General features: G+C 38.1%; 1 protein-coding gene and 3 long non-coding RNA genes across 4 annotated transcripts; all 4 read right to left on the bottom strand.

Moving 5' to 3' along the window:
• Positions 1 to 7,983: 7,983 nt before the first annotated feature.
• Positions 7,984 to 11,402, bottom strand: LOC139133815 (uncharacterized). The gene is made up of 3 exons (XR_011552649.1): positions 11,154 to 11,402; positions 9,074 to 9,148; positions 7,984 to 8,658 (listed from the first exon to the last, which is right to left on the bottom strand). It is a non-coding gene; the product is annotated as an uncharacterized lncRNA (long non-coding RNA).
• An 8,522-nt stretch (positions 11,403 to 19,924) lies between these two features.
• Positions 19,925 to 26,459, bottom strand: LOC139133691 (polycystin-2-like protein 2). Its single transcript, XM_070700451.1, has 8 exons — positions 26,449 to 26,459; positions 25,421 to 25,692; positions 23,551 to 23,634; positions 22,989 to 23,098; positions 22,257 to 22,372; positions 20,973 to 21,177; positions 20,283 to 20,448; positions 19,925 to 19,998 (listed from the first exon to the last, which is right to left on the bottom strand). Exons 1-8 carry the CDS (start codon positions 26,457 to 26,459, stop codon positions 19,925 to 19,927), a joined length of 1,038 nt encoding a protein of 345 aa, XP_070556552.1.
• A 654-nt stretch (positions 26,460 to 27,113) lies between these two features.
• Positions 27,114 to 28,909, bottom strand: LOC139133814 (uncharacterized). The gene is made up of 3 exons (XR_011552647.1): positions 28,788 to 28,909; positions 27,982 to 28,059; positions 27,114 to 27,214 (listed from the first exon to the last, which is right to left on the bottom strand). It is a non-coding gene; the product is annotated as an uncharacterized lncRNA (long non-coding RNA).
• Positions 28,910 to 39,555: 10,646 nt separating this feature from the next.
• Positions 39,556 to 41,150, bottom strand: LOC139132605 (uncharacterized). The gene is made up of 3 exons (XR_011552372.1): positions 40,942 to 41,150; positions 40,277 to 40,507; positions 39,556 to 39,696 (listed from the first exon to the last, which is right to left on the bottom strand). It is a non-coding gene; the product is annotated as an uncharacterized lncRNA (long non-coding RNA).
• Between the last annotated feature and the right edge of the window lie 22,998 nt (positions 41,151 to 64,148).

Raw genomic sequence — 64,148 nt, 5'->3', positions numbered from 1 at the left:
CATTACATTGTGTTTAAATGATTTAATTTAACTGCGAAAATTACCACAGGAACTTCAAAGCAATTTTGCAAGACGCTGAACTCTTCAATATCGCCCATTCACAGCACCTTGTCTGACGAAAAAGCAATCATTAGGTCCACAGAGAAAAAGTGGTGGTTTTCACAATATAAAAAGTATTGAAGACAAAATAGACACTAAATCACCGTTTGGGAAAGAATTGAGGCCTTTGTGAAAATAAATGGCATCATAGTCCTAATGTAAGTTTTCAAAAATGGGCGACGATACAATAGAAATTTCTGTTCGCTAACTGAAGAACTACAAAATCAATACTGATCGTCTCTAAGTACATGTATTTACTAATAAAACCAGACATGAACTGAAAATGCTCACGTGTTTTCATAGATATTGCATTTGTCTGTAAATTTAAACTTTTGCCAATAGTTTTAAAGTTTTTTAAGCTGTGATGATCAAGATCATGGACATTATCATGACAGACCAATGACAACGGCCTTTTTATTTACAAATATGAATTCGGTGGAAAAAATGCTGAATGTCTTTGGCTTCTGGCATTGTATCAGCATTTACATAACAAGTGCAATTGATTGGTACAGTGCTTCACACTGTATAGGCCAAAGTGATATCACCATAAAGTAATGAAAAGCCATATACGCATTCTTTCAGAAAACCATTTTTATTTTTTAAGAACTCAAGTAAAAGATAAACAACATGGCTATTTTGATAAATCTTTCAAGAAAATAGATTAAAATGAGCCATTGAGAAGGACATAGTTTAAATAGCAATAGAGAGTTAGTATGAGTAGTACGGAGAAATAATGGAGTGTTTTTGTGTAAGAGTAGTAAGGAGAAATTCCTCTGTATGAAAGTGGCTAACCAGTACTGATCTTGCAAAGTGCCCTTGCTGAGTAATCCTTAAGTGTAATTGACATCACTGCAGAAATCTTTCAATTTTTTTTCTTTACAGTTGATTGTGAGATCATACCATTCAGTGCAAGGGGTGGTAAGCTGTCAAACTGTGAGCGTTTGGCGAGATTATTGTACCATCTCTCGGACTGAATGGTATGAACTCAATGTCTAGCTGGCGACGTCCTCGAAGCCCGGTGTCTTCAGTGTTTCAAAACGGCTGGAGAAAACATCAGGTTAACGTCAAATCAATGATATTTTGGGTTGGCTGGGCATGAAATAAACTGAACCTGTTTGTCCCACTTTTTCCTCGGGCAGTTCTCAGGCAGCTACGGGTAGTCACGGGCAGTAATTAGTATGACCGCAGTTTTTGATTTAATTCTATTTTACAATGCAATCCAAATTGGTTTGTGGTCACTATAGTATGACTCAAGTACACCACTTTGCATGCAATGGATGTTAGTGTAAATGTGATCAAGGCATGATCCATAGTCTGTTGTTGACTCCTCAATAACTTGTGTGTAGTTGAAGTGCTTTGTCATAAGTTCAGATAGTTGTCTTGTAGATTGTGTTTGCTTTTGTAAGTCAACATTGAAATCACCAATGATCACGGTTGGTAGATTGTACTCAAGTGTATGGATGAGCTGAAGAAGAGCATGTTGTAAGTTTGATGTAGGTGATGATGGTGGATTGTAAACACCAACAATTTGAACTAAACCAAATGTTGTTTTGTGTATTGCAATTAAGAAATCTGTATTAAAACAATGCAGTGTCTGTGGGGTAGCTTCAAGAGTGTTTTCTTTGCTGTACATAACCATACCATGATATGGTCTGGTGTTGTTTTGACGGTTTTTATCATCCTGTCTGAAAAGGTTGAAGTCTGCTATTTGAAGTCATCATTGTGATCGCCGGTTTGTAGTCTTGATTCACTGCAAATTAGTACATCAGCTGAAGTTAAGCTGAAATCACTAGCAACATCTTGAAAATGGCAATGAAGAGATCTCACATTTGATAAGTAATAATGAATCTGTTCGATATAATATATGGTAATGTGAAACAAAGTTGTAGCATGGAACGGGTTCTCATGCGTTGCATCTCTTGTGTAACATCAGTGCTAACTGATATTTGATTTTCTTGTAATGTGGTTATGTTGAGACCTGTAAGTTTAGTCACTCTGCTTAAAGCAACATAGTGTACATGACACTGATTTCTCTTGTTTGCTGTACTGAAGTCCACAACCACATTGTTAAGTGTACACCTTGACAACGATGTATTGTTTTGGCACTAGCTGGTCTGAGTGGAAATTGTTTTCTCACAACTTCTGCATTTTTGTGTCTTCCCACTCTAAATTGCCGTGATATCTGTAAAACTGGCGTCCATCTGTGAGATACTTTGTCATGTATTAAATGCCGTTTTTCACGTCGCAGGTTTTTGCCAACACAATCGTCATCAAATAAAATCCATAGAATAGTAACATGATGCAAATCAGGTCCATCGATGTATTTGATTACTCCTGGAGTACCATTTATCAATCCATCATTTACAGACAGATTAATGCAAAGCTCAATACGCTGATTTGTTCCAATTGATAATTTAGAAACTAACCCCATTGTTTTTTTTTGAGCAGGAAGCATGACAACAATACCTAATGTTTTGTGTTTATGATCTCAGAGACATCGCCAATGACTGTATCAGTAGCAGGTATACATGTTTTTATTCCTGTAAGTCTGTCATATGCTATTGCATTGTGGTCATCAACAAGTCTGTTCTCGCAATAAAGATGTACTGTCGACTCATCAATAGATGAAGTTTTTTTATCAACACTGACTATTCGAGTTTGCAGAACTTTTATGTCATGAGATGTATGCTTTCCCTCACGTATACGGTTGAGTAATTTAGCAAAATTCTGGTCATCCTTTTGCCTCATAATATCTGTTAATTCAAACATTTTGAACAGGTCTTTCCAGATGTTGACAGCCAATGGCCCATAATCATGTTGAAGGTCGTTAAATATCCAACCATCAAAGACAGGTTTTAATTGATATAAGTCGCCAAAGCTAACAACGCTGACACCACCAAAGATTTTATTGTTGGCCATTATCTGTTGTAGTCTGAGATTGATATAGTTTAACATACCATTACCAACCATGGAGATTTCATCTATGAATATGACTTTTAAGTTCCTGTATTTTGCTTGTAGAGTATTAAGTCTTTCTGATGTCAGTGGTCTATAATGAAAACCTTGGGATGCAGGAATTTGAAAAGCTGAATGAATTGTAGTACCCTTAATGTTGTAAGCAGCTTTTCCAGTAGGTGCAACTAGTAATAAGTGTATGTTGTCAGGATTTTCACCAGGAAGATTTGAAAGATATTTTAAAAGTACTTGATACAATGATTTGAGAACAAGAGATTTCCCTACACCAGCGCCACCTGTTACAAAAAATTTAAGGCTCTGTCCTTGTTTCATCCAATGTACTATGTGATAGAATATTTCTTTTTGTTTCTTGTTGAGTTTCTGTAAAAGTGGATATAATTCATTATCAGCCATCGTGGTTGTTGAAGATCTTCAATAATGGGATTATTTGTACTGATGCCAATGTCCTGTCCAATGTCATATTTAGAATGACTCTCATCACATGGTGCAAACATACTCAATGTGTCACTTGGCCTTGATCCTTCTAAATGTCTTGATGTTCCTGATGTTGTGTATTTGGAGCAACATTATCAAACATATCAATGGCTGTGTTTTGTACTGCTTCAATAGCTTGATCTAATTCCTGAGCATTTTTATTGTACTCCTTTTCTTTAGAATCTACTTCAAATTTTACTTGCATGTAACGATCATAGTATGTTTGCACCCTGCAAGGAGTTCATTTTCATTTCGCCAAGGATAAAACAACATTATTAACTCTCTGTAATGATTTTCTTTGTCTTTTTCCCTATGGAAACGAACATATCTGATAACTTTACTTTTGGTGCGTTTTTTATACACAAGGCCACGTATCTGATATATTGTGTTGTTTTCATCATCATCATCCTCTTCATCAGTTTTGTAGAAGTCATCATTATCTTGATAATGATCTTGCGGGTTATCTTTTAACTTTTGAAAACTGTACCATGCTGCCAAGTCTGCCAAGCACAATTTCTCAAGGGCTTTTGGGCGCCTCTCATATTTTTCAAGATGCTATCACTTTCTATGTCAGTAGCATTTGGACGCATGTTTTGTATGTCATCAAGAGGTTTCAGTAGGATAACTCTATCATCAGGGGGTGATGTGTTAATAAATGTGAAGCCGCGTGAAGCTCTTCTTAGTCTCATTTGCATAACAAGGTAAACAGCTTCTTGAGCACTAACTTCAACATGATGATTAAGGAATTTGTTTCCTATATGCCTGACACTTTCTCTGATATCATGACATCCTTCCCTTGCTTCTTCCACAGCCCTACTGAGCAAATTACTCATTCCACGTTGAGCTTTACTAATGTAAGATGCGATGTACATGGCACATGCATATGGATCAAGAATGAATTGAATGTCCATGTTTGCTCTCCAAGCTTTGAGTAGGGTTTCATTGTAGCTGTTAATTCTTATTTCATTTGGTGACCTCTTGAGGAATATTTTATCTGATGTTAGAGATGACTGTATTGCATTAATATAGGTTTGTTCATCAAGTTGTAGTTTAATTAAGAATTCAGAAAAAGAAAGAGTTTCTCCAAATTGTAAATCAGTAACAACAGTCTTGATATTTTCATAGTGCTTTTGAAGGATCTGTTCTGTGCTTTCATCAGTATCCATTGGCAATGGCTGTAATATCATTGTTCTTGGCATAGGTGGCACAGGAAATCCAAATCTGCAAACACATTGGCCTTTTTTCTTACGGTTTTTGCATGTCTGTGCATTTGATAATTTATCAATTCAGCGAAGGATTCATTACTGGTATCATTTGAACATGTAATATACTGATCTATGAATTTGTGTGATGTCATCATCACTATTTTCACCATATTGTGGTGCATCTTTAATCCATACAAGCATGTGTATATGTGGTGATCCTCTTTGTTGGAATTCCACTCTGTAAAAGTAATCGTGTATTTCACCAATTGGATGATGTGAGCTCATTAGGAAATCATGCATAAATCGTTGAAATGAATAGTCAAAGTGTCGAGCACACGTAACAGGGTCAGATTTTATCAAATCAGATTTTGTATTCCAAGACATGTTCAATACATCGTCATCTGTGTATTCCTTGTTGTGAACTGTCCTTCCAAGAATTTTCAATAGATGTATCCATTTAGATTCTGCTGATGAAAATGACATGAAAAATGTTGGAATACCAAGTTGACGTATCATGGCAAATATATCTTTCTTTGCACTCTCCCAGTATGGTGGTGAACCTCTAAGTGTCTTCAACACTCTGAACCCTCATCAAGTCGAACAATTTTATCAACATTTTGTGGTGATTGAAGCTCACCAGCTGTTAATTTGCGGCCCTTCAGATTACATTTTCGCAAACATAATGTTGCCTTGTCTTTAATCTGCTTGATTTGTAATTTTTTTAGTTTAAAGAAAATGTTAGGCATCGACTTTGCACTCTCCTATCTTTGTGTCGAAGTTCCCATTTACACAATGTACTATATAATACAGGGACTATGCGTTTCTTTTGTCTGGGTTGACCACAATATATTGTTGGAAATGAGAGCTCCTCAGAATATTTGTCTTGAAATATTCCTAGTGGTTTATTGTTCTCGCCTGGTGCATAACAAACTGCGCCATCAGAGTCTGTGTGTTGATCATATAAAGGTGACAGCATTGTATCCAGTGTGCCAGCAGGATGATCTTCCAATTTTATTTCTTCAGTCCAATTATCATCATCATCATGATCATCATGATCATTACTGTCATCTTGTTTACATGTTTGTTTGTCAGACATGTGAGAATAATCATGATCGTCATTTTCCTCACAAAATTCCTGCCAATTGTGGTTTTCATCCTTTGCAAACAACCCAATCTGTAGATATTGTAATCAGTTCTGCTTTATATAAGGGGCTATTTTTAACTAACCAATTAGCTGCTTGTAAGACTTTCACTGGTCTGACATTCTCTACCTGATAGGCATGACTATAGCTAATCTTTCTTTTAAATTTGACAGGTATTGTCTGCGATTCATTTAAAGTTCTAGGTAATGTAGAGACAGTAGTTGATACATCAGCTATAACATTGACTATGTTACCTCTGAGACTAACTTGTCTACCTCTTGGCAATTCTCTTATTTGCATGAATGGAATGCGTAAGGCAACAAGTCTTCTTCTAGTGGATGTAACTGTAACTCGGGGGGAATTAATGGAAATGACATGTTATTGGCCACAGAACAAGGAGGCAACTTTGACTCTTTTAAATATGAATAACAAGTTTTACATAATGGTGCCATATCATTATCTGTAGCCTGAGATGATGCAAAGGTGTTTAACTTTTCTTTAACATTATTGTAGTTCAAAACACTTTCTCTGTAACCACAGCTGTTGGCAGCACACACATACAAAATTTGGGCCATTCTGAACTGCACCGTGAAAAATTTGTATCAGCTCTTCAATAGATTTGGCAGCACTACATCTTGTTGTTTAGTTTGTTTAATCTATCTCTCATTGCTCTCTCTCTCTATATGATTTATCAGTTCTTTTAATACTTTTAATATTGGCATCTCTGATCTTTTCGCTTTCCCTGAAGACCTGGTCAGTTCTCTTTGTCTTTTTAGCATTAGCATTTCTTTCCCTTTCATTTTCTCTGTACTCATCATCACACCGTCTCAATTTCATTGATGTCCTGTTTCTCTTGTTTTCAGTTTGTTTATACACATCATCAGCTCTCATAGTTTTCTTAGCATTGACATCTCTTTGCCTTTCAGTTTGTCTTTACAGCTCATCAGTTCTCATAATTTTCTTAGCATTCATATCTCTATGCCTTTCAGTTTGCCTGTATGCTGGATCAGCTCGTTTATTGTGCTTGGCTGTTAAATCTCTTTGGTGTTCGCTTTGCCTAAACTCTATTTGTTCTCTCTTTTCTCTCTTGGCAATCATGTCTCTCTGTTTCTCTATTTCTCTATAATTTACACAATGTTTATTTTGCGGCATAGATTTCTCTGTTTGTACTGGTCCAAAACTGTTTACATTTATTGCTTGTGACAAATTTTGCTCTGTGCTTTGCAGAAAGTCATAGTGACCACTATCAATTTCTCCTTCAACACGGATTGCATGATACAAAAGATGTATACTTACAGAAGAATTACCAACAGTCTCTAATGGTTCACTTAAAGTGTCAAGATGAACTGCAATATTAATGTTATATGCAAGCGCTGCAGCATTTATTTCAATGTCCCCTCCATAAGTTGCATTACCTGGTTCAGATCTGGACATATACTGCCTATAGTCATCTTGAGAGACAATATGCCATCTTTCATATTCACCTTTAATTGGATCCTCATATCTGTCCCAATGTTCAATTACATAGTCAACAGTATGTACTCTTATTGCATGATGATGATCTTGTGTTCCATAGAGTCCTAGACTTATAGCACGGAACAAGCAATTACCATCACCTTCGACATTAACCTTTGTGTAACATCTGTGAGGAGTCTGCAACTGTCTTTTTCGTTGCATGTACAATTTACTTCTTTCATTTTTTGCTTTTATGCTCAGTTTTTTTACTCTCATTGTACTTTTATAGTAACATTGTGTTATGGGTGTGCTTAATATTATAATAAGTTCTTACAGTCAATTCAAGCACTTGTATAGGAAGAAAAATTAATAATTTGACTGATGTTGCTTATTGCTCCTTGATTTCTTCTGATGCTATGAAAAGTGAAACCTTAAAAGTTGAAGTATTGATGAAAGAATGATTGTGTTTGTTGAGATTGTAGACTATGAATGTGTTATTGCTTGTCAATATTGTGCAGTTTAGACGTTGAACCCTTTCACTACAAAATTTAGGTCCAACTTTATGGGAAGCTGGACCTAGACAGAAAAAAGCAGTTAAAAGGGTTGTCAGTAATAAGTAGACAATGATAGAATGTGGTATGACTGTTCTTGTTTATTATGAAGTAAATGAATGCCAATTTTCAGAAATTGTAGAGAAATGTCAGTCTTCCTTATATATTCAGTACGCTGAAGTAATTCTATTTGATTGCAATAATCTGCCTGTAAACAATACTCTTGTTTCCTATCAGGAAGTAAATGATAGAGCACTAACTTGTGTGCTGTTAAATATTCACGGTATAATTTCACAATGTACACTGAGGAAGACAAAGACAAAACTTTACTGCCTTATTTTTTTCTTCTGCAAGTTAATACTGAATATTATCAATGTCAAATCAGTTGTGATCTAAATGCAAAATTAACCACAACAGTGTTTGCTCAAAGTACTATCAGCAATGTTGTAACCAATGCTTGTTGACTATCAATTTGTGATCTTGAACGCGCCTCTACAGGCAGTCTGTACCGTCTATGGGCAACTGTGCCTCAACTGGGCAGTCTGTGCCTCTTATAGGCAAGTGATTGTGTTGTACCCCTTTGGGCAAGTTATTGTTTGCGCCTCCTATGGGCAAATGATTATTGCGCCTCCTATGGGCAAGTTATTATTGCGCCCTTCCTATGGGCAAGTTATTATTGCGCCTCCTGTGGGCAAGTTATTGCTGTGCCTCTATGGGCGAGTGAATGTCACCACGTATATGGCCTCCTGGTATAATCTGTTAAAGAAACAAAAAATCAAAGTAAGACATCCATTGCATCCTGTTAAATATACATATTTGTACCAGTGAAAAAAATTGGCAAAAAAGATGAATTTGATGTTTACAACATGTAAAGAACTTATTCCATTTTTTTCATGGAAATTATTGACCAACAAGTTCATCATTGATGACACGACACCATTCCTACGAAGGCAAGTTTGCATGACATTGGTCCAGGTATGTCAGACATACATGTATCTTTGTGAATGGCCACAAAATATAACATAATGGCTGCCTGATGGCATTGATAGTATCAAAGAACAAATTGAAATCGGTTTGGGCATGTCTGAAATATCTACCTAGATGCCCGAATGCACACACAATGAAAAGCTGCATGGACTAACAAAGAATGGCAAAAAGTGAATGAACTCACACAAAAAAATATGTGGATTTAATTGGAATGTCCTAATGAATGCCCTGTGGTGATGTAATCATCAATAGACCACTTCTGCAAATGAAAAAAAAACATAACACCAAGGATTAAAATGACCACTGTCATAAATTTTGTTGACTCCATGAAGTGCCATATCATTACTAGAACAGTGATACAACATTATCGAAAGCTCTGTTAACATTTCTCACACAACTTCCATGTCCAACAATCTCTTCAAATAGCTATCTTAATGTTTTTGATGTGTGTATGACATGTCATTTTGTTTTAATGAAATATAAGGGCAACACACGGATGTAAATCTCATCAAATTAAGTTTATCTTTTAGGACCCATTTAAACCTCATTAGTTCACTCATAGAGTATACTTTTCATGAATAATAAATGAATTCATGGTTTATCATCACTTTGTCCTGTGACATTTCATCACATTACCATTTTGTCCTCATAATGATTCATTCAACACTCAAAGCTGGATAAGAAAGGGCACTAAAATTAATCTGCATATTACTAAACTTGTGTAATTTTTTACAAGCTGTACTTTAGAAAATTGTCAAAATTTACAGGATGGAAAGTCAGGAAATCTCCACACTACACACACACACTAATTGATCAGTTCCTACCAGCCGACAGGCTTTATTGATCTATCAACAATTACAGTGGTGGCCTACTACCAGGATCTTGCAAGCAATATTTGTCTGGAAGTTATGAATATGATGAATAAATGTCATTTTTTCATTATACAAGCCTTCCCACCTATGGGGTGGACCATTTGATATCCTGGGGGGGGGGGGGGTCTGGAAGATTTTTGGGGGCATTTTACATTCTTATTCGCTTTTGATGGTAACGCATTTTCCGAGCAAAGTCTTTGCCACTGAGTACCAACCATCGAAATTCAGTAGCTTGTCCCACATTATAGGAAACTAAAAAAGTATGTAAATGATCAGACATATTATTATGACGATATCATGAAAATATTACCTGAAACCCTTTCGGAACACCACAACAGACCCTATACACAAACAATAATAGTAACTATTCATCATTGCTACCAGTGTACCTAGAATATCCATGTCCCCGCGACATCTACGAGAACGAAAACTATTGCCCAATCTAAAATCCCTAACCCTAATCTATGGCTTTGCCACGACAAAATTAGGTGCCACGACAAAATTAGCCTAACCAGCCTATGACTCTCGTCGATTGTCACAAAACAATCTTTACGTGGACTATTTTTATGAAATAGTAATAACATTGACACCAGTCAAGTTGTTATTCTTTGTGCAGGACCTCTCGTGTACGCTAAGGGATACGCTGTCGGGCCGGACCCACGTGGGTTTTGGAGACAGTGCAGCGTACACAGAAATCTACCCGACCTAGCTAGCTCTGCGTACCGTGCTGTGTGTTTCAGGTGTTACACGGCCCCACCACATCTAATGGATGAATTCTACAGAGGAGCCAGCGTAGCTGACATTGGCGCACGCCAAGAAAACATTTAATCACAGAACAGTGAAGCGTAAAGTAATGGATTCTTTCAATCATGCTACAGACTTTTTAAGGTTTGTGACAGAGGGCCTTGTCTGCCTTCTTACAATGAAGCAACTACAGCTGTCATCTCTGAACAGTCGACCCCAAGACTCACTTTATAATGAGCCAACAAACGTGCGCCAGAAAATCTCAAAAGCCGTTGCTCAAAAAATATGGGTCTAAATGAATACAAAGGATTTGGAAGACCTCATTAGACTAGATGAAAGATGTGATGATGTAGATGATAGTGGCGGGGGCCGTGTAACGCCCGAAACACACAGCAGGGTACGCAGGGCAAGAGCCGACCGTACAAATCTATGCCATGAAAAAGTCAAGTTCGGAACTACAGCTCCCAGTCGCGATCGAGTCACAGTCGCGCTCCTTCTCAATTCTTTTGATGCATGTACCGTACTATTCACTTTCTCAACCGTAAACTCAAAGCGTCCAAGTCAAATCGTGGTATCGAACAAAGGTGCATACATCAAATCACGACATAGAATCAACACATCACACACAAATTACTTTGGATTACTTACCGACACCACACCGACAGTCCATCAAAATCACGCTTCAGAATTTGTACAGCAAAAAGCCGGATAAGCGTACTCACAGCACAGAAAGGCTGTGGAGACAAGCGAAGAACTATGTGCTCGTTATGATACGGCGGTATAACTTGATTTACGCGACGATGGCGGGGAGACGAAATGTACAAGTACAGTAAGTGCAGTAAGACTGGCTTTATGCCGCTAGGGTTTGTGGGTAAAATGTATCCAGCTGTAGCCAACCTGGACAAGCACATTTCACAGCGCCCTCAAACAGTCGATTGTTTTCACTTGTCATACGCGGCGTAACAGAAAAATTACAACTTTCATAACTTCATTAATATCCAAGCCACGCCCACCAAAACCTTTTCAGTTCTAGCCATTTGAATTCTGAAGATGTCTACCAAATTTGACTGAAATACGTTCAGCCGTTTTTGAGAAAATGGACCAACAGACAGACAGACAGACACACAGACAGACAGACATCGCTGCGACATATGCTCACGTGTTCACACGTGAGCAAAAAATGAGACTTCGTTACACCGGTTGTAGGTGGTGGTTGCTGGACACGTACAGTGAGGGCGCTGCTCTTTGACCCACATTGTGCATACTCTACTGAAAATAATGCAATTCATTAACAAGTCATTTTCATAAAATGATTGCTGAAAGATCTGTAAAATAACAACATTGATAATCTGCTTCTGGCAGTTTGTGACGAATGCTTCCGTTGGACCCGTGTGCCAAACATGCAAAGTAATAAAAAAGCTTGATAGAAAACCTTGGATGCTTCCTATAACATCCGGATTCAAATCCAGAATATGTCGCATGAGTATCATGAGTAAATGTTTCATACGGGTAGTTAAGGTGAATCTTTTGTTCGGTCACTTATCATAAGTCAACTACAAAATCTCATTGTGGGGATTTCACAGAAAAATAAAGGCGATCTCTCTGGCTGTGAATCTTTCGGTAAAGTGGCCTGTGCTGATGGATGGATCAATAAATTTCCATATTAGGCAAAAAAAAATTGTGCTGTTCCGATAACATTGTTTTCAAAATTAAGGTAGGTAGGTCGGCAGGAATTGTTTTTCCAAAATATCTTTATTTTAAATATGCATTTCAGGGGTTCAGGGCGGTCAAACACTGGCCACAGCATTTCCAGAAAAACGTATCGTCCATATAAAAGGAATAAAAACATAAAGGACATCCTCGTTCAAGCAAACTCAAATGCCAAGTAACGAACTCGTGATTTTACGGGTTATTTTTCTCTCTCTCTTTTACTTCCGTGTTTACGTAGCTCTAAAAAGTTTAGGGTCGGCAGGTAAAATATAGGGTAGGTCGGGTTATCGGAACAGCCCAATTTTTTGTTTGGCCTTTGGACGAATGCTATTTAGGGAACCAGGGAATCAGTTTCTTCGGCCTTGGGTCATGGATTCGTATGGGGTCACCTTGTTGTGATGTTTATGGGAATCACGATGTTTTGGAAATGCAAATAAGCGGGAAGAAGGAAAAGTAATTTTTGATTGTAAGACACAGGTTAATAATTGTATGGAGTTCATCACACCGACCGCGAATTGCATCATGCTGTTGCACCTAACTTTAACATATCAGAAAAAAATACAAGAGATACATGGATGTTTGCACATTCAAATTCTGTTTCGCAAAGTGTATCATCAATCTGCCTCCAGTGTTAATTCATTGAAAACCAAAGAATTCAGTCGTAGGGCCGATTCATTGTTTTGTATCATTCTTTGCAGATAATAATAAAAGTAATCTTGTAATTAAAATAATATTGTATCTATCAACAAAATAAATTCCTTGGATGGCGAATTTGATTGAAGAAGAATGGTTTATTTCAATACACTTGGCCACCGGCCTTTTGTTAGTTATTACAGACCTCAAAATGCAATTCGAGGTCAAAATCACATCTCAAAAGGACGTCCAGGCTTTATGTGTGAAAGTCGACTTTCACACATCAAGCCTGTCTCACCCAAGATGTCTGTCTGCAATCTGTTTCTTTTTAATACCATTATAGATGTACTTTGCCAGACTAAAAATCACGTATTTTTGTTTGTTTTTTATCAACTCAAAAAATTTAAAATAAGAAACATTTTCACGGTAGTATACGGGTAAGTATAAGTTCACCTCTACAATCTTGTAAATTTATAAACTAACAGAAAATGTAATCATCGTCTGTAACATTGTCTTGCCAATATCCACACAATCTCATTTGTCTTTCTATTTTGAGCTCCCTTCTTTTTATAATTTCTAATTTGCTTTCCGTCGCACATCTGATTCTAGCTGATATCAGATGTCTTTCTGGTATTATATCAATGTATCTTTCTAGTTCTAACACTACTTTGAAATGAACATAATAAGTGATTTTTCATTATTTATGTTTTGATAAAAACTTCGACAACTCTTGAAATCAATAATTGCAAAAAGTACTCAAGATTTCCTATAACCTGGGCCAACCATGCATAATTAAAACCAACATTTCGAAATACAACACGCACTTGACTTGCCCAGGTTGTTTTCATCCAGTCTTTTGAGCATTTTATAGGCTCTAAAGGAAAGTCGGTATCTATCCATGTGAATTACTTTCAACCAATATTTAATAACCTTTTTACACATGAAACATACATCGGCAGTCTGCCACATTCACCTAGCACTGCATTTCTTGACGTGTTTGATCTTACTACCTTTATGTTTTTGCAAAATCTTAACTGCACTTTGTCAATATTTTCATACTTTTATAACCCCACATTTCAGCGGAATAAGTCAAGATCGGGGAGACCATACAATCAAATAGCTTAAAGTATAACGATAGAGGAGGATTTCTAATTTTGTAGCAAAATGTCCTCACCGTCGCTAATTTTCACCTAATTGTTGTACCAGGGTATTTTTTGCTTTACCTCATGTACCCCTAGAAGAAAGTAACAAACCAAGATATTTACAAAAGCTTACTGCGGAAATCTGGAAACATACCCGTGTTGAAAAGTTTACTTAACAAAGGCAACAAAATTTGCTGTGTCTATTTAAAGAATTCTCCGATAAGATTATCTTCCCCCGCTGCCTTGTCCTTTTTAAAATCCCGAATACTCTCCAAATTTCATTATTTTTGATAAGGTCATTTAAAATATCATCACCTTATACATCCTCTTCCACAACATTTTGAAAATCATAAACATCATCTTGACTAATATCATCCTCTTCATTTTATACGCTTAGCAAAGAAGAAAAATACTTACTTCAATTTTCCATTTATATAATCTTTTAAATTTTTCAGAATAGAGCTTAAATCATTTGGTGCTTTCAACCTGTTATTTGATTGTTTGCTGTTTCACATTCTTTTGTTTGCTAAGATCGATATAGTATATAATATCTCGTGTATCTTCATAACGTTATGATGTGTTCCATTTAAATCAACGTGTTTACAACAGCATGTGCGTACATATATCACGGAGACTAAAATATTTCAATTTATTTTTTACCTACAGCTCGGGGGTCACCCTATTTTCGAAGGTTGGCATTGGGGATCACCCCGTTTCGCTTCTTTTTATCGGGAGGGGTCGGCCACTTTTTAATGTCCAAAGAACAAAAGTAATTCAGCGTCTTCAAGCCGAAGGATCATACCAGTGACTGTCCCTTATAGACGTTGACAGTCCCTTTATTGTTGTTGTTAATGTAACAGCGACTTACAGATATCTGTTTTATCCCCCGAAGTGAACTTGAATCAAAGTAAACTTTTCCAAGAAAAGTAGGAGAGCCTGCAGCAAGAGCAGAGTTGCTGACCTAAAATGCTGCTCTTGTGACATCGTTTACCCAGAGAAATATGTAGTGCGCATGGTGTGGCCTTCAAGTGATAAAGAAATATACAAACACGGGTCAAAGCGCGTGCTACGGAAATCCACTGTCCTAAATCCACAGGCCTTCCATATACGCAGAAATATGGTAAATCATAGACCAAGGATCGTTTTAAACCAAGACTAAAAACTATATTCTTGTTGGTGTTTGGGCCCGAAATCTTAAGTGGACTTCAACGTCAAAGAAAAGTACCGAACGAAATGTTAAGAACTGAAAGCGAATTACACAATCGATCATTTTGTCCTCAGGAACATTTTTGCTAGGCGTTGTCCATATTATTTTACTAATTGACTTCTGCTACGTTATCGGCTCGCAGAACTTTTTCTTTGCTTTTCTTTTGAGACAGATACCTGGCGTCATAGTGGGCTATATATTACGTCATCATATTTTTGCATGTTATGCCTATGCAATGATATAGTAAACATCTGAAAAACGCAAATGATTAAGGTGGAGCGGCACGTGGCAAACACAGTTTTTTTAAAGGAATATTCTCATCTAAGATGACAAGAAAACCTCCTGATGCTATTTATTACATGCCTCGATGTGAGTGCAAATCAGTGCATTGATTTGAATAGGAACATCCGGGCAGTTACTTGGCCGTGTTAACGATGTACTGACCGGTTTCCATAGTTACCCGGTCCGGAGAAGCCCTTCGATGTTTTCGACGTCAAAGTAGATGCTTAACGCATATTTAAAATATCTATTGCTGCTATCCACTGCTATTTTGACTTTCGTTAAAATCTTTTTCAAGTGGGTCGAAAATGTTAAAATTGTTTGAGAATAACCTGCATGTAACTCAATGTCATATAGTATTAACAGGCAGGTAATAAAAATATTATTGCCTGAATACATAGGTCTGTGTGCCCTCGCACCGAGAGACAATTTGGCCTCCTGGCGTCGGGCAAATTGTCACCTGCTCTCTGGTACATAAATCCATGTATTTAGGAAATAATATATAATATTTTCAAAAAGCAGAGAATCTAAAGTTTAGGATGGTAGCAATAGTTTACTCGAAGAATGAAAGGTATGTATATTTGGGGTAAAAACTCTCAATTTTAAAATTAATGATTAAAATTAATTCAAGTCAAAAACTTGATGCTATTTTCTGAAATGTAATATCTCACTTGAAACAAGAGTATATGTAAACAAACAGCTATTTTATTTTGCATTACCTATCCAAATTCTAAAATGGCATGGGTTGAAAGACTGACATTAAAAAGTGATTAAAAACATTGTTAGCAAAATTAAAATGCCTTTTATTCAAAACATAAAAACTTTATTTCCCAACAAAATAGTCGTTTTTAGCTCACGTGTTCAAACACGTGAGCTAATGTCGTAGCGATGTCTGTCTGTCTGTCCGTGTGTGTGTGAGTGTGTGTGTGTGACTGTCTGTCAAGTTTGTAATTAGTCATATAACTCCGAAATATCTGCACTAAATTGATGAAATCTGCTGCAGATACTAATCCGACAGATATCTAACTGTGGTCAAAAGCATTTACTAGTGTGAAGTTAATTAAGGGTACATTTGCATATTTAATGAACTTTGTACTGTGTTTGGTAGATAAACTAGGTCAGTCCAACTACAGCAATAGGCACTCTACGATGTTATATCAGAAGCCAGAGCTTGAAGTAAACGTCAATGGGTTTGGTAGGAAGGCAAGACTCTGGTTTCAAGTGGCAGATAAAATCATTTATTCGACGTTTCGGTCCTACAAAGTGTATGTCTAAAATTACGGCACCCAATTTGGTGATACCTGCTACAGATATCGATCTGCTATATATCTTATTGTACTGAGAAGCATTGGGCAGTGCCAAATTAATAAATAGCTCATTTGCATATTTTATGAAGTTTTGTAATTAGTCATATATAATTCCGAAATAAATACACCAAATTTGATGAAATCTGCTGCAGATACTGATCCGACAGATACCTGACTGTATTGTAAAGCAGCTAGTAGTGTGAAGTTAATTAGGGTTCATTTACATATTTAATGAATTTTGTAATTAGGTAGATAACTCTATAAAATTACGGCACAAAATTTGGTGAAATCTGTTACAGATATTGATTTGATAAATATCTAATTGTCCTATGAAACGTTGAGACGTTTCAAGTTAATTGAGGGTTTATTTGCATATTTAATGAACTTTGTAATTAGTGATATTACTCCAAAATTACAGTATTACCGTAAATTTAATGAAACGTGCTACATATGTTTATCTGATAGATATCTAATTGTCCCATGAAGCATTGAGCAGTGTCAAGTTAATAAACAGCTCATTTGCATATTAAATTATGTTTTGTAATTAGTGACTTAACTCTGAGAGTACTGTGTGAAAATTGATGAAACCTGCTACATATTATGATATAACAGATATCTTATTGTTCTGTGAAGACATAGAGAAACATAGATAGAGTGGCAACGGGTATTGTTTAAGGCGTGAAGCGGTTACGTAACCCATCCATGTTCGCCTCGCCTCAGGTTGCTCTCGCCTCTCTTTTCCGAAGAGTGCCGACCCTGAAATCCTTCGGTAATTTCGGATTTTCGCCAATTGTTAAGCGAAAGTATGTTTGGCAAAGTTTGTGTTGTTGTTGTCGTGTGGTGCTGAGCAGAATTGACGTGCTGGCGAAAACGGGATTGTTTTGAGCTTCAGGAAAATGAGTTTTACCGTTTTAAAAATTCCTCTCATATTTTTATGAATATATAATGAGTGTGTTTGAACCAAATTTGAAAGTCTTTTATCGATACTGTCTGGTTTTACTCAATGGTTTACGGTCAGTCATACCCTCTTTTATACGTGTGTCAAGGAAGGACATGTTTATGAAACTGCTGGCGTGTTATGTTTTGATTGGCGTGAAGCAGTGTTTCTGGCCTGAGAGCTCACAAAGTAACTATGGTTGCTACGCGACTGGCAGTACGATGCCATCTCGTCGTATTTTTCGCATAATCTCGTGTAATTACCAACCACAAACAAAGCCTCCAAAAAGTTTAACACCTTTGGAGCTCATTTTAATATGAAAAGCCAATAGTCTACCGAGACGACCATGGAACAAAAGGCATGCAAGCGTTGCCACTCTGTTTATGTTACTCTGTGGTGAAGAGTACTACTATTAATGAGCCTGTTGTAAAACATGTGAGCGCACTCAGTTCACATCTGGTTATTATATAGCATTTAAAGAACATGTGAAAATTTCAGAACATTTGACCCAGCCAGAGTGGAGTTAAATTCTTCGAAAATCTTGAAATATGGAGAAAAGAGAAGCCAGGAAATCGGGTGATTTGCATACATTTGCATAAATTAACACTTCTTTATCACGCAACTTACGACTGCTTGACAAGCTGAAAGGTGAACACAACAAATATGTCAATCTTGGGTTAACACATTAATTAACATTGAATATTTGGAAAAAAGATTTTGAGCAAAATACGCTGTTGGATGCAGCAACCCCTTATTACAATTTATGGTGAATAAAACTACCTTCACTAAAATCAATAACAAAATTTAGAAAAATGTAAAAAGGAACATCTTTAAATCCCACGAACAGTTGAATATTAGAATTGAAGTTTTGAGCTTAACTCATATAGATTTCTGCTTTTACAGATATTAACTAAAACATGCTCATTACTGAAGTTTTCTAATTTGTTGATATTTAATAAAATATCAGTGCCCTTTCGAGTCGTTGCATGTCTGAAATATCAGCAGATGGCACTACATATCAGCGTTTTGGTGACAGTCACCATTATAAAATGTATTTCCATCTTATACACACCAGTTTATTAAATCTTGAAAAAGCGGAGGTTAATATTGAAAGCCTACACTTGGTCATTTACGAAAGCTGTAATAAAAATCCTGAGTTATCGATACCAATTAATTTTAGTGATATGGGTGGCGGAAGTTTCGCTGGTTTTTTTTTCTCAACATTTCTTGATGCTCAGGTATGTTAATGCATGGGCATAGGCTTGCATACATGTAAAATCAGTCTGAACATACTTTTTAATCAGACCTGGTCAGAAAATTGTGAAAATTGCCAAAAATATGTTTCGCATTTGATTAAGCTGAAATTTATCATAATATATTACCCAAGTCAGGTCACGTGACCATAATCTGTTATTTTCCCGCCAAAATTGTATATTGCAAATAACTGAATATTCAACCGTTAAACATCAAAATATTTAAAATATTATGACCAATTAATGTAAAATGGGATTGCAACTTGTGTTAGAACTAGTGGCAGATGCAAATTATTGAATTTTGAATATTATTTCTTCACAAAAAACAACAAATACAATATTTTGACGTTTTACATGAATATTTTGAATATCAGAAAGAAGTATAGATAGAGTTTCAAGAGTGCCATGTATTTTTGAAAGAATATGATAAATGTCGTTTCCAAAAGTGCAAAGAAAATCAAGAAAATTTAACGGTTTACGGTTGGAATATTAAAATTAATAAAGACGTAAATTTTGGCGGGAAAATATCAGATTTGGTCACGTGACTCAACTCGTCAAGATTTAGGCAGACATTTTTTAAAGAATTTAATAATTCCAATAATTAGGCCAAATATCAATCAAATCTGGTGGTTTTTAAAGATAATTGATCATTTTCCTACTTTTGGGCTTGATGGGTACAAACACCCATGCATTAACTTACTTGAGTGTATTTCGAATTATCGCCTACGTGCTACACTGCATGAAAACCCTATAATACTTACTGTATTAACATGGATTATTGCCTGTATTTTAGCTGAAGAGTGCATATACAGATGAATACAGTCAAGAATCCATTTTTTGTATTCAGCAAGCCTGTATTTATGTGGATTCATGTGAATTCACGTGTATTACACTATAATACAGGCAACTCATTAATATGAATTATCTGAATTATTGGGTTTTCATGCAGTGCTAGTCATTACCGCCACGACTTCCGTGGGAAGTACCTTGACCAGCGCGATTGTTGGGTCGGAAACGACCTGGACCTGCAGTAAACAAGAAACGAACAATCAATCAAAGGCAGACCATAAAATCGCATTGTTTGATTTCGTTAGTATATATTTATTGTCTCACATGTTACTCCTAGATGCCTTAGGAAAATGAAGGAGAAGACAGAAAGATAGATAGTCATGGACAGATCGCGTACGAGCAGAGAGAGTGACAGCGAGCGAGCGAACGAGAGAGAGACAGAGACAGAGAGAGAGACAGACAGAGAGAGAGAGACAGAGAGAGAGACAGAGAGAGTGAGCGAGATAATACAATAGTATACCTCTCAGTATGTCCAAAATTTCGTGAATACTAGCCATCGCCTTCTCGTTTTGTGCCTTAAGGGAGTTTAACTCTAGATTGATGCGATGTATTTCGTGCAGTTGCTGCTCTTCCCCACTGTTCAATCCTTTTTTGTTGACCGTCTCCACCAGAGAGGCCATCTGATCCTGCGTTTTAAAAAAAAATAGTCACCGAAAATATCTCATTAAAAACCACAAGGTGTCTCACAACGACACCTTGCCTTATTTCATTACAAACATAAAAACATGTCTGTGAGCTGACAGAGGTCATGTTCGGTCACCCATAAACAAGATAAAGTACACATAATAACTTGAGTTTTAGCACTGACTTCTGCTGACACACGTAAGATTTGCAAAGAATCATCACAACTGATTTCGATTTCATGCAGTATGAGAGGAAGACTTCACTGGGCCAGCGTAGGATTTATTCAGTAGCTTGCTGAAGTTGTATCATTCAATCATTTTTGATGATAGCAAATACATTAAAAGCAAGGCAATCTAAAAATCAGGAATTTCAATTTCATTTTAATAAAAATACGAAGTAGCCGTTTGTTTCTGACAGTACCCACTTCTTTTTAGTATATTTTCACTCTTTTCTTCAAACCTATTTTCAAAAATATAATGCATATAAACTTGGTCGTTTCTGTAAAGTTAATGAATAAATATTTCACCTTTATTTGAAAGGTAACCTTCCTGACATCGTTGTCTTTTCCCTCCAGGGCCATATCGTCGTCATAGTACTCTACCATTGGTGCACTCTTTGTCTGTACGTGTTTATAGTAAGCCAGCTTCTTCTCATCAGAGAGGTTGTCGTGTAAACACGCTAGAATCGCAGCTCTTTCCATCAGAGCATTGGAACTCGCATTATCGTGGATCCTATAAAATAAAGAAATGGCAACATCATTTCTGTTACACTGATCTCTTTAATTAAAATGACAATCAATATATGAGCGTTATGGCCCATAAGTATCGCTGAAATGCCAGGCCTGGCAACAGAAATACACGTATTTATTAATAACATCGTGGCTGTATTTTCTATCACGTTTGAAATCGTAAGGGTTTCAATTCCCGAATGTTGAGTGTTGTTAATTTAAAAAATCGACCACTCTTAATACAGCCATGGCGATTACTTAGAAATTTCCATGAGTTATTAGATAGTACCATGTCCTGTAAATATACAGAGTTGGCAAAAGAAGTATACACGGTACACCATCAATTACCTCAACACAATGACATTCAGCATTGCATCTGTCGATATTCCTCTGTCTAAAATCTAGTAGAAGTCGTATTTCGTGGAGATGTATCTTACGTTTTTGACGTTCAATATAGCTATATAGCACACGGAATTATACTTTTAAAATGTTGTAAAACTATGCCAATTGATATGCGAAGAAAAACATTATCTTTCTTTCGCTGCATTCAAATATCGAGTGTCGTCTTTTCTGTAATACTGGCACATTGAAGTATTCATAGATAAGAAGTAAGGTCAGGTCACTGTTGTTAGAATGCACCTCAGTGACTTAGTGATGGATATTCGGAACTCCTAAACGTTTACGTCACTGCTTTGTCTACCACATGTGGGCGCTCATTTTGAAGCTCGCGAAGTAATTAAAGTTTTCACCATCTTTGTTTTGTGAAAATAGAAAATTTAATATTTACCGTAGAGTTAATTTTGGGATGCCGGCCATTTCGATTTGCATGGGTTCATAATAATGTTAATGTGTGTCTCTAGTAACTAATTTACGCGAGAACCGTTGATTTGTATTCTTGATTTCAAAAGGGAATGATCTGATTAAAATTAAAAGTTTACTGACTGAATGTTTGAGCGAAAGTGTAACTCTTTCAAACAATAGATTCACGGAGTGTTACCAAACTAATGTGTTACTGAGGACAGTACCCCCGTGACTTACAGATTCTGAATTAAAATTTAACTGGTGATAGCATCCTTAGCTTACCTAACAAATGTCTCGCTGAGCATAGCAATGAAGAGGTTAAGCATAACAATAGCAGAGATTGCCAGGTAGGTACCAACCAGGATATCACACATGACAGGATTTTCTTCTTTCAGTCCCTACGGTATAAATAAAAAATGCAGATACTCAAGTCGCAAACTAAATACTCATCTCTGAGTAACTCAAAACGTAAAGGGGGCTGGAGGTTAAAAAGTGTAATTGTGTGTGTTCTGTCACAGATTTATCATATTGACACTATTAAGTTTAAAACTTCATGACGACTCAAGTAAAAGAAATTAACATGATAATAAAATGTCGATTGTAACCTTGTCTCCAGCAAAAGTATTCATAAAGTCGATTCTCAGTGAATCAGTTCATGCAATAATTAATAATAAAAATAGATGTTTTGTTATATAGCAACCACACTTCAACAAATATTTCAGTTTTATAGAAACAAAATATGATTCGACGGACTGAATGTTACGTGAACTTTTTAAACTGACTATTAAATGGTTTAAAGAGTCATTTCGGCAAAACCAAGTCAACATGAAATTCTGACTGTACAAATTTGATGATTGATATCCCTGGCATAGTCGTACTCCAAAACTCACCAAAAAGTTCATTTCAACTACAAAAATAACCCCTTTGGCTCTCTACGTGAATGATGACGTGGTAGAGTTAACTATGCAAAACTTTCAGAGCTCAACTATAATCGACTGTTCGAGTTTGACTTACTTCGTAGTTGTATTCATCGACAAGGGTCATTCTGAACAAGCTAAAGAGCGTCTCGGAGACAGTCTCGAACTCTTCTACGTCACCACCGAACATCATCCAGAATGAACAGGCTGAAATTATGAATTGTTACATGACTATTAAACCTGCAACTTTTTATAGAGACAAGTTAGTTTACAAAATGGAACGTAGTGACATAATGATTCATGTACTGCATAAGAACTAAAACTTAATTCCTCGTATTGAAGATGCAAGTGAAAACGTTAATTGTGTTTGCATAACGATACAACTTTTTGCCGATTCTAAACTATGAGTGGTCCTTTTAATATCACAGGAGAGATAAGGTGTACATGGTGATAGTTAATAGAATTATGTATGTCCAACAGTGAACCGTAATCCGTGCTTGAAACTTACCGTCTCAAGTCGACTCTGGAAAGAAAATTTCAAGTTCATTTACACAAAGAGTAAATTTTAACGTAAAGATCAAACTTAAATATGTATGAATACTCAGCCTTGTCAATCTGAGGCAATTTTACCACGTGACTCGAAAGTGTTGTATACTTACTGTAAGGAATGTACACGATGAAATAGAGGAAGCAGAATCTGGCCACATCACCAATGATATTGTAACACATAACAATGAAAGGACCTATCAGGAATGAGAGAGTGGTAAAGGTTCATTACGTATGTAAAATTTGCTGAAATTGAACCGCGCATCATCAATAATCGCCTAGGAGGATATCCAATAATGGCATGATGTTTAAGCCCGATTTGCAGTTTGCTTCAGTGTCTATAATAAAGAGCGAAATTAATCCGTTTTCTCTAGACTTAACAATACTAAAATGATTCAATGAAGTGTGCAACTGGCATTTCCATATGGAACAACGTTAAATTATTCAATAATATTAAGAGGTCAGAAAAATTACGACATGATATGGAATATATTTGAAAGCAAAAGCAGCTCCAGCGGGTAATTATCGAGTATGCCATGTGCTGCTGGTGTTGAAAACATTGACATTCTTAATTTGCTTTGCCTTAGTATTTTGAAAAGAAAACGATGTTGTTTTTAATTATCTGCAAGTTGTCGCCTTATACGTTTTTCTTGTACCATGAACCCTTGAGTCATTATGCGGTTCATTAACCCAGAAAGCTAGACACTTATTTTACCAATAAAAAGGTCCATTATCTTACATATAGCTCACCAAGCAGATAGTTCAGCGTCATGCTCCGAAATATTTCAGGTAACAAAAAACAACTTGAAGGTAGCAATACCCGTTACAAAATTAAGGGTTACAAAATTTGTCTTCAAGTTCACACTTCGGTGTTTGCACTGATTTCATTACTGAAAGCAGGGACCTTTGTTTTCTTTGTGGCATGTAATAGTTCTGATCAAAAAGCAATCTGGCTTGACAGTGATTGTCTGGTATTCTTTGAAACGACCAAGGGAAATTCCTACCCAGGGTAGAGCGACCTCTATGAGCAACTTTAATTGCCTGAAACCATTGTGAATGATTGAACCCCCCCCCCCCTTTATAAGATAGCGCAATTCAAGGCAAGGAAGAACTTTGAGAAGAATTTAAATGAAATTAAACAGTTCTATTGGGTGCTAGGTCGAGTCCCTCTATCTCAAACTCCTGATCTTTCAATAGTGCCAAATAAGGAAGTCTAGGGTGCGATACAAGTGACCATTTGTTTAAAGTTCGTAGGACATTACTTCATCTTATGTGTCAAATTGACAACATCATTTAAACTTAAACTCGTTGGCCCCGCGTTCTACATTAACAGAGATAAACCAAGCTTTATAAAGTTGTCCAAACACGAAGAGAGAAACCAAATACCATGTACGTACTTCCTACTGTTTAAGGTAGAACGCGCCTCGGGGACAGCTATGCAGACTGTCAAACTTTTAAAATTCTTTTCTGATCGACTTTAAAGCTCTTAGAAAAATTTTGACTGTCTTAGTTTTTCGAGAGTCGGAAATTGTATTTTTCTCCATAATGGCGGCCATTTTGAATTTCATATATCGGTAAATCTTGAGTAATTTGTTTCTTTAGTTGCAAAATTTGCTCGGTGACCCACAATTTTTATTCTTGATTTTGAAAACGAATGGTTGAAAGATTCCGTGAGGTAAATTTGAGCAAAGGTAATAAGTACTTGAATTTCGAGGCGCATACTACACTAACGTGAAATGATGGAGACATTACTCAATTTTCCGGTGAAGCAAAAAATACTTGTTTTTGCTTACCCGACCTACCTCACTTTATACACTCGATCCTAAAAGTGTTTTAGCCAAGAAAAAACGTCGTGGAATGAACACTTTTTTACTTTTGGCCTTTTGGGGCAAACAAACTGACTAATTCCCCATCAAGTCACACATTTTTTTCAAACAATATTGTATTCACACACTTTGACTTTCCGTAAGACTGAACACTCACCAAGTGACTTGAATGCCCTCGCAGATTTCAAAAGCCTAAGCCAGACAAAGATTATTGTGATGGCAAAAAGTCGAATGTGGATTTTGGCAGCCCAGCTCTCGAGTTCACGTTCATCCCCTAAGATTCCTATTCCAGTCGTCTCAACGGCGGGCGACGTGGCATTGATGTTGTCTTCTGGCCAACAGAGTTCATCAGAGACAATGAAGATGTCAATGACATGGAAGGCAACACAAATTATCAGGAGGATATAGACACACCAGTCAAAAATATTCCTGCAATGCAACGCAAAACAGAAAAGTGAACTGGCCACATTCCAAGGTAAGATGACACCAGGTAAATTGAATTTATAGCGAACATTTAGAAAAAAGGACTTTCGATCATGTTTGGCTCTGGTGTTTCGTCATAGAAACAAGGCTCATCACCACTATCAGTACAGTGGGATTCAACATCTAAGTCACACAGGCTCGTAAAGACTCATTCAATATGGACGATTGGCCATTAACAGCGAGGTTTTACAGGCTCTCTGATACTGTGAAACCGTTCTTGAATCTTTTAAAGTACTAAACACTCTACTTACAACTTGATAAGACATTGATATTTTAGATGCTAACACAATTTCAAGTGCAACAGACAAACTTAAATTCAAATATTCACTGTTTTCTCAATCAATGAATCATCGATACTTAATTACCTAAATATAATAATACTCATTTATTTAAATGAGCTTTGTTTCAGTACTCCAATAAGGAGTTATTATGGATGACGATGACGAATATTCATTTGACTAAAATTGTGCGTTATGTAGAATGAATTGACAAACAGCACTCCATTTTAAACAACTTTAATTTTCATTTTCAATGAATATTAAAAGAAATTCGTTCTATCAAGAGAATGAAAGACCTATGGTTTTAAAATAATGAGCACAGCCCCGGATCAATTCGCTTCGGAGATTGAATGGACAGTTCAGCAGCAGTCATTTGGAATATATTCCGTGCCTGGCACAACCCTTAGGTTAAATGTGGCCCTACTTGTGTCTCATAACTAAAAGACAAAGTCCAATATGGCAGTTTCTTAATATTTTGCTTTTAGGAAAAGTGATCATGACTTTACAACATATGCTTCTTTAGAACATCTTTGATCGTGTCACATTGATGGTTCTTTCAAATGTACCCAGTATATGGTGTACAGTATCTCAGGAATGTGCCTCAACAATTGGTAAACATAATGTAGATTTCATGTTTTGATCGAAATAAAAGTATTTAAGTGAAACACTTATTCGTGAACAGAGCAGAACAGAAACGTCGCTAAAATTTGAAATTTATTTTGTTCGCATTTACTGTAATTCACTGTTTTTGTCTTCGGTCACCCTACAATTTGCGTAGTAACCGTGATTTGTCAAAATATATAACCCGTCGAGTGGATTTGCATTTTGAACATTCTAAAATTAAAGTTACATGGAAATTTGCTTGATTCGATAAGGTCTCACAAAACGGCAACACTCTTTTCAAAGACAGACTCAGGCCGGTGCCTATAAGGTGAAAAACAACGTTTTCAATGTACCCTTGAAGGAAATTTGTCAAAGTCTGAACAATCATGAGTCCTATACTTTGACTAAGTTCCGCCAAAATGTCTCAACATTAGCTTGTGTTCTCACCAATAGTTGTGGAAGTACGATGGTTTCACACTTTCCACGTCTTCTTTTTCTTTTTCAAGCCATTTTTTTTCAAGTGGCCATCTTGGATGGCAATCCTGAAAATCTTGTTCGATGAGATTGAGTTTCCACACTTTCCAAGCCTGGGGAAATGAATGACACAAATTATCAATTTGATGATATTAATGTTTGTTTTCAGGGAGAGAAGATACTGTACTGGGAGCGTTGATTTGAATAAAATTAAGGTTCAAGAAGAAAAAAAGCATGCGCTATTGTAAGAAAGAAGGATAGAAATAAACCTGATACGCATACTACAAAGCAAAAAATATATTTTACATGAGAAAAAATATCGCCCTAAATTTGTGTCATTGCAATATATCGTCTAGTTTGTGGAATATGTCAACTGATAGATTAACCGGTTGACTGAACTATCTATCTATCTATCTATCTATCTATCTATCTATCTATCTATCTATCTATCTATCTATCTATCTATCTATCTATCTATCTCTCTCTCTCTATCTATCTATCTATCTATCTATCTATCTATCTATCTATCTATCTATCTATCTATCTATCTATCTATCTGTCTGTCTGTCTATCTATCTATCTATCTATCTATCTATCTATCTATCTATCTGTCTGTCTGTCTGTCTGTCTGTCTGTCTGTCTGTCTAATTATCTATCTGTCTAATCTATGACTTTAAACAGAGGATTGGATTAACTAAAGGGACAAACATGTTGTTTTAGGCCACCTATTACTTTTCCAAATATAGTATACAATGAGATGTGTAACGTATAGTGACATTTTTCACGTGCACATTACTTTCCGTTTTTCATTTCCCCTTTCGGTCACAAGTAGATATAGACCAACGACAGTAATGAAGGATGAATATTGTCTTGTACTTACGTCCACTTTGTGCTTAGAATTAGCAAAGTCAAGAAGTTCTTGGACAATTAAGTAAAGAGTAAACAAAATGGCCACAATCTGCAAAGAGAAGACCAATGTATCTTACTTGCAACAAGGTTCGTACAATGAAGTTTACTTGAAGTTGATTTGATGGTTAATTGATTTGTATTACGTTATTACGCGTGACTCAATTTTAAACCTTTCAAGGAAGGAGAATGAATTAGAATGGCAAAATGAAATATATTTTATGTATAAATGTATACAACCTTTCACAGAGCACGCTGGGGCATGTGGTCTTTTTCCAGAATACAATATTTTCCACAGGCTAGAATCATGTTATTTTCCTTCAACCGCACAGTAATTATTATCACATCACAGTTTATAGTAGCCGATGAATATTTTTACACGCGTCTACTGATCTGGTTGTATGTTTTCTGTTTATTGCGTTAGTAACGTTGACACAACGTTTCGTCCAAAACGTAGGACTTCATAGTCTATAGTTGTTGTACTTCGACATGCTTTCAAGATATTTCTTGGTCATCAGTAGCTGTTGCGTATACCGTCTACCGTGTAAACCGTTGTTAGACCAAGATTTAACGTGTTGTCTGGAGTTTAGTAGAAAGCAGTTCTCAGCTGATTGAAGGACTTGTGTACGACGGGGTACTACTATTGCCTTGCTCACCTCCCAGTTCGGACAAATTTGCAAATTGCAACTCCAAGTCGGGACCACTTTTCACGATAGTGTGCTCTATGCATACTCCACACCGATTGTTAATTTGCTTCTAATGAATATCGTAAGCTATTACCCAAAGAATAATTCTCCAAATATCTCCTGGAATGTAGTAACATGCTCTGGCATCGGGTTTTATCACAGCAAGTGCCGACCACAGTAGTATGTAAACGATATCCAGCAAAAACTCGGTCACGGCAGCCCGTCTATATTAAAACAAGACAAAGTAGAGCAAGATTTTAAGAGTCACAAACGTCGCTTTACATTTAGGCTTACTACTTAATCCTGCTGTCAAGAAGAATTTTGGGAGGATCAAGTAAGCAATGCAGCATGACTTGAATGAGTGACAAAGATTTTCTATTTCACGGTTAGTACGGTGACTTTGATGATGATGGTACCGGTGATGACGATGCTGTTGTTGTTGTTGTTGTTTTTGTTGTTTATGGTGATGAGTATGATGGTGACGACCATGATAATGATGATATTGGTGATTTTGTTGCTGTTGATGAAGATGATGATGATCATGGTGATGAAGATGATGATGATGATGATGATGATGAAGATGATGATGATGATGATGATGATGATGATGATGATGATGATGACGAAGATGATGATGATGATGATGATGATGATGATGATGATGACGATGATGATGATGATGATGATGATGACCACGATTTGTACACAGCATTCTTCAATTATGTCATGATAATACGCAGTCATAACAAAGCACTGTAAAACAACACACCTTCCAAACACATTCCACATGACTTCAAGCAGTCTCTGGATAACCTCATGTTCTACAATGTCGTGTTGTCGAAAACGAATGATTATCTGTAGCTATAACATAAGAAAAATAATATGTTAATGGCAGAAGTCTTGATTTACCGAGGAATTTCAAAATATCAACATACATGTACAAGTGGTCCATTGCCATAGGGACGACGGAAATTAAACATTTGGTTGATTGCGACAGTCCTGGAGATATTAGTATGCATTTGGTTTTATAAGTCTATCGGGAAACTGTAAGCAATGGAAAAATTTGAAGCTTCCTTTATGGCTGTGTCCAGCTTTTAGGACCCTTTATACAGTTACGTTGAATAACGTACAAAGACATCAAGCACAGGAAATGAGAGGGAGATATCATCGACAGAAGCTGAAAGGGAGTCTGTACTCTTACCGGCGTGCGTGTGCAACTGTTCAACCTTCCTTTATCTGAAGGAAAAGACACGGGAGAATGCTTATCATGAACATTATGCACTATTGTCTTCTCATTATTATTATTATTATTATTATTATTATTATTATTATTATTATTATTATTATTACAAGTTTAGGGGCTATAAGTATTATATAGAAATCTAATAACAGTTCATTGAAGCTGTGTAGGAATTCTGAAAAAGAAGTGTTGTATATTTTAATTTTGTCAATAGGGGTGACTTCCAATTGTTTTACGTGCAGCGCAGAATTATGCATTATACTGTACGGAGAGAGGGGGATATCATTAAGCCAAGGGGTAATTAAATGCTTGTCGGAAAAGTGACACTAAGCAGTTTACGCGATACCAGCAGGCCTAGACTTTTAACTTTTGTGCGAACTTTACGGATACACGTTCAATCGGTTCAATTTAATTTTGTTTTTAGTTTTCTTCCATCAAAAGTCAAGACTATGAAAAAAATTTCCGATATAAATTAACAATCTCTCTCTCTCTCTCTCTCTCTCTCTCTCTCTCTCTCTCTCTCTCTCTCTCTCTCTCTCTCTCTCTCTCTCTGCAGTGAAATTGCTATGCTGCGACCACCGAACGAATATTCCCCACCCCCACCCCAACTCTAACATAACGTATCCTGTACTAATTCTTTCATAAACGTATAAATGTACCAATGTACAATGGATTCATTCTGTTGTATAATTTAAAACTTATTCAGACTTACTTCGTAAGCGTCATATTGGCATTGCAGAATAAACATTTTTCTGCATTTCGCATGTTTCGCCCTGGCAGTGTAATCTGGCAGAGACCCTGCGATTCGCGTTCTTCTCTGTCGGAACACGCGCGCGCCCTTCAGAGACGCGACACGAATCCCAGAGCATGCGCTATTGGGAGTGCGTGGCGTGACATTAGAACGTCTCCGATCTCGCGCTATCGTGTCGTTGGAATGTTGACAGAAACTGGAATTACTGCAGAGAATACTTTTCAGGATATCACATGTGAGTGTCTAAGGTACCAAGAAGGACGTTTAGGAAATCCTTTCAGAAAGTTCACGCCGCCTGTAGCCATTTTGTGGAGTATAAGCTTATAAGCTTACGTAACTCAGCACTGCAGCGTATACAGTATTTCTACTGACGGTACTGTACATATTGCCGGAAAATATGCGATAGAATTTTGCGTTTCACGTCGTTCAATCATTCAGATGGAAATGCCGCCCTTCTCCAAACTTTGAAAAAAACAGGGTGACAGACTTTGGAATGCTACACTACAGTTTTCGAGAACTCATGGACCGTGGTTTTATTCAACAATCGAGAGGGCTAGGGTGAGTCGAACTTTTTCCTATGTCCATGTAGCACTTGTGCAAAAATATGCGAATCCACAGGCCTTTGGCGAATCAATAAATGCGTTTTTCACCAAGCTGAAAGGTTGAAAGATGCGTCCGTCTCTTTGGGACGAGCCAGATAAATGCAGTCAAACCAGGCTGGGCACAAACATTTGCCATAATATGACTTTGTTCTAGAAATTACGAAGACTACCGGCCGTGCGGTGGAACTTTGCAACAAAATTTCAATATCTGAACTGGCATACTTGAATGACAGACACAGGAAACGATGGCCAATAAAAACGCATTCTCGTAGCATTTTGAAAATAATGACACATGTAGTCCACTTGGGCTACCATTTTTTGAAGTTGGTAGCCCAGTCACAGTGGATTGGAGCCCATGCATATTTTAGATAGGGGGTATTTTTTTCGTTAACCAGACAAAAAAAAGGCTATTTTTCAAGATCTATACAGAAATTATGCCTCCTCCTGACAGAAGGGCCATGGCCTATTTGTAGCCCTGCTACACTATGTCTCGTCTTAGTGCTGAAAAGGCCATGTTGTTGTCAGGTTGTCATGGCGACTTTTAAAATTTGCATACAACTCTGAGGGTTGAACGGGTTGTTAATGGGTCACAAAACTTTTGGAGTCCCACTGTCGTCCATTATACCTGTTTCCTTGGGTATTAAAGGTGTGCAAGTATACACATCAAGAGACTCGAAAATTCACTTCATAGGCAGAATCTTGAAAAATAGCCTTTGTTTTTGTCTGGTTAACGAAAAAAATACCCCTGATCTAAAATATGCATGGGCTACAATCCACCGTCACTGGGCTACCAACTTCAGAAAATGGTAGCCCAAGTGGACTACCAGGGAAAAAAGTTAATTTCGAGCCCTGGGCAGTATTAAACATGAAACATTTAACTTGTAATATTTCCCCCTTGTCTTGGCCTGCTGGGTTTAAAAAAATGTTTAAAGGTATACAGGCACCATGTTCAAATTTAGCCGTTGCTACCATGGAAAGGGGAGATCTAGCTAATCATAAAGTTTATGGCCAGGCCAGGTCACACAAAAAATAATGCACCACTACATGGTCATAATTTTACTTTAGTTAAACAATCAGAAATAATTTGTCTTCATTATTCTTCCTGGAATGAGGCAAAGAAATCAAAAATAAGTTATTATAACATGAATATTAATACGTTGTTCATTATAATATATAAAATAAATAAGCACCAGTGAATTATGTTTTAAATAAAAAAACTGTGCGCTACTGTAACTGCCTGTGATAAATAATGGTACACTGGGTGATAAGGGGAATTGGGTTCATAAAGTTAATTGAGATACTAGTAGAATTAATTTTAAGCACATAAAATTAATTTGAAGGCATAAACATAATTCGATGCATAATGAGTTAGTACTGTACTATATAACACTTAGCCTATTTGGGATGACTGCATTAAACAAAATAAAAAATACTTCAAAAGTTATTTCTGGTCTATATAAAATTAATTCTAACACACTAAAATTAACGGAAAATATAATTTTGACCAGAATGGCGCCAATATACATTATGTTTACTATTCATCCTAGAATGGAGGCAAAGAAATTACAATTATTATTATTATAGAACAAATTTCTTAGTTGTTACTTAGAAATCCATTAAATAAATTAAAAAAAATGAATTATGTTTTAGCATAGATCCTCTCGAGGGTCTATGGTTTAAAAAAAAAACTATGGTTCCAAAATGGTTACCAAGGCAACATAAAACAAAAATGAACATGGAGTTCATGCTGTGATAAATACACTAAGGAGAGCATTTGCATAGTAGCTGGGATTACTTTTTATGGAATTTGGAAAAAAAAAATGAAATTTTAAAATGCAAATAGGTTACTATGGAAACACAGGGCAGTAAAAACTGATATCATATTTTGTCTTTCTAACCCAAAATAACCCTTTGGTATAACATTTCTGTTGATTACTGGATTTTTACACTGGATATTTGATCTTTCTAACCCAAAATATCTCTTTGATATTACACATTCTGTTGATTACTGGATTTTAGGTGAAATCTTTAAAAAACTGGTAATTTTTACTCCTGAATGGTTGCCATGGAAACATCTCACATTAAAATGAGTGTGATTTTTTTTGTTGTGCAAAACAGAAAAACCCTTATGATCAAATGTTACATCAATCAATCGTTCTTTAATAGGAATTAGGGAAAAAGTAACATTTTAAATCCCAAAATAGTTACCATGGCAACTCGAAACATTAAAATAATTCTGGTTTTTGTCTTCTCTGACCCGAACTCCCCCACTAGATAATTTTCATATAAAATCAAAGTAACTTTTCATGGGATATTAGAAAAACTGAAATTTTCAACCCCTAAAATGGTTACCATGGAAACATGGGGCAGTAAAATCGATATCATATTTGGTCTTTTCGACCCAAAATACCCTTATGGTGAAACTTTCACGGTAATTGACCCTATTATTATTCGCGTTATTATTTCTATATAATACTTATATTAATTATTATTATTATTATAGCGAATAGAACTGAAACAAATATTCGCTCATCGTTTTCTGCCGGCAAGCGAACACGCTATTTGGCATACCTTCCCATGCTGCGTTGTGGGTTCGAGCCCGGTTGAAACCATCGTATTCCCATGCTGGTCTAATATGAAAGGACATTGTACCTACAATTTATAATCTTAGTTGGCATCTGAAATACTAGGTTATACATATAACAGTCTAGTCTCTAAAAGTCAGAGTACGATGTAATCATGAGAGCAACATAATTTGCAGCGTAAAATTCGCTGAAAAATACCCACTCACCGTTTTCATCCGGTTTCGGAACATCATCTCCCTTAAAAATTGAAAGATAAAATAGATGTACCAAGACAATTGTTTCGTTCACATGTACAAAAATCCTGATGAACTTGCACGTACTATTTCCATCCAAGTTCCAACTTATGGAGAATATTTTGATGGAAACGCAAATTGATCTTTGTAAGCCTCTCTTTTTCATTTGGTTGCTAGACAACCTATACCAAATTTAATAGTATCAAATACTGTGACACGGCGATCTTAACCGAACATCTTAAGTTATAAAGGTATATTAGAATACAACAATTAGCCCGGCTCTGACGTCTGACATCGAGGCTGGCTAAGGCGTTTAGAGTTCGTGGCCATCACAAGAAAGCAAAACACTCGAATCAAATTAAGACTGTCTGTCGGAGCAGCATCATTCGCCACTATAATTTCGAATATTATTTTTAAAATAATTCTTTATGGACCTATTGACCAGAAGGCAGCACAAGATACATTGCAAATATGAATGAAAGACAGGTGAAGGGGAGAGAGAGAGAGAGAGAGAGAGAGAGAGAGAGAGAGAGAGAGAGAGAGAGAGGAGAGAGAGAGAGAGAGAGAGAGAGAGAGAGAGAGAGAGAGAGAGAGAGAAAGAGAGCGCCAGACAGGCACACAGAGATACATACATGTACTTACATACAGATAGAGAAAGTGAAAGTGAAAGTAGACAGGTACAGTCATAGAGCGTAAAGGACAGAAAGAGACATCCAAAATAGGAGAGGCAGACAGACAGAGTGCAGTCTACTTTCTTTTAGTTTCATTAACGAGAAACACTTGTATGCTGAACATGTATACACGATATATACAGGAATAAATGTATATCTTACCGCCCTTGTTATGTAGCCTGTAAACAATTAATTAGAATTGATTAAAATCAGATCTAGAGATGCTGTCGTTTTCACCTTTGCTTTTTCTTTGCCAATCTCGTTACCTGCACATCGCCTCACTATATCTCAACCATTGCAAAAAATATCCAAATTTCGCGCATCGGTCGAAATAGCCGACCAATCGGAAAGAGGATTATGACCACCACTTTTAGGGACTGGTCAGCTTCTTCGGCCTTGGGGATGGATTCATGGGGTCATCCTCATCCTGTTTTTACTTTGATGGCGAGAGGATCACCATGTTTTTGAAATACTCAATAGGGTGGGCGTCAGCGTGTTTTTGAATTACAACACGGGGTCATATTTGCCTAAACTTCTAGCCACGAATTTCATCATTAAGTTGCATTTTTCGGCGCGCCCTTCTGGCGCGTAACTTTAATATATCAGAGATTTTAAGGCAATCTTATGAAGCGGTGGGTTAGACGTAGTAGGGTGACCGGCAGCTATTGAGAACGACAAAGAAAATTTTATTTTGATCAGTCAAGCAGAATACGTGTTATAGAAAATAATTTTCATTTCATGTGCTCAGTATGTTCCTTGTTTCGCTAATACATTTCATGTGAGAAGACGATGGTGGTTGATAGCGGTGATAAAGTCAGATGCGTCAACGAGGAAGCGATATCTTATTCTCATAACTCTCCTCAGAAAACGGCCAATGACCTCGGAACTACTTTTAGAAATAACTCGTGCAAACTATTGCTCTATGTTCAACACATTTTCTTCTCAAGACTGCTTTGCAGGGACAGGCAGTAGGTAGAAATCACAATAACAATATCCACTATACTAATATGACAAATACCATGTACCATCTACCGCAATCTTGTTTCAACAATGTGATTTAAGGGTCAATGCAGAACAGGAGTTCTTTAGTACTGCTAAATGTGTGACTTACTCGCCTTCCATGGCTCAACATGCTGAAGATGGAACATCTGTCGTCTGTTGGCACTGTCTATTTCGTGCAACTGATTAAGGCCAATGGGAGCCTGTGAGACATTAAGAGCGTATATCAAACTACCTGTTATTAGTTTATAGAGTATTATATTACCATGCCCTGCCCGTCGCATTTTGATTGGTCGAGCTGAACCACATGACTGACCACAAATACACAGAAATGGTTTGTTTAAACGCCCGGGAATATGAATAACAAGATTAACATCCCAAAGTATCGTAACTTTACACCTTAAAAGTAAATCAAAATCAATCACAAAATAAAATTGAGCACTTGTAGGTAAAGTTGAGATACTTTTTTCTGAAAACATCTCCGGATTTGCCAATTTTTTACAGCGCGCGTGACAGTGCCTCGCGTATTGCTCAGTTTCTGGGGCCCAGTTGTCGTTCGCTCCTGAAATTTTCGGAAATTTGGACGGTTTTCTTTGGTTCGCTGTTAATATAATGGAAATAACAGACTCCGCTCTGACCATTAACGTTTATTTGTGGGCGTGGGCTCGAGGAAAGCCAAATTAACGGGCTCGGCAAGCCTCGCCCGTTAATTTTAGGCTTTCCTCTCGCCCTTGCCCACAAATAAACGTCAATGGTCAGCGCGTCGCCCGTTATTTCTATAATATTCTGAAGACAAGTTCTTAAATTTATTCATTTTAAACGCATCGGTGAACATTTTCGATTTATCAGTCTAAGCTGACTTGAGTTAATCCAACTCTGCCAAGGTCAATGGCACCTATTGGAGAGCACATAAAATGACGATCATGAGAGAGTAGGCAAACGGTGAAGTCCTGGCTACATTTTGCCAAATTGTGAAAAATTGAGCACAGTGACCTACCGAATTATTTTTTTCAAAGTACGAGATATGTATGTGACTTAGTTGTTACTCAGAAAAGTATTACGAAATTGACAACACTTGAAGTTTAAAATATTACATCATATAAACGTTTTTATCTCTGAAATTTGGATGTAAAATGGCAAATTGGTAAGAAATAAATAATTCCGTAATACCCCTTTATTTAAAGTACAGCCTTAACTGTTCAAAGTTTTACTTTTGTGCTATTATACAATGAGAATGCGAAAATACCATTAACTGCATGAACTTTCTATGAAAGGTTTTATATAGTGATTTTAGGTGACTTTCGTGCAAAACAGTGACTTTTCATCGTACATTTGTAAAACATTAAGCATGGTGACACAATCTTTTTTCTTTAATATTTAATTATTGTAATATGCAAAATTCAAAAAGAATTCAAGTTTCAAGTTAAAATACTGAAATCTATTGATATTTTTGAGAATTGTGGCAGCACTTTGGTAACAATATGAAGCGAACATCGTGATTGGTATGCTTTATACAATTATTGGAATAATATCATAAACGTCAATACCTCACGCAGTCTGGTATGAAAGAAGTAAAAATAAAGACATGGGCGCATGAAAACCAGATCACGTGATTTTTTTGACTCACCACAGTTGGCATTTTGGCCAGCATTGTCACAATACATGGTTCTCCATTATCGTCTACTACATCAGCCCTGGCACCTAAACTGATCAGTAGTTTACTGGCTTCACTGCGATCTAAGTATTTAACAAGATAAAGGTTATTTTAATCCTTTAACCACGACGAACGGCGGGACACACACACACACTCTCTCTCTCTCTCTCTCTCTCTCTCTCTCTCTCTCTCTCTCTCTCTCTCTCTCTCTCTCTCTCTCTCTCTCTCTCTCTCTCTCCTTGGCACAAGGCAAAACGTTACTCACCAGAAAACATGTTAGAAACTTTGTGAATAACGATATTCATTACTTCATTCTATAATTTACATTCATCACAATCATCATTATCATATAAACAACAAAAACAAAAACGCCTTGTCAGCAGAGGAAGAAGTAATGGTCTGAAAAACCTATTGTGCCACTTCAAGGAAGTTACTTTTTTAAGGCTGTCGTTTTGTAATAAAAGTTCAAGTCGGTGGAAGATGCTTAAGAGTTTCTCAAATTTGAAGCCAATTGAGCATCCGCATACATTAGAAACGTGAGAGGTCACCATTCGTATTTATATAGTATAGCTTAAGGTAAAATGTGGCTCGGGACAGATATTTGGACTCTCAAACTCTTACAATGCTTTTCTGATCTAAACTCGTGGGTGTTCATTTTAAAGCTCTTGGTGTTAGAAATTTTTCACCCTCTTAGTTTTTCGAAAATTGAAATTTTTATTTTCCTCATAAAGTTAACGTGGACCCACAGGGGCAGATGAAAGTCCCTGGGGTGGGGAGGAGGGTTTTTTGTGCAACAGTTTACCTTATTTTGTTTCATTAATTTTGACTGTGATATTTCAAATAAAGTTCAACTCAAAACCGTCTGACTGCTTTCTTTATTACTACAAGTAATTTTATTAATTTTAACTGTGGTATTTCAGATAAGGATTTCGACTCCACACCGTCTGACTGCTTCATATATTATCGACAAGTCCTTATCTTTCAAACTTGTGTATACACCACTGTAATTGCTCCGAAAACATTGCCAACTTGCTAATCCGCTGTCGGTATCAGCGGATTAAGTGATTGAGTCAACACCACAAACGTCCCACATGCATCCTTATTTCACTACGTGTGGGACGGCTGTGGTGTTGACTTAATAAGCTAATCCGCTGATACGCGCAGTCATTAACAAGTTGGCAATATTTGCGCAGCAATTAGAGTGGTATGTGCACTGGTTGAAGAGGAGATAAGGAATTGTAGGTATTGAAAACACAGTCAGAGAATTTGGAGTCTCTTGAAAATCAATACGCATCACTAAATATTTGCGTGTTACCATTTTGACCGCCCCTCCGCTTTCTCTGGGGCCGTTCCTAACATGAAGTGTCAACTTTGTTCATCACACACGCAAAAGAGATATGTTCGGTACCTGCTATTGCTGCTGCCATCAACGCTGTCCTCCCTTTCGGTCCTCTCAAATGAATATCAGCGCCACGTTGATACAGGAGTGACAAAACATCACATGCGTCGTTGGAAGCTGCGAAGGCAAGCGGCGTGTACCCGTTTTCCCCGGCTCTGACATCGATCTCCGCTGAAACCGTGTTGAAGCTTACGTTATTGAGTAGTTTACCCTCCTCTGCACCCTCGACTGTAAACAGTCACTTAATATGCTGAAGTCTACTTAGCTGTATAAAGCAGCTATATGATTGCGAGTTATTGTTTCGGGGTTCTATACACATGTGATGGCTAAGTAAAAATATGGTGATGTTCTGGCTCTTTATCTTTTACTCCCTGTCAGCCTGACAGGTTTGTGAAGACCAAACTTATATCTTCATAAACATTATTTTGTGGTGTATTGTTCATCATTCCAAACCAGTATTTTTCCTTTTCCGTTTGTAAAGAATAGTTTCCTGTTTTACACTCAAAACCATATCGGATGATCAGTGCTGTACTTTGTATCACTTATTTCTCAGATTTCTCAATGACATTGGAAATTATGAAAAAGATTTACAATGTTGTCAGGGTTAATACTGAATATTTCAGCACACGTTGTGAAGAAATGTTGAGAAGTGACACGTGCGTCGTCTGCCATATGCTACTTGCTTTTTTTTAAATTTGCAAATTAAGCACACGATACTGTACCTCCCTTTTCCAATAGTAACTCAACCATCGCTACGTAGTTCACGGCCGCGGCCACGTGCAAGGGCTGACGACCAGTTTTGTCGGCAATTTTTACGTCTGCACCCCGATCAATGAGAAATTTAGCGACGTCTGTGTGCCAGCATCGGGCTACCTGAAAGGTGTGGACGGGATTTTAAGATATAGTGTATGCAGTTCGAGTCGGCAGTAGTGTTTTATCAAATTTAAAAGCGAAACAAAATGTGAGAAAATATTTTCCTTCAGATACATTAAAAGGTGCGTGCAGGAAAAATTTACAAGATGTAGAGCAAAAGATCTTACATTCAACATATTTGGTACGTCAAAGATTGCATGTATCTCATATATATATATATATATATATATATATATATATATATATATATATATATATATATATATATATCAGCTCCGAAAAATATTGTAAACATACACCTGTTGGCTAAAAGTCACGTTGTTGCACTTCCGCAAACTCACTTGACTTTGGCAAATTTTGTAACATCCACAATCGGGGGGGGGGGATTGGAGAAAATATCCAGAGTTTCATTTTGTCATGTAATATATCTATGACATGAACTCTGTTTGCCAAACACTTTCGGATAAGGAAAACGGAAAGCAGCATAAGAAGAAAAGGTATTCTCGCAATCAGATGCTGTGAGCCACGATTGGTTTGTGATCGTCATAATTTACGTCATCTCTTACAAAGCCTGACTTGCCTCATGTATTATTGCCTGTCCATGCTGATCCTGCGCGTTTATATCGGCGTGATGTCTAAGTAAATATTCAACGTAAAATAAATTGACTTGCTCATCCTCCTTTGTAGATGTTGCTAAGTGACAAAAATACTCCATCAATCTTCTAGTCTCTTCACTCCATTCATTGTTGATACGGGATCCATCAAGCTGGCCGCCTTTAGCGCCCTCGCCTTTGAACATTTCTAAAGCTAGAGAAGAAAGATGTGTAATTGGTTGACATGGTTGATTTTATGGCTATAAAAATTGTATTAAAGATGGTTTAGGAGGCCAATAGTATATTCCAGCGGCCGTATATATACACGATGATCTTTATTTCGCCTTGTGCAGGCCACTGGCACAGACCTCCACGCACTTGACGAATGATAACTACAATTATATATAATACACAAAATATCTTTATTTGCTGGTTAAGTCTCTGCCAACCATTTTGAAGAAAACAACAATAGATGCTTATACTGTTATCCTTTTGCATCCGTTGAATAAACAGAAAATGCGTATTTTGTTGGATACTGAGTCAATGCAAAATGTATTTATACCCCTTTAAATTGGTATAAATTAATGTAAAGTAATAATACGGCTGGATTGGAGAGGCCAATGTTGAAAAAAATATATATCCGCTCACCGTTATCCTTGATGTCGAAATCCTCACGCCTTTTTCTATTCCAATTGTCAAGCTTCAATGAATCATAATCTGTCATAAGCAGTTCACGTTCATATAAAATCCCTACCATGTCCGCATAGTTGACGCCCAATGCAATTTGCAAGGGTCGGCGAGATTTGTTGTCTTCACTTTTTACATCGGCACCCCTGTCAATGCAAAACTTGGCAACATTTGTGTGCCAACAACGAGCTACCTGTAGGGGGCGAACAAAGTTCTCCGTCAACGACACGCAAGCATACCAGACTGCTGAGGTACCACGCAAAGTTTGATCGCTTTGGCGTTGTATTCGAGTAAGGTGCCCGAGTAGTAAAGTAAACGTGGTCAACTGGATGAAGTAAGAATTTTACACCCCATTTTATTCATTTATCTACATGAAGCGAAGGAAAAATTAACCATCCATGTAACTAAGTATAACCCTGACCTATATATGAACTCACGCACGCGCAGCAGTGCATTGTCCTGAACTAAGCGGGCAATCCGCTGAGCATGTTTATACACGTTCCAAGGTGTACGGGAAATTCCGTGTGAGTCATCACCATCAAACTAGCCTATATAAAGGAGCCCCGTTGTCAGTCCGGCCGGCCGGTCGCGGAGTCTAGCTGATGTTGAACACGAAGTTCCTATCGGTGCGAACTTGTTCACCCGATAGATAAAATTTTAGTAATTTCCTCTGAACTTAAAATATGACGAAAGACCATTACTTCAAACAAATGAGACGTTTCAGATGAATGGTACTGATATCTAAAGTGTTCACTCTTTTATCTCTACGTACAAATGTAGTTCCTAAGTCGTTCTCTATTCTATTCCCACCAACAAAACATTCAATACTCATTTCCCCTCCCCGATCTTTATCAATACTTATGATAATATCACAAGTTGTTCTGTTATCTGTTTTCATAGCATAATATCCAACCAAATCGTCAAATTCATCTCCAGTAGCTAACTTTACACATCTAATGAGAACTGTACCATGTTGAAGTATTTTCATATTATCAGTCATCTGTTGATTTACTGTCTGTAAAGTTAATTCAGCTGCCTCATCACCGACACTTTTAAGACCCAGTTTCTTTAAAGTTGTGTCCCAAAATAATCTAACTGGAACTCCGCTAGCTGTATACGAGCAATAATTCTCCCCCTCGTTTATCCACCTTCTTAGTGTATTATCTGCCTTCATTATTGTATTAAGAGGACTAATTTTAAGGTGAATCGGTATACCAAGAAGTGCAATGTATGGATTCGTAGGAGTAAGCCAACTACGAAAATCTAACAATTTATATTTGTTTACATTGCTATCAAAATAAATCACATTCGGAGTTCCTGGTGGTTCAGCAACACCTCCTGCAATTTCACTATCCAATATATCTAAGATGTTACGCGGCACATTATAAGGCATGAATTTCTGACTATCCGCATCCCATGTCAGAGCAAAAGGAGTAGGATCATTCGAAGCCTTTGTGGCGTCAATTACAGTTTCATCAATGTCTTTAAGTTCGGAAAATTCTACAGCATGCTCGTGGGATTGCACCGCGGCATTGGCTAAAACGAAATATTTTTCGCGGTCCTTGTAACGAAGGACGTAATCCTTATTATGATTAGCAGCCATCTTAGTATTATTGTTAACTTTAACATCACTCAGATCTTCAAGCTCAAGATTTTGCATACGAATTGTACCTAGACCGAAGCCACTTGGATCAGACATACTCCGTAGGGACCTATATACAGTGAAAATTAAAATAATACCTTGTAATATACACAATCATGGCTTCAGCTATAGGAATGACAGTTCTCGGTGCTGTATTAAATGCAACGGCATTCACAGGAGGAAATATTATCGGACAAAAGCTTTCTGGTAATGGTGAGGCTCTTATTGAAGAGAAAGTCCGACATGATAAAGCATTAGAAAAATTTGAACATGATCGCAACGTCTGGTCAGAAAAAAGATTACTACAGGCTGACTGGGAAAGAGAAAATCAGCAAAGGATGCGCATGCTGCGGCAGAATTAAGAGATACAGATGCAGAAATCCTGGAAGAAGCAGAAGCGGTGCAAAGCACTCTACGTCAAGTCCAGTTCAATTCTCAGATTATTATCAACCCAGCCCTGAGCAAAAGAAATATGAGATGATCTATATTGCTGGAGGATTAGTCGTGGGATGGTTTATCTTACACCGGTAGGGGCTCCTTCGGAACGCTTCAGAACGACTACAGCAATTCAATACAAAAGCTAATTGGCCAGTTATTGAAATCGATCATGTTCCCATCCTGATCTGTTATCCAGATACGCATTGAATTCATGTAATCTCCCCCTTTTCTCAATGGCATAGAAATTGCTCCGTTTTTAAAATCGTAAGTAACCTTTTCACTTATTTCTCTCGTATCCCGGATGGGAAGTATTTGTAAACAGTTCGATACTTTCCCCTGTATGTATCCTCCGGAGGCACCCGAACCAAATGAACATAATTTCCAGTAACATCGACTACATCTGAATGAACTATATATTTAGTGACTGTTAAGAAATCCACTTTCTTCGGACTCATAGTACTTTTTATAACTGGGTTGTTCTCAGGTTTATCTGAAAAGCCGACGACGTTGGCGAAGCTACCTGTGGCATTGAAATAGACTTTAATATCTTTAGCCAAAGTTAGATAAACATGGTTTGTCGGCAGATGTTTTTCAAAATAATTTTTGCTTCAACCCGATTGCTTTGTTTAACGTATCGATATTGTAGTTACCTGGACGTATTGATTTAGTCTTCTTCGGTTGGTCACCTTCTTGATATTTTATTACATTATTCGTCGATGTTATGTTATGCCATGAATTATATAGTCCGCACTCTAGCAGTCTTATCTTCGTAAACTGTGTCGTGTCAATGCAAGGGTAAAAATTAACAGTAACAGGTTCACCTGTTTTGCTTTCAATCCAAATGATCATTGTTGTGCGCTGTATATATTACTAAGTATAAATGTTCGATGAATAATATTCCGAAGGTGCCCATTACGAAGTATAAGGTTCTGCAGAATAATATTTTTCTGTTCAAGGAGATCTTTGGTTGCAACCGCAGCAGCAGTCGCACCGCCTAATTTTGCCAATCGAGTCAAATTTGGTCGACTTGGATCGCCAACCTCTATTTTCAGAAATTTGCTGGAGATCATAAGATATCCCATCGCAAGTCCTGCGATTACAATACCATCGTACATTGTGTTTACAACTGTTTTAATATCCATGATTGCTGACTAGTATATAAAATAAAAAATAAAAATAAAAAATATGGGGAGTTAATCCATCTCATACAATGTAGAGGAGCTGGGAACACCCCCCTCCCCCTCCCCCTCCCCCTCCCTGTCGGAACTGTTCCGGAGGGAGCTGCTACGTGCTCTGTTTTTTTCGCTTTCTGGGGAGGCCGAACGGGACAGGGGGTATGTCGAGCACGCCCCCAATATAGTCCTAATGCAGTCAATGAAACTCCCACAATTCCAAAACAAGATAACATTTATTATACCATTATTATCGCGTGACTATCACACACTGTTCTTTCATTTTAGGCGGTAGGCTTATACAGTTTGTCGCTACCGCATCGCTCCCCCCCTCCCCCTCCATTGCTTTTAGTTTCTTCTCCTTGTTTTTGCCTGTTCCATTCCGCTAATTTCTTGCCCGCAGCAACTCTCCCTGGATGCTTCGGCGGTAACGTCACTTTCTCTATGTTGCGCTGTGGCGTAGGGAAGGTCGTCCCTGACGGAGTCGTTTGCGGTGTGGGCTCCGTCGGCGGGGCTTCTGACGGAGTCGTTTGCTGAGTCGGCGAAGTTGAATCCATTTATTTCAGGTACTATATTAAACCCGATTTTTTTAAAATTTAAATGTTTACCCGTAATTAAACCGGTGGAAATTAGAGCAATCAGGGGCCCCCACGTGTACCCTATCCGTCCTGATAATCGTTTTATTTCACTGTTTAGAATAAAATCCTTTTTAAGATCAGTGGCATAGTTATCTCGATCATCGATTGGAACTACCTGACTGATTGCACGGGCTCCTAGATCTATGAAACTTTGAGTGATGGTATCACTTATAAGAGAACTGTATTTCGCTTCGTACATTTTGAAGGCTTTAACCACCGTTTCATCTTTCCATTTTTCTACGTCAGCAACTGAAATCTCCTTACCAAAAAATAACTTACTTTGACCACTTGCGATGACACAGAGTATTTTTTCACGTTTGTCTCTATTATGGATTGATTATTGTCCGAAGGCGCGAAGGTGCCGAAGCCCCTTCGGAATGCGCTGCCATATTTGCCGCTGCTGATGACTTTATTAAATTCTCCATTGTTTGCAGTATGTTATCTATTCTTAGTAAAAAATAAAAAATTCGTTTAAACCTGAATCCGAAATAAAGTATTAACATAGTCTGGAATGTTAGTACCCCTAAAGAAATCGTTCCGACAGGGATTCCGAGAAAATTCTCCTCCATTTAAATCTATCTGTATATAGAAACACGAATAATGAGTACAGACCTATTCCAGTTGCTTTTCAATTGAATAAGACGAGCGTACCGACAGTACAGCATGCTGATATTCCTTCCAACCGGACGGGGAATAAAACCTATTCTCATGGACTTAGAAATATATGTAACGCCGACAGATAAATTTACTTTCCATCCTCGGGATGTGTTCAAAGATAACGTAATCACTCATCGATCAGCGAAAGAAAGTAATGTCTGGCTGGGCAGTCCAAAGATGAAATACTGGGACCAGCAACTGAATTTCGCTGTATGGTGCAGCACGACTGGTTGTGGTATATCATTCACCCATCTCTTCGATAAGAAATTTCCTCCGCAAATACGATCATTCTGCCGTTTCCATGTATATTTTACAATACGTCGTATCCTTCACGAAATGGGGTTGCACTTCCAGACGATACCCCCACCTTCAAAGCGGGCGACAATCCGTACAATCTCGTCCAATATGAACTTCTCTGTACAGAATTTGGAAATATAAGTCCAACGAAGTCCGACTTTCGTTATCGAAAAGGTCAAAATAAAGGTCTTGGTTATGGTTATGAATATTACACTAATCGTGGTCCCGTTCGACAGCCAAAAGCGATATACAACGGTCGGGACTTTTTCCTCTCCGCCGACGGAGGCGTTTTCTATACACATACCATTTTTGGAAAGAAAAAACATGTACTGTCCGACAAAGAACGACCGCACTACTATTTCTTCCGAAATGATGGATCGGAGGGACAATATAATAGTTTCATTCCTCTGAAGGGAGACTCGGGACTAACAAAGGCCGGTCTCGCTCGCCTCAACGAAAGTCTTGAAGCCTACGTATATTGCATACTCGGCGCACAAGCGAATATTCGTAGTACCATTGTGGGCGATACTGGCAGTGCAGAGCAAGTCCAAAAAGAATTCGGCGTTCTCCTCGAAGATGAAATTCGCAATACCGACAAAGTAATTAGTTATAGGCGATATCAAGACACAATAATGAATACTGGTGTCAAACTTGATATGGCAGTTTCACCACAATTTACTTCTCTTACCGTCTGAGATGGTCATTCTTTCGGGCCCGGCGATCTCAGGTTATAATAATGAATTGCAATACGCTACAGAATCTATGTCCTTCGGGGTGAACGGTGATATAAACACGGAAGTTCGAGAAAGTGCTGTACACGAGATGGAGGGGGGGGATCCTGTGAAGTGGCAGGACGAGCCCGGAGAGTCACCTCACAATGACACGACTCGGGGGCCTCCCCTCCCCTCCCCGGAACGGGCAGCATCTGCAGACCCTATTCACGAATATGGTAAAATTGGTTTGTTATCTTTAGCAATATTCATTACTATTGTAGGTACTGGAATAAAGTCACTAACTATATAGTTCATTCAGATGCTGTCGATGTGACTGGGTTTCATCTAACTCGAACCAGTAACTTAAAAGAACTAGAAGAGATTCATTAATTTACAGTATATAGATCCAGAGGAAATGTCAATATACGTAACCCCACCATTCAACATGATTATAACTGGACCGACATATTCTGGCAAAACAGAATTTATGTTGGACCTCCTCACCGGTCCGTACTTAAGGAAATTCGAATATGTGATATTCATTTGCCCAACATTCATGAATAATAAAGCGTATAATAGAAGATTCATTTTCACCGATGATAATGTGTTTATATTTCCAGTCGGACTCGATGCAGTGGATGATACATTAACCTACGTGCATAAAGATGGGCTGGAACGAACACTTTAATAATCCTCGATGACTGCGCCTCGTCCAAAGATATGAAGAAGCGCAGTAACGTTTTAGTCCAACTTGGTTTCAGCGCAAGACACGACGGATTATCTGTCTGGGTTCTGACTCAACAATATACTAGTATTAGTAAACCATTCAGGGAAAACATACAGATGTTAGTACTATTTTACACACCGAACAAGATAGACAACAAAACTATTATAAAAGAATATGGAATGGAGGTGTCAGAACGGGAAGCCGTGGGCCTAATCAAGCAATTGAAAAGTAGGCCATTCAGTAAACTAGTATTTCGTTTACGGAATCCGTACGACATAAAATTATTCGTATAATATAGCAATTATGGCTGCGCCCGAAGGTTCTACCGAAGGTACTCTTAGAGAATTATATTACAACCCGAAAACTGGTTTTGGAGGTGTGCAAAATTGTATGACGCAGCACGGGCCAGCGGACTGAAAGTGACCAAGAAAGAGGTGCAGGAGTGGTTAAAAACTCAGCTTACTTATAATCTACATAAACCGGTACCTCGTTCTCATGCTACGGGCGGCCGGCGCGTTTTTGTAACATCGATAGACTCTCAATGGCAAGCGGATCTCGTGGAATTCCCTCCCCCATTCGCAAAAGAGAATCGTAACATTCGATACATGCTAACAGTAATCGATGTGCTCAGTAAATACGCATGGGCCAGGCCGATACAGTCAAAAACGGCCGATGACACTCTGAAGGCACTACAAGATGTGATTAAGAAATCTGGGAGAAGACCCGACAAACTTCAGACAGATGAGGGGCGGGAATTTACTAATCGAAAAATGCAGGGGTGGCTCCAGGAGTCAGGCATTCACTGGTTTCACACCTACAGTGACAAAAAAGCTAGCGTCGTTGAACGTTTTAATCGGACTCTTAAGACGATGATGTGGAAATACTTTACATACAGACAGACACGTGAATGGCTTTCTATTCTACCAGAACTTCTCGAGAATTACAATAACACCGTTCACGGAAGTATCAAAATGAAACCCAGGGACGTAACAGAGGAGAACGATTGGCAGGCATTTTATACACTATTCGGTCCTGAGTTGGCAGCCGGGGGAGCCAACCCTGAATTCAAGCCGGGAGAACGGGTTCGAATTACAAAATACAAGACCACTTTTAAGAAAGGGTATTTACCAAATTGGACAGAGGAGATTTTCGTGGTTTCAAAAGTTGTGTACGCAGCTGGACTAGGAACGCCACCAGTTTACAAAATAAAAGATCTGAATGGAGAGGAAATACTCGGCACTTTCTATTCTGATGAACTTCAGAGCGCCCTTTCGGACGAGCTGTACAGAGTAGAACGAATTTTGAAGACGAAAAAAATTAGAGGAAAGAAATATTATCTGATAAAATGGAAAGGTTATCCAGAAAGTTTCAATAGTTGGGAGCCGGAGGAAAATGTTATTAGTACTACGTAAGTTCCTGTCCATGGTACTTGTCAAGTACTACGTAAGTTCCTGTCCATGGTACTTGTCAAGTACTACGTAAGTTCCTGTCCATGGTACTTGTCAAGTACTACGTAAGTACTAACGTAAGTATTTACGAAAGTTATTCAATAAGTACCATGGAAAAAGTCTTAATTTCTTGAAAGCCGAAAGTGTCAGTTTACCACCCCACTTCCACCCCCCACCTGGCCAATTATTTATCATGTACTGTCGTAAGTAATGTTCACTTACTGCATCTTTTTCGGCCGTATGTGGATGAGGTGGGGCCCCCTCAGTTCCTGAACATATTAAGTTTGCAAGATCTTCAAAACGACTTCTCATGTTGCCATAGTCCGTTCTTTCGAGTCCCCCTTTTTCAGCTTTATCTATAAGTTCTGGCTGAAGTATAATGTACACAACTGACATAAGCCATAGACAAGTAACTTCAAAGTCCGGTGTTACAGAACCGTAGGGTTTCATAATGTCAAGTGCTCGTAGGTCAAACGAAGCATTATAAGCACACACAGATTCACAAGCGTTAAGAAGTTTGTGTAGGTTCTTTAGTGAGACTCGAGGTTGTTCTAGTTGTTCTTGACCAGGTGGGAAGTACGCTTTTTCAAGTTCCTCCTCCTTGAAACCGTCTATTAAAAATCCTGGCTGCCGCCGCTCCATGCAATTCCAAAGTCAAAAGCTCGTGGATATTCTACTGGTCCGACTGTCTCGGTATCAATTGTTGGATTAAGTATATTCTTGAGAACGAGGGGGGTAAGAGCGTTCCGAATTACCAAACATGGAAGTCTGTAGTCGTGGCAAATTTCTAAGAAAGTCTGTTTGAACTTGTTGTGAATCTCTTCTAGTTCTTCTAAGGCGCCTATTTCGTACGACCTGGCTCGAGTCAACACATTCCGCCTGCAATAATCCCAAGGCATATCTTTGAATATGATAATGAAACGGGTAAATGGTCAAATGCTCTAGAAACAATCTTTTTTTCTTCCCACTCCGTGGAAACGCCCCGGATTCGAGAAAAAGTCAGATGTTGAATTATGGAAGAGTCACAAATAATGTATTGTTCTGAAGGGAGGCCCCCTCCCCCTCCCTCCTCCTCCAGCCTGACATTGTAAACTAAGCGTATGTTCTATAAACTGTTCTGAAAATCGGCAATCGAAACGTGGCGCCCATTATAAAAGTCGGCAATGTTGCTGGAAAAACTAGTGTCAAATTCTGGTACGTGATACGGATCCAAATTTACTGCATCGTAACTCTTACCACTTCCAGTTGGTCCATTTATGAATATGTATGACATTTTAGGATACTATATCATAAAAAAATTTTTTTAAATATTTTTATTAAGATATATACGATAAGACAATGACAATCCTTTCTATTTCAACTGCAATAAAATACTTGAAACCGAGAAGAGAATATTCAAATCAGTGACGAAGGAAACTCATATTTGGTGAATCATTGGTAGATCCTATTATATATGTAGACAGTGAGCTAGAAGTGGTTTTCAACATCGGACCTAAATATGGATCCAACGATCCTGCTACATGCGATGGGGTGTGTGTCCGTTGGCAACCGAGTCTTCAAAAGTTTACTGATTTAATAATATTCCGTACCCTAGGTGAAAGTTTCGATGCATCTACTGCTAAAAGTTATGCTCTAAGCCTGGCCGCTCACTCCAAGAATACTACCGGATTTTACAATCCATCTAAAGTGTATCAGAAGCGAGGGAGCGGGGCGCAGCCAGTTGCGTATTTTAAATTTCAGTTTAAAAGAGGGAGAGGGAGAGGGGCTCACGATTTCGCTACATGTATTGATATGGTTCAAGAAATTGACTGCGGTTTTAAAACAGTGAGCCCATTGCCAGTCCGAGAAAATCCTGCTATTGTACCTCGTAATATCCGAAAAGGTAGTAAGATAGAATTCTTAGCATTTAAACCGCGCTTAAGTAAACGTGCCCTTTCTTTCACTGTTGAGAGATTAATATTTTGTGCTGCGCCTAATAACCAGAAATTCAAGATGTGGAAGAACTAGTCGACTTAGAAAGATTAGGCGAGATATATAAACAAATAAATGCTGCCAAAAATATTATAGTGGATTTTGATGACCTATCATAGAATAATTATTTTTTCATTTTAAAAATTTTTAGGATAGTATATATCATAAAGATTATTATGGCCCGTCGATTACATACAGCATTCAAGGGAGCAGTTTTACGAAAAGAATTTCCTGAAGTCAAGCGAGTCAAGGATATCGGGGAGCTGGTGGATATTGAAGGTATGGTCAAAGAACGGAACGAAAGATGTACTCTGTTTATACCGAAATGAAAGTCAAATTATCGGATCCGAAAACTGGTAATACACAAATTCGTATATTGCCTGTTAAATTAAAAGATACATACACAAAAGATGTAAGAGGATCGGGATTGGATGTGGGGCAACAATTAATAGATCGCTACGATCGTATGCTTGATACAATTGAAAATGTTGAGGGTTCTGGTCTCGTTCTCGAGGAGATACTTAATTTTGAAGTAATTCTAGTAGAAGTTTTACTCGGGGCTGGCGCAGTCCAACTTCCCGGATGGTTAAAAAATAAGCATTGTGTTAGCGATCTTATTCTACCAGTGGGGGCTGAGAATTGTTTTCAATACGCCATCGTAGCAAGTTTAAAGTTGACCGACCCCGAGTTTCGTGAAAAGAAATGTGGTCAGGTAAGGAGAAAATGGAATACGTACGCCCCATTTATGGCTGACTACTGTTGGGAGGGAATACCCACGCCCACGCCCGCCGATCTGACTGTATTCAGGCGCTTCGAGCAGCAAAATCCGGGCACGAAACTTCAAGTGTTTCAGATCCACGAGTCCGATCCAGCACCGTCCGACATAACTGTGTTATATAGCGGAGCCCGTTCCGAAGGCGGAACGGATCAAATAGCAAATATCTTACTGATAGTTGGCGACGGCGGCCGTTCTCACTTCGTTCCAATTACTGCGTTAAATCGTCTTCTTAATTCTCATACTAATCGAAAGAATGAGCGCAGACGGAAGTGTATTTGCCCGGTTTGTAAAAGAGGTTTTAAGTCAACAGAAGAATTAGAAATAACATCAGGTGTACTGTGGAACAGACGACGCCCAGCCAGTTTTTCCTAAGGAAGTGTGTCAATTCGAAGGACATCGGAAGAAGGTCCCTCCCCCTACGTCGTCTATGCAGATACTGAGGCAATTATTGAGAAGGGGACCGCCGGCACATTCCAATTTGTCTTTCGTATGTTATGGTGGAACGGGGTGGGGCCGCGGGCCGACCCACTGTTTATGGTAAAAGAACATTCACAGGTCTCTCCTGTGTTACAGACTTTCTAAAGGATATGAAAGAACGGGCCGAGTATTATTCTAAATCGTATTATTGGAAAATAATACCGATGAGGGATCCTTCTAATTACCGGCGCGACGGATGTGATCCAGTCTGTATTGCATGTGGAGAGCCGGCAGGATACCGAGTAGTGAAGAGGAGGCGACCTTCTATTGCGAGGGATGCCGCCCGTCGAGAACCATTCCTATCTACTTTCACAACCTCAAGGGATACGATGGTTCTTTTATTTTGAAAAAGTTACATGAAATAGATGATGGTCCCGGACAAGAGCCAAATTTAATAGCTAAGACGAGCAATGGTGGAATTATGGGTCTCTCGAAAACATTTATTTTTAGTGGCTCAATTGTTGTTGCCGGAGGGAAGAGGGAGATAAAGAGACGTTTCTTTTCTATAAAGTTTATGGACAGTGCTCAGCTGATGATGGGGTCATTGGCGAAGTTGGCAAAAACTGTGCCGGAGACCCACGGGTGGACGGCGGCCCCACTTTCATACCCGGACATTCAAAGGGCGAAAGGTTTCTTCCCCTACGAATATTTAGACTCGGTTGACAGACTGGGAGAGGGTGAGCTCCCGGAGAGGGAGGAATTTTATAGCGAATTGACGGAAGAGGGGATTTCTGAGTCTGATTACGAACATGCATTAAGAGTATGGGACGAAGTTGGATGTAAGACGATTCGTGATTATATGGAATTCTATTGTGAGACTGACGTTCTACTTCTTGCAAATATATTCGAAAATTTCCGTGACACATGTTTAGAAGCATATAAGTTAGATCCAGCCCACTATATGTCAGCACCAGGCTTGACATGGGATGCTATGTTACTTTACACAGGTAATAAATTTGGGCTCATTCAAGATGCTGAGCAGATGACTTTCGTACAACGGGGAATACGAGGAGGTATCAGCCAGTGTAATATTCATTATTTACAGACAAATCATCCTGCTTACGCTGGCCCGCCGGCGGAATTACGATCCAGAGAAACCAGTGACCGAAATAAAATATCTCGATGCAAACAATCTCTACGGCTGGGCAATGAGTCAGGCAATGCCACGGGCGGACTTCATTGGATGACGATGGAAGAGTGGGAGGAATGGGAAGAAGGGGCCGAGGCGGAGCGGGGGGCGGAGCCGGAGCGTGGGGACCTGGCGCCACCTTTCCACCAAGTTTTCTAGAAGTAGACTTAGAATACCCAGCCGAATTACATGAAGAACACAGCGATTTGCCATTAGCACCGCATCACTATGAATTTCCGAGGCAGGGCGGTCGACTGATTACAAGTGTGATGGATAGAGAGAGATACGTCTTACACTACAAGTTGCTGGAATTCTATCTTCGGATGGGAATGAGATTGAAAAAGATTTATCGGGTGCTTGCTTTCGATGAAGCTCCATGTCTCGCGAAATATATTGACTTTAACACTAAAATGAGGGCAAAGGGGAGGACAGATTTCGAAAAGAATTTCTATAAGCTGATGAATAATGCAATGTTCGGTAAGACAATAGAAGATGTTCGAAAGTACAGAGACTTTAAATTTGTTTCGGACTGGAACCGTTCCGATAGGGGCACGGATAGTGGACGTAAAAAGATTCAGAAGTATAATCCAAAGATGAAACATATAACTTTCATAACTTCCGAAGAGGATGGCGATTCCTGCGACAGTGCCCTACTAGAACTGAAAACGGATGAGCATAGATATGTAAAACCAGTTTTCATTGGCGCGGCGGTACTTGAACTTTCTAAGCTGCTTATGTATGAGACGCATTACAATTACTTTCGGACCCAGTTCCCTGGAATACGATTAGCCTACATGGATACTGACAGTTTTGTTTACAGTGTACCGATACCCTCCCCGGACCCGGACGGCTCACGCGTCAGCACTTTCAATGATATAGTCCGAGAAGATGTGGAAAAGAATGGTGAGAAGTCTATATATGATACTAGTGGGATGAGTGGGGCCCCCAACTTTCCGAAGATTAATAAAAAAGTGATAGGTAAATTTAAAGATGAGTTGAATGGTGAACCTATTCTTGATTTTGTCGGCATACGCTCGAAAGTGTATGCTTTTCGAACTCCAACTTCGGAGACGAAAAAAAACAAAGGGGTGAAAGATGTTTGTGTTAGAAAACATTTGAACTTTGAAGATTATAAAGATCTGTTTGAAACTGGGAAGGAGCCCGAGCCGGCACAATTTGTACAGTTTGTACGGAAAAAGGCTGGAGAAATCCGTAGTGAAAAGCGTAGTAAAATCATGATGGCGCCAAATGATATCAAACGTGTGCAGTTATACAATCCAGACACGGGCGAATGGTTGGCAGAAACATGGCCGATAGGACGGACGACGGGTCATGGTTTAATATTGTAAAGACTTTAATCTACTATTTTCAATAGAGACCAGGGCATCACTGATAACATAAATGTGAGCAAATATATTTTCATCGCGAGCGTCATCGCCAACCCTAATTGTGGTGTCTTTCTTCAGAATTTCAAGTTGAATTCCGTCCTTTGTGTTCATTACTTTTAAACCATTTCCATGAAACTCAATATCTTTAAAGCTACGCAGATCGATAAACAGACAGAATTTATTCTTCAAATAATCGGCCTCATCTATATCAATTTCACACCAATCTTTATCTTCAGCAAAATACCGTCGCACCTCTCGCCAAAATTGTCTTGGTATCATCTTCTGAGCGTACACTTTATTTGCAATGCCTTCGATTGATACAGACACAGATTCAATGGATGGGTTAAAGAAAAATTCAGTGTTCAGTTCTTCATTATTCAGTTTTTTAGTGAAGAGTATTGCGATACCTCTAATGCTACGTCGTGGTACATTTATATTTTCATTGATAACTGTGTCCGATTCTTTGAATGGGATTGTTCTAAAATAATGTATATGCTCGTAAAGGTAACTTTTTCCACCGTTGTAATAACCAGCAGTTGACCTCGCGAGTTCGGGGTCAGAAATTGTTTCGTATTCCATTTGAATGTTTTTTAATTTATAATTGGCTGGAAAAATAGCAATATTATACATGATAATTAATTGGAAGATGGGTGCCAACGTAATTTCCCATTCAATATGACTCCCTAACGCTTTTGGATATGCAACTCCATGACCTGTTATTAGGGGATGAGTGAGACGAATAGCATATTTTGTTTTATATGTGTCGAAAAGTAAATTATCACCCACGACGTGGCATCTGCATCGTCGAACCGCTTCTTAATTTTCTTAGATTTTCGTTCTGAATTCCATACAGTGTCATGTTCGTTCTCTCCTTTTTATGTTTGAAGAGATCGCGATAACATTCAATAAGGTTATATTTATTCAAATCGAAAAGTGTCTGACCCTCAAATGTGAGTTTCATACGCTCCACCAAATTTTTTGCAACATTTTGTACTACTCGGTTATATTCATCTCCCATTACTTCGAGATCAAAAACCAGGTTGAAAGTATCTGGAACTAAGAGTACTCCGCTTTCTAACTTCGGACATCGTATGATAAGTGTCTGGCCTGGATCTGCCTCACTTGGATTATGAGCAATCACGTGATGAGTTCTTTCTGACTTTGTTCCATTCGGTATTCGGTTGGTGAAAGTCGGTGATAATGTTCTATCGTACCCCATTTTCGTGTAATGTATATAGTAGAAGAAAAAAAGAAAAGTACAGTTAAAAAGAAAATTAATCACATCTTAAGTTTCACTTCGTGTATATAATGACTTAGAAGAAAAAATTCAAATCACATCTTTACGTAAATATTTCCGTCTGCCTGAAAGATAAATCGATTGCCTGTGTCGCGAATCAATCGAAGAACCCAATATTCTTGGAGATGATGAGCCTCTTGGTCATCCTCAGTATCCTGGAATACAGCTATGAATTCTAGTCGCTTAAAGAAGTTAGTCTTTTGACATTCCTTCACGAAAGCTAAAATGTTATGATATAGATTATCATCTTTGAGTCGGACACCTGGATTTGCTCGAAGTATATGTCGATTTACTCGTCGGAGTTTGCACCATTCCAATTCGACAGAGAAACCAAACAGGTCTTTATTTTTAGAAAGAAACTTTGCAATATTCTTTTCACCAAACATGTCGATGCCATATTAATACATAATTTTATTTATAATGACTAATGTTAAACCAGTTAAAAATATCCATAGCTGTTCTCCGACAAATCCGACAACCGATCCTGCTGTTTTTAATAGAAAACTGACGAGGGAGCCGATTAAACCTGGTATTGCAGCAGCACTTTTTGCGGCCAAGGTTTTTAACCATTCACCAAATTGCTTTACAATTTCTTTCGCTTTTGTATATACTTTGGGCGGACCTGAACCAGACCCGCCAGTTCCTGCTCCCGCTCCTCCTCCTCCTCTAGTCACAGCCAGGGCAATTGTTGATATTGTCATTCCAAGGGCAGTCAGTATTGCAGCGATTGTAATACCATTTCGTTTAAATAACTCTGTCAGCTTCAGTCTCAGTGATAATTCTGGATCAGAAATTACATCACGAAGAGACCTAGTCGTAGCCAGACTTTCAAGTGCCTCACTGATCTTACCATGTTCGTATTCAATTCGATTGTCAACTTTAGCTTCTCTTGTTATGAGTTCAGCTAGTAGTTTTTCGGCTTTTCCTTTTCCTTGGGTGCTCGTTTCAGGATCCTTTAACTGTTTTTCAACTTCTCTTTTCTCTAGCCTTATTTTGACTTTTTCATTGTTAACTCGCCAAGACGCATATTCGCAATCCTTAATTCATCATTAATAGCTATATACTCGGGTTTTCATTATTCCATTTTTCGATTTATTTTCGATAGTATGTATTTCATCGGCATTATCGCTAAAATTTTCTCGTAAATCTGTTATTCTATCTCTGAGTCGTCCAATGTCGTAGGGTTTGAGTTTATCGGCCGGCCTTTTCAATAACATTTTTGCTTCATTATCAGTCAATTCTGATACAAAATCTGGATCTATTCCTAATATATCTTTTTAAATTCTGCAGCTCCCTTACCTTTTATTGAGGAGGGCATTAAAGACTTCGTGCTTTTATTTGATGTCAGCCTAGCGTCTCGATAATACAGCTCTCCATCCCTAATACTAGCATTCGTATGCATTAATATTCGTTTATGCTCATCAGTAATATTATTATTATCTAAGTATTGGTTAGCCGTTATATCTGTAATTTCTCCTCTCTGTCTAATCAACGACTCACCTGCGGGTCTGTCGCTTGAGCCGGCCTGGAAAGGCTCGGCTTCTGCAAGGGCATTATCGTTGTTTATGAAGGATGTTTCAGCAGTAGCGTCATCATCATCATTTAAATTTGCATCAACGAAATCCTGGATTGGTATATCTTCTCCTCCTTCTGCCATATTGTCTTTCTATATTACTACAATTATTTTTTATCATCCCTTACATATACAGTAAAAAATGCACATCTCAGTTGTTGAAAGCGTTGAACAATTGGCTGATTACATAGAAAGAACAAGTGCTGCATATCGACGAAGTTATAAATTAATGGGTCGAATTGATATGGCTCTTAATATTACTAAAGGAATTCTTGTAAGTTCTGCTGTAATAGCAGCAATTCCAACAGTTCCGGTACTGTTAGCCTTAACTCCTATACCAGGTGTTGTTATTGATGTGATACAAGGGAAAACTGGTGTAGCAAAGAGACGAGAGAAATATAAACATTATTATGTTCAATATAAACAGCTGCTTACACAAATACAAGAAAAAGGCGCAACCCTTCGGAACGAGGAGGCTCCGGGGTCAGAACTTATTCAGGACATATTTCATCAGGCGCTAGAAATTCAAAAACAAGAAGGATTTAGTCCGCCGCTGGAGCGATATCTACGATATTATGGATTGAATGGATATGAAAGTTAGTTCGTACCGATAGGAACTTCGTGTTCAACATCAGCTAGACTCCGCGACCGGCCGGCCGGACTGACAACGGGGCTCCTTTATATAGGCTAGTTTGATGGTGATGACTCACACGGAATTTCCCGTACACCTTCGAACGTGTATAAACATGCTCAGCAGGACTCCGCTTAGTTCAGGACAATGCACTGCTGCGCGTGCGTGAGTTCGTATATAGGTCAGGGTCACACTTTAGTTACATGGATGGTTAATTTTTCCTTCGCTTCATGTAGATAAATGAATAAAATGGGGTGTAAAATTCTTATTCATCCCAGTTGACCACGTTTACTTTACTACTTGCCCGTACTTTAAAGAGTTGTACAATAAGGAGTCAAAGTGTGGACGCGTTGCGAAATGTAACAAGAAGAACAAACAATGATGGAGATGAAACACTCTGTTGAAAATCAAGCACAAACTTGTTGTGATCAGCTTTGACAATACATTTAACTGTACTTCAATAAGGCAATGTTTTAGACGCCCTGGGGTAACCATTAACCAAGCCCGACACCTCACACAACCAGCTTGAAACAAATATTTCATAACATGGTATTTGCCGTAACTGTTGCTTTCTGGATTTTTGATCTGTACATATAGTGTAGGTAATTATTACTTCCAGAGCCTACTGCCTTTAAACGTGGCCCTTTACTGTCTTAATTTGTTTGGGAAGTGAATTTAAATGAACTTCAAGTAAATGGCCAACAATCCGAACGCAGTCTTATCATTTGAAGGGGATATTAACTGAATTTTTTGAAGCAATGGCTAATTGTTTGTTGCCGTTTTACGAAAACGTTATAACATTTATAATATGGCTGATGCGTAAAGCGTGACTTCATACTTCATATTGTTAAAGTACTAATGGCTGACATTAACAATGTACTTTAAAATTTGACTCTCAGAACGGTTGCGCATGTGTGTGTTTTTTAAACGAACAGAAATGTTACATCGCCCACTGGCATCCAAATAATAGCCTACCGCCCTTCTACCACCAAGAAATGTTCAAATTATGGGAGTTCTTTCGAACCTCAACCCGTAATTGAAGCATTTGCAAAAAGAGCGCGTCTCGATTGAAATCATCCAAAAATCTGTTTTTGTATGTTTGACAGAAAATATATATATACCTTTGTTTACATTTATTGCAGATAGAGAAGCTTAAATATATATGGAAGCTATTATCCAAAGACATTGCGATCTGTCTTCCTTGGTCTTTAATACTTGCCTCGTGTAGTATCGTTTGTCCTCGGTCATCCTTTGCGTTGATATCGGCTCCTGCTTCAATCAAATCATCGACGAATTTAAGGTCAACCGTATCAGTTTCATCCGCAAATCGAGATAGGTTGTGGAAATACTTCATCAGCATTTGAGTTTCTGTGTTTGCGTTGATGTCTTTGAGCACTCCGAACCGTCCTCCTGTGATCCAGAGAGATTGTCAATCAATGTTGACATTTCAAGCCATCATTCTCTCTCTCTCTCTCTCTCTCTCTCTCTCTCTCTCTCTCTCTCTCTCTCTCTCTCTCTCTCTCTCTCTCTCTCTCTCTCTCTCTCTCTCTCTCTCTCTGTTGCTTAATTATTAAGTTATTTCGATGATGTTATGACGTTTTGCCGCGTTAACAAAACTGATCTCTGCGGGCCCAAATGACAAAACGTCGCAGACGCTGTCTCCTAAAACTGTCAGATAAGAGGACAGAGCTTTTTCTGGACTGAACAAGTTATGGACGCATGACAGAGGTTAAAGCATCTTCGCTTGCCAAGGTCTCTTGTCCGGGCAGCTGGATGCTGCCCGAAATCAGACCCGTGCAAGCGGACGATGATGTTGTGTGGTGGATAAGTGTCACATTAATATCTAAATGACGCTTCGCGGAACGAAGTATAAATTGTTCTTATCTGACTTGGTGACCTCCTCGCCTTTTTGTGCATCTGTGCATGATAAACACAGCACGCCGCGTGTCGTTTATTATGTTTGAGGACACTGTGACCTGCCAAGGCATGCCAAGTCTGGCGCCAAAAGTTGTCAGTTGAGCAGAAAAAAACGTGATGGCACTATCGAGTTTAATGTCTCATGTGTTGTATCGAGGAAATGATAGCCATCATTGCCCGAAAATAAAATTGACACTATATCTGATCTGGGCAGAAACACTACAAACGTGACCCTGTGTATCACGGTAATAATTTACAACAAGCAATCATACACGAAGCTATATATCTATTATTATTTGCAACCGCTTATTAAAAAGGCAATTTGCTCACCATGTTCACAAAAGTTGAAATCTCCTCTTCTTGACGAATAGCCGTCACAATTATTAGACTGGCTCGATTGATTGTCTTGGTTGTTATTGTCTGCCGGAGTTACTGGGTAGATTCCATTATCTCGTATACGTTCGTCCGTAAAACCGCCATAAGAGTAACCAGGGTTTTCATTCAATTCAAACGCTTCGTTCTGAAAACCTTCCCTTGGAATGGGCTGTGTATTGTTTGCATGGTGCATCTTCATGAAAAGAAGTCATGTAATCGTTTGAGGAAAACCACAAATAAGTAAACAAATTCAGTATATTTTCGATCAGATTCGAACTCACACCGTACGACACCGTCAACCATTCACCTAGTGAAGACATCGCAGTCAAAATCGCTCGGCATAATCCTCATCCCCAAACGAATGATTCAATAACCGAGCGTAGTTCTTACAATTTGTTTTCCGGCTGCGACCCCTCCACATGCATGCTGTAGAGCTCATAAAGCATTCGCAGGCATACTTTGGCCTTTAGTCAACCGTTTCGTCGAGTTGAAATTGTACGAGATTCAACTTAGTAGGACAATAATGATGGAGAAATCAGATGTTAAAAATATCACTGGAGGGAAGTCAAATTTCAGATTGAATTTAAACCAGATGCTCGACATTTTATAACGATAGTAAGAATATTAAATGGTTATACAAGACCTTTTCGTTTTTCCATAAATCAGGAAAGAATTTATAATTTATATTTTATCTTTATGGTGCAGTTTGCAGACGTAAATCAGCTTCGAAGTTGGATTTGAAATAGGGCACAAAGAGGAAATCAATGTATGGTATCATCAAAGTAAACATCGTAAACAAAGTAAACAACTGAGCTCGGTTATTGAACAACTCTTTTTAAGGGTGGGGATTTGGCCGAGCGGTTTTGACTTTGATGTCTTCGCTAGTTGACTGGGTACCTTACGTTGTGAGTTCGAATCCCATTTGCATTCTACTGCATTTCACATTGAATTCTACTGCAGTTCAATTCTACACTTGAATACATATACACTTTGTGTTTATGAGTTTTCGTTTCAAACAGGGGATTATGAGAGTGTACTATGCATATGCATCGGCCAATCACCTATGGATGAATTCCTTGGATTCTGGTGCAAAGTTGACTGCTCGTTGACGAGTGCCCTATCACTCGGTGATTAGTCGTCTATCTAGATATTTCGGGTCCTTGAGTGGGCATTTGTTCCAAAAGATCGTTAGTCTTTGAAGCATTGCTTCTTTTTACTGTTCATTATTGACTTAATAACGGATGCTGATGATAAGGTCTAATAGAAAATCGTGTGTTTCCGGTAATATGCCCCCGAAAAATAGGTTATGTACAGGGGGAAATGCTTTCCTATTTTCTTTGTCGGCTGAAACCATTAACATACGGTAAAATTTTGAGAATTTATTTGAAACGTTTTGAAAATGCGTAAGAAGTGTGGGTGGGTTTTTTTCTAGGGTTGGTCGAGTTACCAGAAACATACAGATTATTTCATTTTTGCCAAACCATTTTCTAACATTTTCAATCTACTGCATTTGCTACTCATGAACACAATGGTGATGATCGTTAAGTGAGATTTTATTGTATTTATCCTAGCTCTCCGAGAACATGACATGGCCAAGAGCTAGAGAGGTACATCTCCTTTGTTTTAACACAGGGTATACGCCCATCTTGCACTGAATCATCGATCTAGGCAAGTTAAACCTTCTGGATAAATATTTTAAACACACAAATCATCGATATGTGTGTCTCCATCTGTTATCAAGACGATGTTATGATTGCAAGCAATCTTTGTGAGGATGGTTCCCCTCTCTCAAAAATAGAGGAAAAAAAGAGAAATAAAAATCCTCTTCCAATAGTGGTCAAAGATACTTCAGGTGTATATGCTTGTGAAAAGGGGGTCGATCACTGTATACGTGAATTCAACTTACCTTCAGGAGTCACATATAATTGACTTTCTGTGTCACACTTCTTCCACTGCAATCTCACTCGAAGCTGCTGGTATTTGCTAACGCGCCTGATCAGAGCTGCCTCGACGAAGAGGCAGGTCTTGTCGGATTTCCACTCCCAAAACTCAGCTTAAATTGTCGAGCATGTGCTCCTATCGTACTAATGTATCACTTCAAAACTCAACTAACTAATCGCAAGGCTACTGACAGATTTCGCATGAAAGGTGTATCATAAATTATATCACTTCATGTCGTAGGCGTATCTGTATTTGTTATGATTAACATACTAACGATAGCATGGTACATGTTCTTTACCGGATGGAGCGAGTGAATCAGCGACTAAAGCGTTGTTTGAACTTCTTTTCGATAAATCTGTCATGTTATGACATCAATGCATCTACTTGAATTACCTTTAGAATAGCTGATTATTTATTTTTTCCGTACACCAAGCAATACACAACGCCCTCATTCTTGTAAAACACTTCGACGTTCCTAAGTTTTCTTCATACGTCCTAATTTAACATAAATGTTTGTCATCGCCGTGCTACGAATTGTCCCCCTGGCCACTTTAAAAATGTGTCGGCTTCTGTTTGTTCTGTTTTCACGAAGTGGGTGAGGGGCAATGTCCCTGTCGCAGCATTGATACACCATTGACATGTACTACTACTTGAAATGATAACACTTTTTTGTTGGGAGGTTCCGCTTCATCTGGCTCAAGCTGCACACTAAAATGCAGAAGTGGGCTAAACTGTAGCATTGCTACTCAGCTCAGTAATTTGCACGCCTCGAACTTGAAAGTTCAAAATGACGTGGAAGTATTGAGAAGAAACTACATCGAGCTGTCAATTCTGCTCACAATGTTGAATCTTGAAGGCGGGAAAACTATACGTCCCCATTTTGTGCAATGCTCCAAAGAAATAATTACGGTATTTCGTTGTGACCTAGACCATAGACCATCGAGTAAATTTTCTCCAGGGCCTAGACTGAAAGCTCAGTAGTATAGTGGAGTGGGCGGAAACCAATATAGACTGATTGGAGTTTTTTAGATATGAGACAAATAGGAGAATTTTCGGGGAAATTTTGGCATACGGTTTACATTCAGAATTCAAGTGTGCGAAATTAAAATCTGCCGTTCGCTAAACTCAGTTTTGACCTTTTTAATGCCAAAACAAACTGGCAACTATTCACATTGTATTTTAACTTTCCAATGCAATTTTACCCACCACAGAAACTTGCCTGGTTTGGATCATAACACATTCACTATATCTACCGTTTTAGATGTTTTTCACAAATGTTAGATCGGCCCAATGTTTTTTGACACCTTTCCCGAGTCAGAGTGGCTGTTCTAACCATACTGGTCAGGGGTTAATGTTAGGCGTGTATCTTGTTGCTAATAAATAACTTCTGAACTGGAAAAAAGCAGCTACACTACTACAAACTAAGTTTTGTTTGTAACGCCATTGCAAACTGACTGCTTTTAACACTTATGAGCTGAGCAAAATTTACACAACAATTGTTTCGCCCGTAGTTAGGGGAATTACGATTTTAGGCACCAGTCTGGATCGTAATGCTTCTAGTAACTGATCGGACACACCAAGATGTGTAGATTGTAGCACAACTTTAAATCTTTATTCGAGATGGCTCGTGACACTCGTCTCAAATTTTGATCGTCAGCGTACTTTCTCTACAAAGTTGCATACCTTTTCCAAACTTACATAACTACAAAATTATCATCATCATACAATGATCATCACGTGGAAATTTCCCGCCAGTCTCTGATTGTTTCTTAAGATTAATCAAGATCACACCGTGGATTATCCCGTACTCGATTGTTCTCATTGAAATGTTTACAATTATTAATTAAATGTATGACGATATTTCCTATCTCCTTCTAAAACGATCTTGAACAAACCTTCTCACGCCTTGCCCATGTGAGGGACGTTTCGAGAAAAATCTCTATAAGCACTACGGGTAAA

Source organism: Ptychodera flava, chromosome 5, assembly GCF_041260155.1.
Source record: "Ptychodera flava strain L36383 chromosome 5, AS_Pfla_20210202, whole genome shotgun sequence".
Lineage (NCBI taxonomy): Eukaryota > Metazoa > Hemichordata > Enteropneusta > Ptychoderidae > Ptychodera > Ptychodera flava.
The sequence above is the reverse complement of the archived record's forward strand: the minus strand, read 5'-3'. Positions and strand labels throughout refer to the sequence as shown.

Coding starts and splice junctions, on each gene's coding strand:
- LOC139133691 (XM_070700451.1), bottom strand. Junction 21,178..22,256: donor CTCAGCGAGACATTTGTTAG/GTAAGCTAAGGA, acceptor TTTATTTTATAG/GATCCACGATAATGCGAGTT. Junction 19,999..20,282: donor AATTTTGGACATACTGAGAG/GTATACTATTGT, acceptor TGTTTACTGCAG/GTCCAGGTCGTTTCCGACCC.